This window comes from Balaenoptera acutorostrata, chromosome 14, assembly GCF_949987535.1.
Source record: "Balaenoptera acutorostrata chromosome 14, mBalAcu1.1, whole genome shotgun sequence".
Lineage (NCBI taxonomy): Eukaryota > Metazoa > Chordata > Mammalia > Artiodactyla > Balaenopteridae > Balaenoptera > Balaenoptera acutorostrata.
In genome coordinates, this window is record NC_080077.1 from 961,213 (window position 1) to 1,032,208 (window position 70,996).

At 51.2% G+C, this 70,996-nt stretch overlaps 1 protein-coding gene across 2 annotated transcripts; it reads left to right on the forward strand.

The window, feature by feature from the left end:
- The first annotated feature begins 9,341 nt into the window (after window positions 1–9,341).
- Window positions 9,342–38,053, forward strand: THBS2 (thrombospondin 2). Of its 2 annotated transcripts, none has more exons than XM_057527890.1 (22): window positions 9,342–9,589; window positions 12,273–12,341; window positions 13,763–14,319; window positions 15,495–15,579; window positions 18,152–18,348; window positions 19,963–20,103; window positions 20,694–20,790; window positions 22,179–22,346; window positions 22,588–22,764; window positions 23,498–23,671; window positions 24,157–24,284; window positions 24,371–24,523; window positions 24,950–25,168; window positions 27,567–27,674; window positions 28,484–28,643; window positions 30,085–30,203; window positions 30,829–31,063; window positions 32,363–32,590; window positions 33,068–33,339; window positions 33,881–33,978; window positions 35,109–35,248; window positions 36,120–38,053. In XM_057527890.1, the coding sequence occupies exons 2-22, from the start codon at window positions 12,296–12,298 to the stop codon at window positions 36,125–36,127; spliced, it is 3,510 nt and encodes a 1,169-aa protein (XP_057383873.1). In that variant the 5' UTR covers window positions 9,342–9,589; window positions 12,273–12,295; the 3' UTR covers window positions 36,128–38,053. The 2 variants fall into 2 exon arrangements, with proteins under 2 accessions (XP_057383873.1, XP_057383874.1); XM_057527891.1 differs by having other exon boundaries at window positions 9,344–9,589; window positions 22,182–22,346.
- Window positions 38,054–70,996: the final 32,943 nt, after the last annotated feature.

Here is a 70,996-nt window from a genome sequence, read left to right on the forward strand (position 1 = left end):
AGGATGTAGAGAAATTGTCACCCTGTGCACTCTTGGTGGGAATGTACAATGGTACAGCCACTATATAAAACCAGGATGACAATTCCCTGAAATTAAAAACAGAATTACCATGTGATCCAGCAATTCGACTCAGTATGGTTCTTTTAAGTCCTAGCCAGAGAGATTAGGCAAGAAAAAGAAATACAAGTCATCCAAATCCGAGAGGAAGAAGTAAAATTATCTCTGGAGATGACATGATCTTATATGTAAAAAACTCTAAAGACTCCACACACACACACATAACTGTTGAAACTAATAAACAAATTCATCATAGTTGCAGGATACAAAATCAACATACAAAAATCAGTTGTGTTTTTATACAGCAAATAAATTATTTGAAAAAGAAATTAAGAAAACAGTCCCACATATAATAGACTCAAAAATGAAAATAATAAAAATGAAATTGTGTAGATAGGAATATGAGCATATTTTAAAGATTCCTAGAGATAGCTGTAGATGTGTGTACTAGGTATTAGGAGAAATACAAAGAAAACATTGAAATTTGAGTTAAATTGTATTATTGTCATATGATGCTCTTATACCATAGGCTTGCTTTGGGTGTCAGATAGTCCAAAACTTATTTTGTTTTACCCAATTTTACTTAGGTTTTGGATCACCAGCTTTACTTTTGAATTGACAATTTCAGTTTAAAATATGTACGTTACTGTACTTCTAGATTCTTTTCACCATGCTAGGTGCTTTATCAAATTAATAGAAATTTAAGTTAAATCAATTAATTAAGAACTTCTTATGTGGACTTTTTTTACTGCTCTTCTGAATGGGGAAAATAAAATATTTTATACAAATTTACAAGCAAAGAAAATTTCTATTTTTTTCCATTTTTCAGTAGCTTCAAAAATTGAAAGAATGAAATTCATAGGATAAGAAACACTTTCGGGATCAAATGTTTGAATTAAAAGAGTTTCCTTTTATACTGCCTTAATAATATCAGCTCACTTTTTTTTTTTTTTTTTAAATTTATTTATTTAATTAATTAATTTATTTATTTTTGGCTGTGCTGGGTCTTCGGTTCGTGCGAGGGCTTTCTCTAGTTGCGGTAAGTGGGGGCCACTCTTCATCGCGGTGCGGGGACCGCTCTTCATCGCGGTGCGCGGGCCTTTCACCATCGCGGCCCCTCCCGCTGCGGGGCACAGGCTCCAGACGCGCAGGCCCAGCAGCCGTGGCCCACGGGCCCAGCCGCTCCGCGGCATGTGGGATCTTCCCAGACCAGGGCTCGAACCCGTGTCCCCTGCATTAGCAGGCAGATTCTCAACCACTGCGCCACCAGGGAAGCCCTCAGCTCACTTTTGGTTCATCCTATTCACTGAAGGGTCAAGATATTCATTAAGGAATAAATTCATTCTCGGTGTGAGTATTGTTAGACAGCTCATTACTAAACCGTACCCAATGAGAAATTCCATTCATCAGAGGAATCCTTTGGCTTTCTCTTCTTTCAGTCTTTGATTTTTGTCCATATAAGTTGTGATAGTTAATTTTTTGTGCCATCTCGACTGGGCCATGGGGAGCCCAGACATTTGGCCAAGCTTTATTCTGTGAAGGTATTTTTGGATGTGATTAACATTTGAATCTGTAGACTAAGTAAAGCAGATTGCCCTCTCTAATGTGGGTAGGCCTTAACGAATCAGCTGAAGGCCTGAATAGAATGAAAATGCTGACCCTCCCTTGAACATGAGGGTACTCTCCTCGCCTGACTGTCTTTGAAGTGGGACATCGGCTTTTTCCCCCTTTTGGACGTGACTGAAACATCAGCTCCTCCTGGGTGCCCTGAGTGGAAAAGCACCCTCAGTTCTCCGGGGGTCAGGACTCTGGACAAGGACTGGACTTAAACGATCAGCTCTCCTGGGCCTCAAGCCTGATGACTGCAGATCTGAAACTTGTCAGCCTCCATAATGGTGTGAGTCAATTCCTTATAATCAATCTTTCTGTATATATGTACCTCCTATTTGTTCTGTTTCTCTGGAGAGCCCTGACTAACACATAAGGTTTACCAAATACTATTTGAAATGATCCAAAACTGAGTAGAAAATGAAGACCCTGACCCTTCTTATGAGGTCATGCAGCTTAGGACATCTTGCAAAATTTGGCCTTATCACTAACTTGCAAGGGCTTTGAAAAGAAAGGAGATGCTTCTAAACTCTTTTCTGTGATTGCACTCTGCAAAAGGTTAATCTTGCTCAATACTGGGAGCCATATTTACATCTGTCGTGCTAACTGAGATATTTTATAATCGCTGGGATTCTTCTGCCCTTCCTGACTGAATTCCACAGCAACAATGCATGCACATGTGCACACACCAAGCGAGCGGCGAGCACAACGCCGGTTGGCCTGAAAATCTTTCCATTTCGTCTCTTTGCTCAGATTCCTGCTCCCTAATTACAAAAACATTGTACAAATGTCAGTCACGTGAATCTGTTTGTGGAGACCCATCGCCATGTGTGCATTCTCCAAGGACACAGCGCAGACTGATTCGGCACAAGTCCTTTCCCCTGAAAGACATTGAGCAAAACCCTGAAGAAGTGAAGCAAATTCAGGGAAAACTCTGCAGAAACACCATGTTGACACAACGCCCTTCACTGACCCTTTGTGTTGACGGCCCAGGGTGTCTGTGGTGGTCATGTCCATTTGGGGCCCTGGTGCGGCTGGGAGACCCTGGTTTCCTGTGTATCGTGTATCAGAGTTTGGCCATCTTTAGGGTTTGAGGAAAAGAAGAGCACCGGTTGGTTGTCTGTATGGAGTTACTCGACATCAATGTGCGTGATAAGATCCTTATCAAAGGAAACTAAGCGGATACTTTGTCCTTGCCGCTCTGCTGAGGGCGGGGGTTATTCTTCGGCGTCAAGAACGGGGGACCTTACAGGTGGGGCGGGGGCAGCTTTTATCGGAGGTTCTGGGAGGAACAGAGACAGCTGCAGCCACCTTCTGGAGGGTTCCTTGGCAGACGCCTCGGTGTCCTGCGTGGGACCAGTGACAATGCTCCCACGGGGCCTTGGGTGGACCAGCGTCTGCTTCCCTGAGGGGGAGGACCCTCCTTACTGATGCCGGGTTTCCTCCCGCTCCAGCCGAGGAAACGCCCCCAGACTGTCTTCCGCTCCCTTTTCTTTCTCCCTTTCTGCATTCCCTGCTTTATCACAATCCAGTTATACACCTGCTGACTGTCCCCCAGGATCTCGCTTGACCATTGGTTCCTCGTTAAGCAGCTTTCTGGTGCTGACTGTGGGCTGATGTGGAGCCTGGGCTGAGAAAACGGTGTTGCCGGCGTAGTTCTGAGGCAGAAGCAGCCCTCACATCGCTTTAGATTCTTCCTGAGCAGCAGTAGCAGCGGCTGAGACTTGGCTTTCAGGCCTGTAGACCGCCTCTCCACCAGGCGCAGCGAGGAATTCTGTAGGAAGTAGCCCTTTGGAGCCTGTCAGCCCCTTCAAGCCTCAGCCTCACGCCTGCAACATTCCCAGAGACCAGCCTGGTCCAGGCACATGGTGTATATTGACTTTATACTGATTGGCTTAGCAAAAGAAAACAGATGTTACTCAGTGAACTTCTGCTGGGTAACCAGAAGTCCTCCTCTGATGCACAAGGCAAGGATAGATGGCATTCAGGATGGAGTCACCAGGGGAGCCCCCATCCCTGCCGCAGTGACGCCGAGAGTGGGCGTCTGTGCCCACACCCCTGGGGCACGTCCCCCAGGCTCGGGCCATAGCCCTGGAGAGGGGGTGGGTGAGCCCCTGCTGTCCTGGACCCTCGGTTCTCCTGGAGGTCACAGGCCAGTGAGAGGGAGGCACCCCCTCCAGGAATCCGCAGATAAGCTCAGAGTAAATGGCGTCCTGAGAGATAAGAGGACAGTGGGAAGTGGCAGGTGCAGAGAGGGGTCTTGGTTGGCTGAGCCTGTAGGAGACTTCGAAGCTGAGACCTGAGCTACTTTAGCAGAAAGAACCAGCCGTCTGACAGCTGTCGGGTAAGTGTTTCGGGCAGAAGGGGTAGCAAGTTCAAGGTCCCTGAGAATAGCATTTGAGGCACAGAAAGGTGACGGGGTGGGGGAGGGGAGCCCAAAGGAGACAAGAAAGGGGGAGGGGGAGGGGCGGCGACGGAAGTTGGGGAGGGAGGTCACTGGGAGGGTGTCAGCAGGGCACTCCGGGTGTCACTCCTGCAGTGTCCCTCCAGTCACTCTGGGGGATGACTGCAGGGGGGCAGGCACAGCGGTTGAGGCTCTCTTGCCCCTGCAGGCGGCTGAGGGCTTGCGGGGCACCAGGCACTTCCCCAGCCCCCTGTGGGCTCACAGGTCCCTGGAGAGGTACTGGGGTTCCCAGTCATTCGCTGTCATTTAGTCGGTGCAGACGGGCTGACTCGCGGGAGCTGCGCGAGGTGTGGGGCCCCGGACTCCGCATCCCAGAGGCTGGCAGGCCTGGCCCTCGGCCCCAGCGGAGTCTGGGGCTTCTGCGGTGGGAGGGACAGACGGGGAGAGTGACGTCTCGGCCCAGGCTGGGGGTGGGCTGCTCCCAGCCTTGCAGATGTGGGATCCGGAGTTCCAGGGAGAGGTAAGACCAGGATAACTCACCGGCCTGGGCTCGAGGAGCCGCGTCCTCTGTGGAGGGTGGATGAGGAAGGCTTCTGTGCACGTGGGTTTACATCCGATGGCGCGTTTGAACAGAAGTAGGACAGGTGAGTCTACAGCCAGACGGGGCTGGGCCTGGCTGGGGTGAGGCCTGAAACCCGACAGGATGACCGGATGAGTGAGCCCGGAGGCCAGGGGGCCAGCCAGGAGGAGACCTGACACCGGGAGCTGAGCGTCAGGTGTGGGAGTGCAGGACACAGCTGAGGGAAGGGGTCCAGCGCACTCGGAAAGCGCCGCCTGGCCTCACCCGGCCCCGCGCTGCTGCAGCCAGGTCCCCGTGATCCCCGGGGTCCCCCACTGGATCAAGAACCTGCAACATTTGTCTTTTCACAGTGTCTCGGAGGGTTTGTAAAGCAGCAAACACGGGGAGAGTGCAGAGATGCAGCGTTTCGTAGCTCAGAACGCTGATGGGAGGACAGAGCACAGCCCTGGGCCTGAGAGCAGCCCCGGCTCCCTCCCGGCTGTGCGGTGGGACTAGAGCTTCAGGGGTCACTGTGGCCTCTCTGCCCTCTGGCCTGGAGCCATAAAGTGGTGTCCCCTGCTTGGTAAGCATCCCCACCGCGTGCTGGGGACCCTGGAGGGGGACCTCGTTCCACCTGCTGACGTTGCCAGAAGAGCACAGAGCCCTGGGCTGGCGCAGAACCGGGCTCCGACTCGGTGCGATTTGCAGTGTGCCTGTCTCACGGGGAGGAAGCGAGGCCCAGGGCGGGGCGTTGGCAGTGTCGCGGACGGCTTGGGGCTGGATCCAGGCTTTCCGCTCTCGCTGCCTCGTTTCACAGCCTCCCCAGCTTCTGCCCGGCCTCACGTGGGCCGAGGCCGCTGGCCACCTCCTCAACCCCTAGCATTTCTGGGCGGCTGCTCCCTTCCCACCGGGACTGGAAATAACCCGCGATCTCGTCCTGTCTGGCCTCCATTCACGGGACCCTTTGTTCAGGAATCCTCTCCTGCTCCCGGCGCCCCACACCCTCATGTCAGAATCACACGTGGTTGTTTCTCCTCTGCTGTCGGGCAGGGCAGAGCGAGTTCCAGGAACCCTCCGCCCACAGGAGGGTGAGAAAGCCCTTTGCTGACTCAGGGCCAGGAGAGCATAAGAGGAAACAGATGCCTGCAGCTGCGGTGTCTCCGTCCAGGGCTCCCAGCTCCCTGCGCCCGGCTCCGGTCCTGCGCCCTCGCCGGCTCCGCCCCTGCAGCCCCACCGGCTCAGCACTGTGAGGGTCAGGTGGTCCCGGCCCCCCGCCCTCACCTCCAGACCCCCTCGGTTCCCGCAGAGACCAAGATCCCGGAGCGAGGGGTGCTCGGAACGCCCCAGGGGGCCGCGCTGGGCTGACTCTCCTTCGATTCCACCCAAACCTCACCTGCTCAGAGTTTCCACGTCAGAAGAGCTCAGAGGTCATTTTGTTGGTGTGTTTGTGAACCCACTGGCTCCTTCTCTAGCTCAAAAGGTATTTATGGTGCATCTGCAGCACCGGGTACAGAGCAGACCCCGTCCTCTGGCCAACGGGCCCGCGTGTGCCAGGACCGTCCTGCATTCCTGGTGAATCCCCGGCCGCGTCTCCTTCAGGGTCCATGGCCATCAGGTGACGCTCAGGTGTTCATTGTGACTGGAAGTCGCTGACAAACAGGGAGCTGCCAGGAACGAGCGGGGATCTCACCCTGGTTCCCTGGTACGTAAATTCTAGTTTTGCTCCAGAGACACGAAGACACCTTTTCCAGAGGCTTCTCCAGGCATCTGGAGTCAGCGGCGTGGCCCCCTAGGCGTTTGCTCTGGTCCCCTCTCCATCCCGCCCATCCTTCCCCCTCCTGCCCCAGGGGCCACGTCCATCTAAAGTCCAGTGTCTGGAGCTGAGCACCTGCCCGGTGGGGCTGGATGGGGGGAATTCTACCTGCACTGGGCACTTCTGTGGGAACACAGCCCGGCCTAGGCACCTGGGGTGAGAGCTGCACCCCGTACCCCACCCTCTGTGTAGGACGCCCTAAACAGGGTGATGTTTGATCCCGTTGCAGGAACCTGCCTGGCCCCCATCTGTCCTCCTCATCCCAGAGCCCCTGATTCCCGACCAGACTCAGAGTCATCGCCAGGCTGACCCCGTCCCCAGCTGGGGATGGCCACTGGCCCAGTCAGTAGCTGGTCCTGCTGTCCTGACGTAGCTTGCCTCCCTCCAGTCCCCCCGGGCCTCCCACAATGACTGTGAAAATGAAAGTTTCTGGAACCTGGCAGTGCATCTGCGTTGGTCTCCTGGGGCTGCTGTAACAAAGTGCCACAAGCTGGGTGGCTTGAAACAGCACTGGTGAATTCTCTCACCATCTGGAGGCTGGACCTCTGAGGTCCAGGTGCAGGCAGGCCTGTGCTCCCTCCGGAGGCTCTGGGGAGGTCCTCCTGCTTCTGGGGCTGCATGATCCTCAGGTTCCTTGGCTTGTGGCCGCACCCCTCCCATCTCTGCTTCTGTCCTCACATGGTCTCCTGTGTCCCAATGTCCTTCTTGTGATAAGGACACCAGTCACTGGATGTAGGTCCCCCTCCTCCAGTACGACCTCATCTGCAGAGACCGTGTCTCCAAACAGTGTCCGGTCACAGGCTCCAGGTGGGCACGCACTGGGGGATGTGAACCAGCCTGCTTTGGCCCTTCCTTCCCCTCTTCTGTTAGATGCACACTTTCCTCACCCCCGAACACTGATATTCTGCTCAAGTGTCTGTTGACTCTTCAGAATTCCCGTTTGCCGGCTGTGACCGACTTTGCTTTGTGGTTCGTGGTCACACGTCCCTCTGTCCCGTGGTGGCCGCCCAGGACCTTCTGTGCCTGCCCCACCCTCCAGTGCCCCCCGTGCAGCGGAACTGCCGAGTCCAGCTCCCCCTTCGGAGGAAACCTCTCCTCTGGAGCCCTAGCAAGGTGGCCCCCCTGGCCAAGCGCTCCTCTGACCTGGCGCTGCTTGTGGTCTGTTCTCCTCATCAACCACGAAGGTGCCGGGACTCCTGCTCAGCCCGTGTGCCCCTGAGGTGCTCAGCACAGCAGGACTTCCTGTCTTAAAGCTCGCTGGGTGAGTGGCTGTCAGACGGGTGGGGAGATAAAGAAGGGCACTGACGGCTCCGTCTGCTGGCAGACAGGGCGTGAGGGTTTAACCCCCGCTTTCTGGACAAGGAACAGCCAACCCGTCAGCAAAGTCAGGTCAACTAGCAAATCAACAATTCTCCACTAAAAAGGCTCTAAGGGAAACTGGGTTATACATTCGTCTTTGGAGTCTGAGATAACATCAACTTAGTTACATAGAGTCCAGGTTTTTAAATTTAAACGATGACTGTGTCACCAATTAGTTGACCAAAAGCAAGATATCTTACCTTGAACAAGACATATACTATATATTCTTTGAGTCAAGTTTCTTCTTTCTCTGTACATCAGAAATTGATATTGTTTACCCGGTAATAAATGTACAGTCACCATAAACAAAGGCTTTCAGAAAATGCAAACAGTGGGCAAAGGTCATGGTCCTGCTCCGTTACAAGCCCTCTCCCTGCCCCACTCCATCCTCCAAACCCCCAGTGACGCCCTGGCTAGACTGCAGTGTGGTTGGCTCTGTGTGCACCTGCTGCCCCTCTGTGGCCCCCACCTGGCAAGGACCAAGGTGTAGAGGGTGCAGGTCCCTCAGCAACGTTACCCCATCAGATTCCAAGGTGGCTTAGAGCAAACTCCCTCTAACACCCTTTAGCTGAGACTTGACCTGTTGACTGCTGGCCACACCGCTGCCCGGTACCTCGGAGGTCGTCAGCCCATGCAGCAGACCACACCTCCTCTTCTGTCTGCGGTCCAGCCTGGCCTTGGGGATGCCTCACCTCCTCCCTCCATCCACCTGCTCCTCATCCAACCCCTCCTCCGCCCATACCTCCACCATCCAGCACTCTTTCTGCCCACTCCACCCCTGACCCCCTCCTCATCCACCCTGTCTCCCATCCATCTCCTCCCTCCATCCAGGGTCCAGCCTGGCCTCAGGGGATGTGTGAGCTCTGGGAAGTAGCAGGGAGTCTGGCTGTTGCTATTCTTCCTTCTCGAGGCTTCCTGCTGCACGACCCGCTCATCGGGCTGTCCTGGTAAGCGAGCTTGTGGAAGCTGACCACGGCTTGTTCATGCCGCTGGGAAAGCCTGTGCCAGAGGCTCTTGGCCGCACACTGGGCGTCCCCAGGGAGAGGCCATCCTAGGGGGTCCAGGCTGAGCTCATGAAGTAGAATTTGGATGAAAATAATTCCCCATCCTGTTTCTCTGTCATCTAGGTGATGTGTTGACTTCCTTTTGGATTAAATATCGTACTTTCTGCACGTGATAAATGAATTCATCCGTATAACTTCATCAGTAGATGGACTGATCATTTCCACCCACTTACTCTTCTGCGTTTTATTGATTGTTACTTATTTGGTTTAGAAAGACCATTCTCACTTTGGGTAATGTGAACCAGATCTGAAGCCTACAACTTGCATTCTTTCTCCTAAGCGAAAAGGGGAGTTCCAGCCAATCTTGCTGGTTTTATTTATAGCATTTTATTTCCTGAGAGAAGACAGGAAAAGTCAGTCTTCCCCTCACTCATCTGGCTTCTCCTCTGTGGTCCCCCAGCTGCGGGTCGGAGCAGGGGTGGGGCTACGGGTGTGGGGGGAGGCTGGACCGGACCGGTGCCCGGTGCTCCAGCAAATGCGAGATCAGAGGAGGAATTATGTCATTTCTCCGAAGGAGTGAGTTCAGTGTGCTTCTGCGTGTGTCTGACTGACAGCCCCACACAGGACCCAGCGCATATAAGGAGCGCCTGCTTCCCGGCGGGTACCGAGCTCTGAGCCCAGGTCCTCTGCTGAGTGGGGCTGGGTCTCCTCCCGGACCCTCATACCTCCGGGACCCCATTCCCAACTCTGAGAGAAGTCATCCCTGCAGGATTTCCACATACCAGGTAAGAGCTTTTTTAAAATTTACCAAAACATTTCATTGTAGTTTAATTTTCAGAAAAGGCTCTTTTTGATTCTAAGAGGGGAGAAGGAGAAAGTGCAGAATAGGTTTACAGTAAGGAGGGGGCATGCCTATTAGCACCTAAACAGCAAACCTGTCTTCACTGTGTATTTGTGCTGCTCAGTTGGAAAACGGAGGCAAGTAAACTCCTTTTCAGCGCTTTATTCGCAGGAACGATGCTGTGACCTTCCCGGGCTTTCGCATCACCTGAGGATTCTTGTTACTTTCGTGCATGTACCTGCCTGGAAACTTGGGCAGAGGCTTCTGTTTTCAGCTACAAAATAAGACGTTTCCACATAAAGTTTGTTATTGAGGTGCGGCCATGAGAAAGAAGCTAGAAAAAAATTGTTCCTCAGGACGTGGAAAATAAGCAGAGAGGTTATAGAGACAAATTCTAAACATTTTTCACAGCTGACAAGTGTTTTTGAACGTTCTTAATGAATGATATTTAGTAAGTCTGTGAAGAGTGTTCTGACTGTCCGTGGACTCCAGCTGTTCTTGAAAGTTTGGGGAATAATTTGCAGATGAAAAGGCAGCGGGGAATTAGTGTGACTTCTGTAAATCCGAGTTGGGTTCCTTTGGGGGAAATCACGGCACTCTCCACCGAGGGAAGGAGGTATTTCTCAGTGAAGTTATGTTTGCTTTGATTGTTGATATAAAACGAATTTTAAAAGATCTTTACAAGTTCTAATGATATTCTGTTGCAGACGGCTTTGGAAACCTTTCCTTTGGAAAAAATATGACCTTAAGCAAGCACTAAATGTGTGAAGTGAGGCGTAGGATATGGGAGCGTGTGTCCCCGTCCCTATGGTGTGTGTCGTAGGATATCATACGTGTTGCCTTCTAAGAACACAGGACTTGATAAGGCTGTACCAGCCATACCCGCGACTCCGACCCTGCCGTGTTCTTTTTTGCTGTCGCGACCCCCTGAGATAAGATGGGACAGATGGCAGAGTGCCGCTACTTCTGCTTAGAATCAGAGGATTTGATTTTGTTAGCAACAGAGTTCAGTGTACTCCCTGGAGGCTGATAGGAAGCTGAGCCTCCAGAATTTGGAAATTTACATTTTGGATGGAGCTTGTCTTTGCCAGAGGCAGTGGTCACTGCTGTCTGCAGGGGACAGAGGTGCACGTGTGGCTGAAGGGGGAAAAGACCCGAGCTTTGCAGACGTGCCTGCCCACCGTTTACTCTGAAACACTCGCGTAGTGTCCACTGAGTGCCAAGTGCTAGTCTAAGTCCCTTACGAGGGTTCACTCGTGCAGCTCAGCCCTCTTGAGTCCTAGTAACATCCTTACTGTCACTCGTACTGCGCTGGGTGGTCCTGGGACAGCGCATTCTAACGAGCAGCCATGCGCCCTGTGCTTGCTGGGCTTCATAAGCCTTTACAGACACTAACTTGCTTGATTTAGTTCTCACAATAACCCCATGAGTAGAAAATTTACATGCCTATTCTTCATTCTACAGAGGAGGAGACTGAGACCAGAGAGGGTAAGTAAGTTTCCCCAGGTTGCACAGAGGGTGCCTGACAAGGCAGCTCTGAGCCCGGCCCGGCGGGGGCTTGCATGGGTACACAGCTGGCTCCTCGATGTGCAGGTGGAACTCAGCGAAATTCTGGACTTGCTGTGGAAAGACTGAAAGAAAGTGTCTGGATCCCAGGGGGAAACCTGAGGGTCCTGCATGGACCCCGCTTCCCCAGGGGATGGTCCCCATCTTGGGGGGAATGGGTAGTTCCAGGTTCCCAGATCCTTCTGGAGAGGGGACTCCTTGGATTTCTTCATCACTGAGAAGCTCAGGATCTTTGAAGCCCTAAGCAGGGAGGGGTGAGGGTCTCAGCTTGGCTTCGCCTCAGCGGGACGCAGTGTGTCGCTGGAGGGGCGTTGGGACCACGTGCTCAGCGGGGAGACCAGGAGGCCGAGCAGGGGTTAACGGTGGAACGGGCTCCTGGCCAGTCTCTGACTTCTGGGCCAGTGTCTGCTAAGCCTGCCAACTGAGAATCCTCAAGAATGGAAAAACAGGCCTCAGGAAAATAGCAAAGCAGAGTAAAAATGATTACTGAGTAGAAGACTATTTTTTTTTTTGTAATTATGATCCACCAAACTAAGTTTACTTCTGACTCATATACAGTTAATATTTATTCTATTTAATTAAGTCATGTGCAACTTTTTTCTTGGCTATTTACACAAACTGTCTTCATAGGTTATTTTCCCCAAGCTGACATTTTTCTGAATTCAAACTTCCTGGGTTTACATCCTGGCTACACCTTTCAGTGGCATCATTGCTCTGGGCAAGCACTTAACTTCTCTGAACTCCACTTACCCGTCAGTAAAATGGAGATGATAATAATAGTTGTTGCCTCCTAGGTCATCATGAGTGTTAAATAATATGAATATTTAGGACGCCATTAGCACAGTGCTTGTCAGCAAATGCTAGACCAGTGAATACCAGCTACAGTTAGAAGAATCCATTGGAAAAGCACATTTCCTATCTAGCTTTAACGGCCCACAAATCCATGTGTTTCTGATTTTCCTGTACAAATTCTTCTTAAATGGTCGTATGAGTAAAAATTCCGATGTACACTAGACGTTGAGGTTATGTGTTCGGAAGTAACAGGTCTGATTTATCTGCAGGGGTCCAGCTGGGCAGAGGCAGGATGCTGTGGTCACTGTTGGTGCTGGCCTTCTGGCCCTGCGCTCGGGGTGAGTGTGGACCGCGCCCCCCCCCCCCCCCCCGCTGGTGACCCGGGCTCCCGGAGCAAGCCTCACCTGCGGGAGGAGGATGGACAGAGTGGAGGCCTGGATGGAGCACCTCACCTCTTGGAACCTTCTTAACGTAGTTTAAGATAAATCCTCAATTACTTTTGAGTCCATACACCAGGAAATCATTTATTTTTGGGAAATCCAGGTGGTAGAGAAAGATACCCTCCGACCTGGAGATGCAGTCTTCTGCTGGGCGCTTTTCGCCTTTTTTCGTATGTGATATTTACAACATACTAAACTTTTTGGTGTCTTATAACTTCTTTCCTTCCCACTTTTTTTTTTTTTTTGCTCTTAAAAATGTATTTCTTTTCTTACATGTGTTTCTTTTCTTACAACGTGTGTTTCTTTTCTTACAACGTGATTTTTAATGACTGTATAATATTCCATTGGAAGGTAACCCCCAGTATTTTTAGGTCAATTCCCGTTTGCTTTACACATCCCATCTACACTAGTATAAATGATGCCTCATGGAATACTGCCGTGAATACGTATATCCTAGAGTTTGTGATTATATATTTAGGACAGCTCCCCAAAGTAAAATTGCTGAGTCAAAGGTTTTAATTATTTTAAGGATTTTTGATATATGGGCAAACAGCTCTATTGCAGGTAGTAGAATGACACTTCTATCAACAACACTATGTGTTATAATGCTTTAATTTGCCAAGTATTAGATGAAAAGTTATTCTCTGTTTAAACTTTCTGTTCAGAAAATTATTGTGAATGACTTAAAGCGCTAGGATTTGGTGAGGTCTGACAGCGTCTCTTTGCAGTAGTTTAGACGGTGACTTAAGGCCATTCATTTGTGTCCTTATGGCTCATCGCCTCTCAGATGCCCCCCTGCAGGGTGAGCTCTGAGTGGGAGCACGTCTTTCTACAAAACGAGGGATTCCCACGTGACGAGCTCAAGTCAGCTGATCTGTCTAAGAAAGCGACGTGAAATGTAATCGCTTTCTAATAACGCGCCAGTGGCAAGACCGGAGGTGCACGTCCCTGCAGGATGCCTTTCTGGGCAATCAGATGCTAGAAAGAAGGTCGCCTTCGAGCTTCAGCTCTGGGTGGAAGGGCAGGTGGCCATGGTCCTGGTCCGGGAGCAGGGGGGACCGGGTATGACCTGGACGCTGCATCCTTCCTGGAGGAAGGCTGGCTGGGCAAAGCATCAGCTGGTCTGAAGAGAGGGCCCCTGACTGGTCAAGGGCGGAGCCGGTCCTGCGGAAGCAGATGTCCGGGGAGGGAGGATAGCGGGGGGTTTCGAGGAATAAAGCCCTAGCACCCCGGTGAGGAAGCGGGAGACTTGGGGCCCCGAGATGAGGATGCCCGTGCCTCCTGCTCCCCGTGACCTCCTTGCTCTGCTCCCCGGGCAGCCGGCGACCAGGACGAGGACACTGCCTTCGACCTCTTCAGCATCAGCAACATCAACCGCAAGACCATCGGGGCCAAGCAGTTCCGGGGGCCGGACCCCAGCGTGCCCGCCTACCGCTTCGTGCGCTTTGACTACATCCCTCCGGTGAGCGCGGAGTATCTGGATCGGATCGCCGAGGCCATGCGGCAGAAAGAGGGCTTCTTCCTGACGGCCAGCCTGAAGCAGGACCGCAAGTCCAGGGGCACTCTGCTGGCACTGGAGGGCCCAGGCGCCGCACACAGGCAGTTTGAGATCGTGTCCAATGGCCCCGCCGACACCCTGGACCTCACGTACTGGGTGGACGGCACCCAGCACGTCATCTCCCTGGAGGACGTGGGCCTGGCTGATTCCCAGTGGAAGAACATCACCGTGCAGGTGACCGGAGAGACCTACAGCCTCTACGTGGGCTGCGACCTGATGGACAGCTTCACGCTGGACGAGCCCTTTTACGAGCAGCTGAAGACAGAGAAGAGCAGGATGTACGTGGCCAAGGGCCCCGCCCGAGAGAGTCACTTCAGGGTAGGTTCTGCGGGACGCAGCCTAGGGCCTGGGGACCCCAGTGAGGGCCCCGCGTAGTGCGCTGCCTTGTTGAGGGGTCGGGTGTGGCCTTGGAGAAGCAGACACACGTGCACCTACCTACAACAAGCTCCACGTGCACAATGCACACCCACTGGCACATGCAATCATGTACACGTACACACACTATACACGTATACACACGCATGCACACACACTCATAGACACTCTTACGTGCATACACAGCACACACGGCTTTCTGCACCAGGAATGAGCAGAGCCAGCTGTCACAGGTGCCTTTTCTTAGCTGCACAAATGGTCACCGATTTCCTGATTGAAGATTGATTTGATGATTGAGGAATCAACCCCATTCAAATGTCTCTATAATCCCAGACCCCCAGATTCCAGTTCAGTACTGACATGACCGGATGACAGGAGAGAAAACTATGTTTTCTAAGGAAGGAGCTATTGATTTATGAGGGAATAGTTCCATGTTTACCTCAGTTAAAATATTTTTTACAGGAGGATCTTTCTAAATGCAAGTGTTTAGAAGCTGCAGTGGAGGGTTAGTAACTATTCTCCCCCAGGTGTGTGTGTATTCTTTGGAAATAAATGTATGGTTAGACTCAGTTATTTCAGTAAAGGCCTAGAGATGCTGGTCATGGTCTCTGGCCATTGTCAGGAAGCCCCCCAGGCCCACGTGGCCGACTGGCCTGGCTGGGACGAGCCCCTCACTGTCACAGGGCGGACGGCCTGGTCTCATAGCTGTACCGTCTGTTCCGTGGTTGGAGCACTGCACGTTCCTGAGACCGACGGCCGCGTGTGGGAACACCAGGCACCCTCAGAGTCCCCTGCAGAGAGAGTGTGGCCCCCGCTGTCCCCTGAGCGTGTTCAGAAGACAACCCTTGCCATGCCTCTGGGGGCCACCGCCCCTTCTCTAAGACACTCTTCCTTCTCCTCGGGTCGACCCCACTGTCTGCCTCTTGCCTCAAACGAAGCTTCAAAGTAACATATACAGATAACCCATTAATGAGATTTCAGACCTGCTGAGGGTAAAAGCGCAGAAGAAAATGTTCTCACTGCTATAAGGTTACATCTTGTATTTTTGAAATATCGTTTAATGTGGCGTCGAACATTTGCTGTTTATCCAACTCTGTTTCTTTCCTTGTACATTTCAGGGTTTGCTGCAGAACGTCTACCTGGTGTTTGAAAACTCTGTGGAAGATCTTCTGAGCAAGAAAGGTTGTCAGCAAAGCCAGGGAGGTAGGTGTCTGAGCTGCGTGTGGTGCCCCATGCCCCACCTCTAACGGGTTCCTCCTCTGGTGTGTGGGGAGGGGCCGGTGACACATAAGTCAACATGTTGGAATATGTTTCAAGTGCCGCCATGGCCTTGAATGAGTTCGCTGGCCAGCTTGGATGTGTTGGCCTCTGAAACAATACATTGCTTGAAGGATTAATTATGAATATATTATTTTAATTATCCAATATAATCCATTTTACATGCCAAAAAATAAATCCCTGGCATTTTAACATGATTTTAAATACATGCAACTATTCCAGTCTACTGATGTGTGAAGATCATCTTAATAAGATAACACCACAGATGTTTTTCCAACCTGGTTTATGGAAGTTTTTTATACTATTCACAACTGTTGATACAGCCTTATTATGAAAATGGATGCCACTTGAATCATTGACAGATAATCCCACGCTGTCTGTCGATTGCATTTTGAATTTACATTCAACCATAATTTGTCAACATTGTCTTGAGCATTTGATATTTGAAGGTCACCATGCCGGGCTTTTTGAATGCAATGTGTCATTTCATCTTCAAAACCCCTTGAGTTGGGCTCATCCACTTTCCTCACTTTACAAATAAAGAAGCGAGGTGCCAGGAGGGCCCGCTAATTGTCGGGGGAGTGGCCTGTGAGCATCGGAGCAGCGCACCTCCCGCCCCCAGGCTGAGTCCCACACAAGAGGCTCTTATCTGCCACGTGATCCCATTTTCCGATTTACTTCCATTAAAAGCCTTCTTCATGTCAACTGTAAGCAAATATAAATTGTTCTTGTATGGATCCTTGCGTAAGGACACGTAGGATTTGATGTCTGTAATGCACAGTTGTGGCTTTGTGACCCAGCCCTTGACCCCGGAGCGGGAGTGCTGGCTTGACGGTTCAGAGCCCGGGGCCCCGAGTGCTGGCATCGCAGGCAACACCCGAGTCTTTCCGTCCAAGGCCGTCCACCTTTCAATCTGTGCGTCTTTCAACAGTTGGCCAGTTGAGTTCAGGGAAGGAAAGAAATTAAATTGTGACTTTTGGTGGCCTGCACAGTGAGAGGACCTTATAAGGCCTCCTGTCACACACCCTCAGCTCCAAACTCGCTGAGCACCACAGCCTCTGAAGCTCTGGACCACATCCCATCCCAAACCGCCAGCTCCAGCTGAAATGCCAATATCAGCCCCTTCGGATTAGGTCATAGTCTTTTTTTGTGGGGAGGTGAGGTCATAAAAAAGCAAAAGTTCTAAAAAGGCTAAGACAGTACTAACTGACATCCCACAGGACACAGAAAGAGAAGGTGGTCCCGGGGGCCCTGATGGAGGGAGACTTGCTTGTCTCTAGATAAGAGCTTAGCATCCTTGGAAGCGATCACCCGGCGGGGTGGGCATGTCTCTGTGACAGAGAAAAGGAAAGGGGTCACTTGACCCTCGATGGGGGGCGGAGAGTGGACGTGGCCCTCACCCCGGTCCCTGCCCTGCATGCCACGAACGGGGGGTGTCCTATCCTGAGGAAGGGCTCTGCCTGTCTTCCATGAGGTGGTCGTGGGACTTCCAGGCACTTTTGTTGTTGCTGTATTTTTATTCTTCTACATACATGTAGTGATTAATATGCTTATGTCTGTACGGTTATATATGGTTTTAGGTCTGGTGAGTCTGAGGTATCAAGGTGAGTTGCAACAAGGATTTACAACCAAGTAACAAAACTCGATCATAGACTGTCTGACAGAATTATAACATTGACAAGTCGTAACTCAGTAACGGAACGTATCAGACAAGACAGCTGAGCATCACTGCAGAGAGGACACTGGGGCTGGCTTGCCGGCCGCACCCCAGCTGGCCAAGCTCCCGCGAGGGCGACACCCGTCACAGCACTTGCCCAGATCACTTTTGTAACTAGTGGCATAGCCGCGTGTGTCCCACGTTCAGGGACTTCCAGGGGCTTGTACTGTTTCTGGGGTAGTGAGCTCTGAGCCCATGGTTGGGATTCTGCCTTTCGGGGGTCTCGTGAGGCCAGCAGAGAAATGACGAAATGACTCATTTAGCAAGAAAAGAACTGAATTTGCCTTAATGCAGTAGCCAAAAGAAAAGGTGTCTGGAATGGAAAAATGGGATAAATGAGGAGTGAAAGGAGTTGTCGGAATTTATGGAGAATATGGGGCTGGAAACAGGTTTAGGGTGGGGGACAAAAAGAAGGAACTTATCTTAGATAATAAATTATATAAATATTTATATAAAAACAAGAGAAACAGGAAATTGTTGCCTCTGATGAGTTTGAACACGATGCAGGATGCAGATGTACGTCTCCGAGGCGTTTTGCATTTTTCCATCCCTGAGCTGAACTTTCGCTCTGCTGATGGGTGGTGTCTCAGGCTCAGTCCCCACGGTGCTGTGCGGTGGGCAGCGCCCTTTGGTACAAGCAGGGCCGTAATGGGAAACACCCCCACCAGCTCTCGGGTTCTTGGGCGCCACGTAGCTCAAGTGCTCTGGATAGCGCCCTGCGGGCCCGGCCAGGCTGTGGCCAGAGGCCGGCGGGCTCACTCTTCCGTGTCTTCCCCGCAGCCGAAGCCAACGCCATCAGCGAGAACACGGAGACGCTGCACCTGAGCCCCCCAGTCTCCATGGAGCACGTGGGCCGGGGCGAGGACAAGGGCCCGGAGGTGTGCGAGCAGTCCTGCGAGGAGCTGGGCAGCATGATCAGGGAGCTGTCAGGGCTGCACGTCATCGTGAACCAGCTCCACGAGAACCTGCGCAAAGTGGTGGGTGCCCGGGGACCCTCCTCGAACCACGAGTAACCTCGGCTGTCCACCATTAGCCAGCACTATCCACCACGACCCCCGACTAGCCACTGCTAGCCAGGAGTAACCACCCGGCTCCCTGGACGAACAGGCTGGCGGTCCCGGATGTGTGGTTAAATGCCGTGTGGCTAGAGGGCGGGAGAGGGATGCTTCTGGAAAATGTGCCCACGGGCCATGGCCTTCCTCTCAGTCCTTCAGCCCTGGGGATTCGTCTCCCAGGAAACAGAAAGCCTGCACACGGAGGGAGGCACGTTCATGTAAAGAATGGCGTTCAGAGCGGACCTGTCCCCGAAGGCACGAGGTCATAACAGGCAAATTGGTTTTCCTCTCCACAGCACGTCGAGGGGGAGAGCACGTGCCTCAAGTCTTAGGAAGCGTGCTTCAGGGCTCAGAGCAGGTTGCTGGCAGCAAGCAGCCTCCGCTGGCCCATCCTCCCGCCATGTCGTCCTCAGGCTGAGCTCAGCCCGAAGGAAGCTCGTGCCCCGGGGCGGGGGGCAAGGCCGAGGGAAAGAATAACAGAGGGGAGGGGTCCCCAGGCCCCTGAGGCTCTGCTCCACCCAAGGGCCCTGAGCGGGTTCTGACTCGAGTCCTGGATGGGGCACTTCTGCTCCAGCTAGGGTGCTGGCTGGGCAGTACCCATGACAAGTGTGGCTTCTGGAATGTTCTACCATGTGCTGGGCGGGGGCAGGAGCGGGAGGGGGAGTAAGACCACCCTCCCCCCCAGCGCTCACCACCTCATGGAGCCTCCAGGGCTGGGGGCGCCGAGACCAGGGACACCTGCAGGCGGGGGCCCTGACGGGCGGGAATCTTCATAAACGTGGAGGACCTTCCCCCGAGCTGCACGTGGCGTGCGACCTGCAACTCTCCGGCTGCTTCGGGACACAGCGCCTCAGCCCTGCTGGGGCCGGTGGCATCCGGGTGGTCCCGGCGGGGGAGGGGCTGCAGACGGGAGGCCGAGACAGGAGCGGGGGGAGCCTTTGCCCCCGACGCTTCTCTCTTTCAACTGGAAAGAGCTTCGGGAGAAGTTTACCTACATTGGAGTGGGGATTAAGGAAATTCGCCAGCTCCCTGAATCACACAAAAACATCAGGATGATGTGTTTCTGTCCATTTTGCGCCGGGGGGGGGTCCATATCTTTTGGGTGATTCTCAAAGCGCCCATTATCCCCAAATCAGAAACGTTAGCGGGAGCAGGGTGCCTAGAAGGAGGGAGGTGACCACACACGTGCTCAGGGGACAAATGGTGTAACTTTCACTGAGTTGATTTTTTTAAAAAACTTTGCATTGTTTCCTGCAGTCTGTAACCCCCAAGACAGCAGGGCTTATGTCTGTTTGCCTTTGCTGTTGTGCTATCAGAGCCGTGTCTGTCACACTTGGAAGAATGGATGAATTCAAGAATTGAACCTTAGTTTTCAGCTGCGGGTGGCGGGAGGGACCCCGCCCCCCGCACCCCGCCCCCCACCCCCCGTGGTCCAGCATGAGGCTCCTTCACGACTGGACGCCCTCCATCCGCCCGTGTACGATGGCTGCAGAGCCATGCTGCGGCTGTGCTGACCCCTTTCCCTCCTCTTTGCAGTCAAATGACAACCAGTTTCTCTGGGAGCTCATTGGAGGACCCCCCAAGACCAGGAACATGTCCGCCTGCTGGCAGGACGGCAGGTTCTTTGCGGAGAATGAAACCTGGGTGGTGGACAGCTGCACCAAGTGCACCTGCAAGGTGAGAGGGGCACACGGTCTCCTGGCAGCGGCCCGGGCTGGGGCCTCCCGCGCGCTGCTCCCCGTGCCGCGCGTGGGGCGTGGGGAAGGGGGCCACCTCCAGGGAGGCCCGAGTCGGCCCCGTGCTTCTGCGCCCAGAGACCTTGGGAGGGTGCAGCCAGTGTCACCCGGTAGCTGGCCGGCCCCCCACTCGTTTGTGTTTGATGCCACTCGGTCCTGCGAGGGCCTCGGGTTCGGCACAAGCCGCTGGGGGTGGGGTCACTGCCCACGACACGACATGCCACTTGGTTTCCTTACGTCCTGCCACCTGGTCTCCACTGCTGGGGGCCTGGACACCGGACGCCGCTGCGACCTTGCACGTCCTCCCGCCCGCAGCGCGTGGAAGGCCCGGTGCCCGTGGCTCTGCGGACGGAGAAGGGAGCTTGCGGCGCGGCGAGCCCGCGCGGGCCTGGCAAGAGACGCGCCCGCGTCCCTGTACCCGGCGGGGTCTGTGGGCAGAGACCTCCAGCCTTCCTGCCGACCTCCCAATCCAGCCCTGGGTCAGTGTTCATGTTCCTAAATGAGTGACATACACGCCTCTTTCCCTTGTAGAAATTTAAAACCGTTTGCCACCAGATCAGATGTCCTCCCGCCACGTGCGCCGACCCGTCGTTTGTGGACGGCGAGTGCTGTCCCTCCTGCTTCCACGGTGAGTGCCCGGCGGGCGGGCGGGCGGGCGGCGGCCTCGGCTCCAGCGGCCCCGGCCGTGTGACCGTGCGGGTCTGTGTCGGACAGTCCCGCAGGGGCCGGGGCGCCGAGGTCCTCCCGAAGCGCCCGGATGCTCGTGGCTCCGGGGTCGCGGCGCCCCTGCTCCCCCTCAGCCTTCCCTCCTGCGCTGGTCCAAAGCCACAGCCCCCGCCTCTGTTTGGAGACCCCGTCCCCCTCCCCCAGCTGACCCTGGAGCATCTGCGCCTCCTTCACACCTGGCTCCCCGCCCCCTTCCCCGTGGTGTCATCAGCAGCCTTGACTGAATCGGGTGGTTTCTCTGAGACCTGCTCTGCGTGCCCTGTTTGTCTTTCGCTGTCTGGTCCTCATCCTGCTCTGGGGGCCTTGAGCCTGGTGACCCGGGGAAGGGCTGGGCAGCTTCCCTGTTCGGGGAGCCCACGGACATGAGCACAGGCTCCGCCCCTCCATGAATCCGAGCAAAATGTGGCTTTTCCAGGTTTCAGATTCTTAATCTGTAAAATACAGAATGAGTGTCCCCATGACACAGGGTTAGTTTTAGGATGAAAATAAACAGCACGATATGTACAAAAGTGGCTGACGTATATTAGGTGTTAAACAGAGACCAAACCGGACGTGCTACGGAGAGTAACAGTGTAATTGCGGGAGCCTGAGGGTCCGCGTTTGCCCAGAGGGAGCCGTTTCATGCTGTTGAGTAAAAGCCCAGGAAAGGTCTCCTCAAGTTCTTCTCTTCCTGCTTCTGAGACGTTGAATCGTAGCATGTTCACAGGGTTCTCTCCTCCCTGAATGTGACAGCAGGGTGATGGTATCTTTACTATTTACCAGAAAGATCTCTTGCATTAAGGTACATCTTTTCTGTTATTTAGAGATTGATAATTTCCTGTGAAGAATTTCTTGGCAAGAAATTGCCTTTTTATTTAACTTGTTCCAATTTAAAGTATTTGGAATGAAATTTAGTGTCCTGTAATTTCAACCAAAAATTGAAGTTTCATCACCATATATAAATCAACACACGGAGGTTCAAGCGGAAACAACTCACATCTTAGCAACTCCAGCGAAACCTTGTGCAGGCAGGGTTCAGCGCTCTCCTTTGTGAAGCCGTTAGAAACATCCTCAGACCCCTTTCCTGCCTGTAGACACTGGGTTTCTGGCCCAGCTCCTCGTGCATCCCCCTGCTTCCCCTTTCCTGGGAGGGCAGCCCCTGAGCTCCGACCCTGGCACAGACGTGGGGCGGCCCTGGTGTCTGCCCCCTGCCAGCACCCACCTGGGGCATCCAGCTCGGACCCCAGGGCTGGGCTCTGCTGTGTGGGGCAGTCCCTGGGGAGGTCTGATGGGCAGTGGTGTTCCCCCCAGCAGACGGCGAGGAAGGCTGGTCCCCATGGGCGGAGTGGACCGAGTGCTCTGCCACCTGCGGGCCTGGCACCCAGCAGAGGGGGCGGTCCTGCGACGTCACCAGTAACACCTGCCTGGGGCCATCCATCCAGACGCGGTCGTGCAGCCTGGGCAAGTGCGACCACCGCAGTGAGTGTCAGAGGCCGGGCCGGCCCGGGGTGGGGGACAGGGCCCAGCCCCTGGGGTCTTGAGGGTCCTGAGAACCCCTGCTGCTGCCCTTTCTGGGAGGTGCTCCACCCAGCCCAGGCATCCTGTTCTTCCCCACCTGGTCTCCCCGCCCGGTTGATGAGCAAACTCCCCGGACGGGCCAGCCCCGGCCTTTCACTCAGCGCCCTGAGCCTCTGACGTCCTTGTTCCCTCCACGCGCTAGTCCGGCAGGATGGTGGCTGGAGCCACTGGTCGCCTTGGTCCTCCTGCTCTGTGACCTGTGGGGCCGGCAACGTCACCCGCATCCGGCTCTGCAACTCACCAGTGCCGCAGATGGGCGGGCGGAGCTGCAAGGGGAGCGGCCGCGAGACCAAGGCCTGCCAGGGCCCGCCCTGCCCGGGTGAGTGGACCACGGCGGGGACCGGGCTCGGGGCCGGCCTTCAGCAGGACACAGGCGTGGCGCGGCCCCGCGAGATCAAGGCACTGGGATCCCCTTGGTCGGCTGGTTTCTGCAAGCTGGGCCTTGGGGTGGATACCAATCGCGGTGCTCAGCTCTGACCTCCCCTGAACAAGCTCCAGTTAATCCACGATGGAGCAGAAATAGGCCAGGACCGAGGGGGAAGCGACAGCAGGCACAGGAGGCGGCCTCCCCTGCATCTGGGGCATCTGGGGCCTGGGTTTGGGAGGACACGTGCTCCCCGCACCAGGCCTGCTCTGGGACTTGGGCAGGGTCTTCACCTGGAAAAGGCTGTGCTCTGATTCTTCTCCCTACTGAGTTATCCATACTGATGATGAGTGACAGCCATGTAAAATGAAACTCAGCTCCACACAGCTTTTCAGATGTGAGCACCTCTTGTCCGTGGCAGGGGTGGACCCGTAGCCAGAAGCCCCTGGTCAGTGGTCCCAGGTTCTGGGCGCAAAAGATTGTGTGATTTCCCTTCCCGGAGACAAAACAAAAACAACTGAACTGTCATCATCTGCATCCCTCCCTGGCCATACGGTCCCGAGAGGACTTTCCTACCAGGTTTCCTCCACGTGTGGAGACATGGCCTTATCCCAGGCTCTTTGTCCTGAGCCCCCAGCACAGGCCGCACCCCCCCCCCCGAGTGACCCCTCTGTCCTCTCTCCCCCAGTCGACGGTCGGTGGAGCCCCTGGTCCCCATGGTCGGCCTGTACGGTCACCTGTGCCGGAGGGATCCGGGAGCGGACGCGCATCTGTAACAGCCCGGAGCCCCAGTACGGAGGGAAGGACTGCGTCGGCGACGTCAAGGAGCATCAGATGTGTAACAGGAGGAGCTGCCCCGTAGGTGGGTGTGCACGGACGGGCCCACAGCCTCCAGCCTTTCGGCCGACGGGCGTCTGTCATGGGGTCTGGACGCTCCAGCCGCAGGCGTCTTTGAAGACACCACTGGGTTTTAATTCTGATTAAATGTATAAAAATGCTTGGAAAATACAGAGAAGAAAAATCAGTTCTACACACATGAAGCTTTACCCTCTGCTCTATGTCCCTCTGGCATTTTTACACAAAAGCAGAAAGCATGCCGTGCAGAGTGGAACATCGTAGGTAGTGTGGTCACAGTGGACACGTGCCCTGTGACCCCCTACATCTCCGAAGCTTTATCCTTGGGGGTGGTGGCTTTGGGTGGCTGTCCCCAGCATCTTCCTAACCCACTCAGTTTCGCCACAGCTGAGCCCCAGAGTGTGTGAAGGCCATCACCCGGGCCTCGCGTGTGGCTTCATTACGGCGCTGCCTGCTGGCAGCTGCTGACTCTGCCCTGCTTCCTCCGCGCAGACGGCTGCTTGTCCAACCCCTGCTTCCCCGGAGCCGAGTGCCGCAGCTTCCCTGACGGGTCCTGGTCCTGTGGCTCTTGCCCGCTGGGCTTCCTGGGCAACGGCACCCACTGCGAGGACCTGGACGAGGTGGGTGCCCCCTCCCCCGGCAGCGGGGTGTCCCTTGGAAGTGGGGAGCGCGGGCTCACTCACGTCTGCCCTGCTGGTCCCCGCAGTGTGCCGTGGTCACTGACGTGTGCTTCACGACCAGCAAGGCGCACCGTTGCATCAACACCAACCCCGGCTTCCACTGCCTGCCCTGCCCCCCGCGCTACAAGGGGACCCAGCCCTTCGGCGTCGGCCTGGAGGCGGCCAGGACGGAGAAGCAGGTGAGCGGCTCGGCCTTCCGCGCTCCTGTGAGAGACAGCAGGGCAGTCAGGCGGGAGCTGGAACTGGAGCGTGGACGGGATGGGAGTGGGCACTGCGGTCAGGTGGAGAGATGGTCTCACTCTGCCGGCCAGCGCGACCCCACCCGCAGGGGCCACAGGGCTGAGTTTTCACTCACAGCATCCCAGAGGGCCAGGGTGGGGACTCGTGGTCTCCCCGTGACCCCAGGCGCCACTGGAGGCCTGACGTGACCTTGCTGTTGCTCGGGCCCTTCCAAGGGAGCAGAGCCCCTGGTCTCTGGACGCTGCCCCCTCCTCAGCGTCCCGTGGGCGGGCGGGAGCCCTGCGCCCTGCGCCCTGCACGCGGCCCTCCCTGCAGGGTCAGGGTCAGGGTCAGCACGCGCCCTAACCCGCTCGGCCCTCCCGCAGCTGTGTGAGCCTGAGGACCCCTGCAGGGACAAGAGCCACAACTGCCACAGGCATGCGGAGTGCATCTACCTGGGCCACTTCAGCGACCCCATGTACAAGTGCGAGTGCCAGACGGGCTATGCGGGTGATGGGCTCATCTGCGGGGAGGACTCGGACCTGGATGGCTGGCCCAACAAGAACCTGGTCTGCGCCACCAACGCCACCTACCACTGCATCAAGGTGAGGGTGGGGCGGGGCCTCCCCCTTCCTCAGGCCCCAGTGGTTCCAGCTCGGGGCAGCTGTGCCCCTGGAGGCGCCTCTACGGTCCAAACAGTGGGAGGCTCCCTGTGGGCCCTGCACTCCGCGTGGTCCCCACCCCAGAAGCTGACGGGAGCCGGGGTGTCACTGCCCACCCACTAGCCCCTCCAAGGCGTCTGCCTAGTGGGTTTCTGCAAATTCCAGGATCACTCTGGAGAAGCAGCTGATTGTTGGGAGCTGGGAGAGGACGCGGCGCCTAATACATGTTTGTTAACTGAACACAAAGAGAGGCTTGAAATCATTGGGGGCGGGGCGACGTAAACAGGCCCCACCCTCCTCCAAGGCTATGGGGGCCTGAGGTCTGCAGGTGGGCCGGGCTATGGTCACGCAGAGTCTAGCAAACATTTTTCTTTGCAAAGACCCCCGTGTGCTGCACACAGGAAGCGGTTAGGGCCCCCGGGTGAGTGGGGCTTCCTTAGGGCCTGTAACAGGGTGGGGTCCTTTCCTGGGGCCACTGCAGCCAATGACCACAAACCTGATGCCTTTAAACGGCAGGACTTCATCCTCTCACGGTCCGGAGCCAGGAGTCTGAGGTCAAGGTGTGGCAGGGTTGAGCTCCCCTGGAGCCGCCAGGGGAGGGCCCTTCCAGCCTCTCCCAGCTTCTGGGCCCTCCAGGTGTCCGTGGCTTGTGGACACATCTCCCCAACCTCTTCTTCTGCCTGCTCCTCTGTGCGTCTGTCTCAAACTCCCCCTGGCGCCCTTATAAGGACACGCGTGGCTGTATTTAGGGCCCATCTGGATACTCCAGGGTAAACTCGTCCTTTCAAGACCCTTATATCAATCGCATCTTTTGCATATAAGGTGATATTAACTTTACCATGTAAGGTGATAGTCACTTTTTTGCTATTTAAGGTAACATTGACAGCTTCTAGAGGTTAAGACATGGCATATATTTAGGGGATCACCATTCAGACCATTAAACAAGGTGTACCAGAACGTTGTAGTGAAGTTTTATACCTTAGAAGCTTCAGAAATATAAATACTACAAACTCACGAAAGACATTACTTGCAAATGTAAATATATTAATCTATTTAATATTTATTTATTCTTGTGAATTTTGAGTAAGAGAGTTTTAAATTTTTTCTTTCGCCCTCTTGATTAAAGATGGCAGATGTTGACTGAAACAAAAAGTGAATCTGCTTTGAAATAATAGAGGCAAAGTTTGCAACCTTCATTGTATCTCCCTGACCACCTTCCCGGACCTAACAAGGTCAGGTGTCAAGCTTGGAAACCCCCGCAGGAAGTGGGTGCTTATTGGATGCGATTATTGATGAAGATTTCCACTAGGGACCCAGGTGCCCTGGTACCGTAGCAGGAACAATGGAAGGTGTCCACGAGGCTAAGGACACCCTTTTTTTTTTCATTTTTGTGGAACTTCAGGCAGGAATTTAATAACTAAAAAGGTGGCACATAGAAATTTGCAAAATTTGCACATTATATTTGCATTAAATATAACTTATGGGAACAAAGAGATGCAAAAGTAAGACAGTTCATGAGAAGCCCCCTCCCCCCGTCTGAGAGGTTCCCTCACTCATCCCTGCAAAGGTGCTGAATCCCTCCCTCAGGACCTGTGTCCACACCACAGGAATATGCTCTCCTCCTTCACGGGCTGGAGTTGAAACTTGGCTCCAGACATGGCCCTGGGCTGTGCTTCTGATCAGGCCCCTGACCCCCTTGAACCCCTGGGGCTTCTGGGACACCTGTGTTAATGGCATCGAAACACCTTCACGTGGACCCTCTCCTGGTGTTTCCAGCTCCCTCAGGCTGCAGTGTCTGTACAGCTCGGGTTTGAGTCCTTATATCATTGGACTGAAACAAAATGACTTTTTTTCCCCCGTTATGGGAATTCTCCACTTCTTGGGCAGAGCTGAATCAGGGAGATGGTTTGGGGCGCTGGGCCTCGGTTCCTGAAGACAGACTCTAGGCCACCTGTTGGCTAGTGAGGGTTGAAGGTTTATGACCTTGGCTCTTGGGTGGATGCTTGGAGTTTGTGGGAAGCAATGGGACAGGGGGCTCTGCCCTGTCCTGTATTTTCATTCTCTCCTGGTTCCCGCCGTTGTTCAGCTGCATACAGGGATCCCGAGCTCAGGACACAGGCTTCTTTTGCCTCAACTCACTGGCGGCGGCGATGTCGGTGCTAGAGCAGCATCTGCGGGGAAACGCGGGGCCCCCCGGCCCCGCCGCGAGGTCTCCGTTCTCCTGCTCCCGCGAGGACAGGGGCCTGGCGTTGATGTTGCCGGCTCCGCCCTCATGATCTCATCTGAAAAAAGGGCGCTCTTGGGAATGTTTCTGTAACTGGCCTGCTTCCTCTGCTCGCAGGACAACTGTCCCCTCCTGCCTAACTCTGGGCAAGAAGACTTTGACAAGGACGGCATCGGGGACGCCTGCGACGATGACGACGACAACGACGGCGTCAGCGATGAGAAGGTGGGGCCACTCGGCCTGAGCACGCGCCCTCGGGGTCAGGAGCAGGGGGAGGGCACGTGCCCTCGGGGTCAGGAGCAGGCGGAGCGCGGTGCCCTGCACCCAGCGGCCCCTGTGAACTGCCGCTGGGTGTAGCGCTCCCGCGCGAGTAACGGAAAGTCACCGACAGGGAACGTCTGTCCTTCGCACAAGCGGACGAGGCAGCCAGAGCACGCAGCCGCCTGGGGTGCTCTGCCAAAAGCGCTTTCAGTGGTTTAGTTCACCTTGAACTGCATAAAAGGGACTCATCCCCCCTGCTTCTGGGGCGGGCGCCAGCGATGGGGGCTGCGTGGCATGAGTGATATTGCCACTCCCTGCCTTTAGGGCAGAATTTAGATGTTACCATTTCCCGGGAGAAGTGTTGCAGACATAAGTGATCTGACATGTTAGTCCTAATTCAGCACTAGCAGAGATAGAGAGGCCAGCTTCTTATTCACAGGTTTACTGCATCTGGCTTCCATTGATCCATTAACTCATTCATTCGTTCATTCCCTTGACATTTATGTTTCTATCCTCACCATGAAATATGTCCTAGATCACCTTCCCTATAGAAAATATCAAAATTTTTCATAGGGACAGATGCATAAATAATTATAAAATGATTTGATATCAAGAAAGTGTCAGCAAGGGCTACCTTTGCCGACACTTTATCGCTACCTTGATTCTCTTGATCTACTTTGAACACATAGCCTGTAAGTGCTAAACCATTTTAGAAGCAATTCAGCAAACATCCCTACCCTATTTCTTAAATTCTTCCCTCGCTTTCTCTCTAGGACAACTGCCAGCTTGTCTTCAACCCACGTCAGTTTGACTACGACAAAGACGAGGTCGGGGACCGCTGTGACAACTGCCCCTATGTGCACAACCTAGCGCAGATCGACACGGACAGCAATGGGGAGGGCGATGCCTGCTCCGTGGACATCGATGGGGACGGTCAGTCCCGTGTCCTCCCGACGCGCTTCAGGGCTCGCGGTCGGCGGTGCTCCCAGACTCCATGCTTTACTCTGTGTTACCGCATAAGCCCAGCTTCACCCGTGCACTAACATGAGACAACGTGATTCATGACGCTTGGCTCGCAGGGGCCCAGCCTCGTTCGGCCCCTTGTCCCCCTGGGTTCCTGGAAGGGGTCGCTGGCCTCAGGACCCCCTTTGGAAAACTACGCGTTTGTCACCTTCCTTTCCTGACCCTGAGCTCTTGCCCTGTGCCCTTGTGCCCAGTCCTGGTGTCTTCTCTCAGGTCCACCTCCGTTCACAGCCCCCGGAACCCAGTTCCCTGTCCTGACCCAGCCATGCTTCTGAGAAAGGCCTGAGGACAGCTTTGTCTCTCCTGTGTTCCCTCCCATTTCCCTCCACGCTGTATTTCTAGCCATTCACTGAATCATTCATTGCAAAGCCTCCGTGAGGGGTTCCAGGTATCCCCGGACTTCAGAAACCTGCGACACCACCAGGTTATTTAACCCTAGATGCCAGTGCCACGGGCACGAGCTCTACAGCTCACGGCACGGCCTCGCCCTGGGTGTCTGACACTCAGGAAGCAGCTCGGACAGACTCACACCCACTCCCTCTGACTCCACCCACCCACCCCCACCTGCGTTTGTCTCCTGGCTATTTTCTTGGTGTAACCTGGCATCACACTGACCAGCTTCCACCAGCACCAAGATAGCGTCCGGCCGTGCTGCTCTCTAGGGCTTTCCAGCAGCCGGGCATCTCCTCCAATCCTCCGTCTGTGAGGTCTGACCCCCTGCATATCTCAGGGGTCCATTCTCACTGCCTCGCCCCCTGGCTCCCCCCACCTGCCAGGACCTCCCCATCTGCCAGGATAAGACAGCTGCCTAGCCTGGCTCAAGCTTTCCTGCTGACTCACTGATTTGTGAGGTTTTGCTTTGCCCCTCGAGCCTGATTACTGTTAACTCAGTTTTCATAACCCCAAAGTTGATGAAATTCATTATCTATTTTCAGATTTCTGGGTATAAGGCACTATAGCTAAACCCCCTGTCAGTCTCTGCCATTGTTATTTTCCTGCTAACGCAGGGAACAGATGAGGCAGTGGAGCCCCGGAAGCTGATCAGCGAGGCGAATTTCCTGAATGGATGTTAGGGCAGATAGTCAGCGTGTTTACACTGTGATGACTCACTCGTCAGCCCCCCGTGTGTATTGTCCTCCAGAGACCTCCGAGAGTTGGTTCTGCTTCAAACTGAGGGAATTTTAAGTTTAATGGGAAATCTGCCATGAATCTAATAATCTTTACATTTTATGATTTCTTAGATCATTTTTTATTAAACAAAAGTTTGGCTGTAAGTTGCTTACTGCCATAGGAAGAGCAACGTGCCTTTTCTCAACTCCGTATACTTCCGTTTTTCCCCTGAATTCTACAGATGTCTTCAATGAGCGAGACAACTGTCCCTACGTCTACAACACTGACCAGAGGGACACCGACGGGGACGGCGTGGGCGATCACTGCGACAACTGCCCCCTGGTGCACAACCCAGACCAGGTAATTGACTGGTGATTGACGAGGTGTGGCTAAGAGCAGCGGGGGTGGAGGAGCTTCTCAGTCACAGAACATGCATGGCTTTGCAGCTTTCCATCCATCTGCCAGGATGCGACAACACAGGCTTTTCAATCACTGTAATTGAAAACATTGAACTCAGGTCTGAGCATGACTTGTATCTCCGTGGCCACTGGCCAGATGAGTGGGGGCCTTTGTCCCACTGTCTGAAAGGAGAGAGTCTTCATCTAATTATCTCCGCATTTCCCTGATGCAAACATAGGAATTGGCTGCTTTTCCAGATTTGCCTTTGGAAGACACGGTGAGAACATAACATACTGATGTAGTTCCTAGAACGTGTTGCAGCAGATGTTGTCAGAAAGGACTTGATTCTGTTGCAGCTAATTCTTTCCAGTCTTCCTTAAAGAAAGTGAATCCCCGTAGGGAGGTGGGTTAGGATGGAGAGATCCCTGGACTTCAGTCCCGGTTCTGGAGGCCGTTTCCTCTCTGCGGTCACGGCTCACATTGGGAGTGAGGGGGTACAGGCCACGCGTCCTCGGCGACTTTCAACCTGGCATCTGTTTCACGGGATGGATGCCCAATGCTGCTCTCCCCGAACTCTGTCTCCCAGACCGACGTGGACAATGACCTCGTGGGAGACCAGTGTGACAACAACGAAGACATCGACGAGGACGGCCACCAAAACAACCAGGACAACTGCCCCTACATCTCCAACGCCAACCAGGCTGACCACGACCACGACGGCAAGGGGGACGCCTGCGACTCGGACGATGACAACGACGGGGTCCCCGATGACAGGGACAACTGCCGGCTGGTGGCCAACCCCGACCAGGAGGACTCAGACGGTAGGTCCCGTGACAGCCGCCCCGCAGAGGCAGAGAGGTGGCAGGAGCGCGAAAGGCCGGGAAAAAGAAGTATGTAGCCCGACTGCTGACGTGAGTAAGTGGTCCATGAGAACAGGATCTGGAGGGAGTAGGGGCACAGGACGGGTCAGAGTCTCAGGTAGCGCGGCAGGTGCGCAGCTGGGCTCAGTGGTGGCTTGGTTGTCCTCTGGCGTCTGCTGGAGCCTGTGGGTGCGATCCCGGCTGACCCGGGTGCTGCCTGGAGGATACACATCCACTGTGGATGAGACAGGGTGTGGGGTATTTGAGCCCACACGACCCAGAGGCACGTGGAGACTCACTGACTGAAGGGCAGCTCCAAGGACCACCCCCCCATCCCGAGAGCAGCACAGAACTCATTCTTGACAGGAGGACAGATGGCTTCAGTCCCCACAGCGGGGCTTGGGGGCGCTTGCTGGCTACCGAGCAGCCTTGTACCAGGAGGGAGGCTGGGATGGAGGCAAGGCTGGCGTGCTCAGGGATGTCTTAGGGGTTTTGGAAGCTCCTTTTTGCGTGAGTGTGTACCTGTCACCCAGTGCGTGGATGTGTGTTGCTGAACAGAACTGAAGGATAGTTTGAAGGCTGTGATGGAAATTCGGTTGAACTTGGTGTCTTTTTCTCCTTCTAAAGCAATAGGCACTGCAATGGCCTAATTGCAGGGGTAAGTGGTCATCTGGATCGACACTATTACCATGAACTGCACGGCCGTGAAGGTCTCAGCAGGCATCTCTCTGTGTGCCAGGCTGGTCCACGGCCCCATGGCCACATCCCCACCTCATTAGAAAATTTGACAAGATGCTTCCAAAAAACAGAAGTCCACATCTCCCTAGGGAAATCATTTTTCATTAAAGTGTTCTGCTTTCAGTGCCAAACAGATTACAGGCAGGGGTGATTTAGGTAATAGTAGAGGTTCTGAAGACTATCAGAGAAAAAAAGCTGGAAATTCAGCTTGATTTCACTTGGCAGCGTTCAGGTTTTGTACCCCCAGTTTCACGTTCAGAAGGAAGTGAGAAATGACTCTACAGGAACTGGATTATGGCGTGCTTTGCTGCAGGGCTTATCACAGCAACGTTTTGAAAAGAGCATCCAGACTCCTCGCAGCGCTGGGGTGAAATGTCAGAGATTACAGGCGCTGGTCCAGGAAATGCTGCCAAGCGCCTAGCCTTGAATTTTCAGAGAATCACGTGCTAAGTTTTCTCAGACACAGAGAGGCGGACAGCAGACCCTTACTTTGCGTGTTTCTCTGCTTGTCCTTGGTGGCAGGTGATGGGCGTGGTGATGCTTGCAGAGACGACTTTGACAACGACAACATCCCCGATATCGACGACGTGTGTCCTGAGAACCACGCCATCAGTGAGACGGACTTCCGGAACTTCCAGATGGTCCACCTGGACCCCAAGGGCACCACTCAGATCGATCCCAACTGGGTCATTCGCCATCAAGGCAAAGAGCTGGTGCAGACGGCCAACTCCGACCCTGGCATCGCTGTTGGTGAGCCTTAGAATACGCACCGCCCCTTGCGGTTCCTGCCTGCAAGGTGCCCACGGAGCACATGGGCGGCCCTTTAAAACCGAGTGGACAGGAGCAGTGGGTCTTTCTGGTAGCCCCCATCCTCCCTTGGTTTGTAAAACCATCTGCCTAAATATTTTTAATGGGAGAACCTGGGGAAGCACTTATTTGCCTCTACAGATTCTCTGCGATTTAATATTCAGCAAGCCATTTCGTTTTATGGACTTGGTCTGTAAATTGTTACCTAGGGTGGTGAAGCTCTGCCATAACTCTGTAAGTGGGATCTAAAGAGATGAAATTCCACAAGTGTTGTTAATCCCACAGGAACAGACCCTGAGTTAGATGGGAGAGGAGAGCCTCTTTCCACCTGCATCCAGTGGTCCCAGGGCTCATCCAGGAATTCCCTAAAGGGCTGTTTCTGACTTGGTTTTGTGACCAGATGTTCCCTCTGGCCCCCAGGCTTCGATGAGTTTGGGTCGGTGGACTTCAGCGGCACATTCTACGTCAACACCGACCGCGACGACGACTACGCGGGCTTCGTCTTTGGCTACCAGTCCAGCAGCCGCTTCTACGTGGTGATGTGGAAGCAGGTCACTCAGACCTACTGGGAAGACCAGCCCACCCGGGCGTACGGCTACTCAGGGGTGTCCCTCAAGGTGGTGAACTCCACCACGGGGACAGGCGAGCACCTGAGGAACGCCCTGTGGCACACGGGGAACACAGAGGGACAGGTGAGGAGGACGGTCTCTTCTGACCGAGGCCGGCAGCTGCTGTGGGCTTTCAGGAGAGCAGTACCTGCCCATTGCAAAAGTACCCCCACCTCGGTTTTTGTTCATTTTACCTCAAGTCACGGTGCTTTTAATAATCTTTTATTGGGTACCTCGCTTATTAAAGAGGCCAGGCCTGGTGATTTTATAAACACAATTGGTAATCCTCTTGCACATGAAACGTAGGTGTACTCCCTTACAGAAATAGGGAGAACAGGGTTTCAAACGTTTAAGTGTTTCGCCCAAGGTTCCACGTTGAGGAAGCAGAGAATCTGTGACTCGGCCCAAATGCCTGTGCTCTTTGCGCTGAACTCCATTGTTGCCTATCAGTGGATTTTGCTCATGCTAGAGATTTATAATATGAAATATATCGGAGGTAGATGTGGCAGCAGGAGCCATAGGGATTACTTAGCAGAGTAATGTTTTCGTCTCCCCCCTTTGTGCCGTAAAACTGTGGTTAAGACTCAGGGTGCCAATTATACTCACAAGTGATGTTTTTCCTCAGGTTCGCACGTTATGGCATGACCCCAAAAATATTGGCTGGAAGGACTACACTGCCTACAGGTGGCATCTGACCCACAGACCTAAGACAGGTTACATAAGGTAGGTGAGAGGGTAGCTCAGTAGCAGCTGTATTTCTACCAAGTAATTTTCACATTCCAAGAACATCTTTCCACTGGATGGCAAGTTAGAACACTAACAGAGAAACAAGCCAAAGTGGGTTCTAATTTGTACACTGTCCCCTGGATTCTTCCACTTTAAGTGCCTTCTCTTTTCTGTCCAGCATCTTCTTCACGTTTTTTAAAAAAGCAAAAAGCAAAAACAAAACTGTGGAAGAGAAGAAAAATCAAACTTGTTAAAATAACCCAGAAGGTGATAAGCATCTCTCCTCCTAATGAACATTATGGGCATGGGAGGGAAAGTGCAGTTAAAATAACTGCATCTTTGTGAATTAGCATGTGATTTCTTTGGTGCACAGGTTCCTATTTATTTCTGATATTGTGAATGGCTGAATTTAAAACACATCTTGAACAAAACTTGGACAAATCAGTCCAACAGAATTTTGTTCTCTTGGCAGGACAGCATTTGTAATCAACTTTTTTTATTTTTTAAGCTGGGACAATTTCTAATTTTATAAAATGAAATACGGATGATTTAAATTTAAATTTTTTGCAAAGTTAAGCTTAGTCACTACGAGCATGAGGCAGTCTGATTCTTCACCAGGAGTGTGTGCGTGTCCTCGGTGACAGCAAGCACGTCTTAGAAGGGGAGGTGCAGGCTGGTGCCAAGGGTGTGATGTTTCTGTGGAGTGTCCCTGTTTATTCACTCCTCTCCTACCAGGGAAGCTTTAGTGCATCTGTACGTGTAGGGTGGAACCTGGTCCTTGCTATCACACAGCTCACAGTTTGTGGGGAGGAAGCAGGTGAGCTCGTGGTTTTAGTGCAGTGTGAAGGCCAGGAGCTTGCTGACACGGGGGAGGCTTAGAGTTAGGGTGAGACAGAGGGAGGGGCCTCCTGACTCCACTAAACTGTTCCATGACTCCTGAAGGTGGAGACGACTTGGATGCTTGGGTGGGTGATTGTCAGTGAGTCATGGGGAAGAAGGAGGGCTCTGGGGTGGTGCTGTGTTACTCTTGGCCAGCCTTGTGAGGAGAAGACTGACCTCCTGCCCTCTGGTGAATGTGCTTCAAAGAGCTGACATTCTCTTTCTTTCTCCTTTTTTCCTGTTTTCAGAGTCTTAGTGCATGAAGGAAAACAGGTCATGGCGGACTCAGGACCCATCTATGACCAAACCTACGCTGGTGGGCGGCTGGGTCTGTTTGTCTTCTCTCAAGAAATGGTCTACTTCTCGGACCTGAAATATGAATGCAGAGGTGGGTGTGAGAACATTATTCATTGGGGCCGTGAGTGGCACAGAGGATGGGGAAGGAACACATATTTTACTTTTCCTTTTACAAAAGCTACACATCAGGGAAATAAGCTGGTGGCCTGTCAGGCAGATGTTTTGTTTTGGTCAGCTTGAGTTGGTTTTGTCTGTCAGTTTGTTTGTTTTAAATTCAGTGTGAATGTCTTTGGTAGGACAAACACTTTTAAGTTATTCACAGGCTCTACTTGTCCCACTCTACTCTATCCCATAGCTTTTTATATTTTCTACACCTTCTGGGCCCTTAATGACATTTTAGATTGCTATCTTTGCTAGAAAAAAAGAAAGAAAGAAAGGAAGGAAGGAAAGAAGGAAGGAAGGAAGGAAGGAAAGAAGGAAAAAAGGAAGGAAGGAAGGATGGGGGGAAAGGTTCTCTTTAGTTATCACTCTAGGAGCATATTTGAATCAAAATATTATAGATCTGGAAGGGAACTTGGCTTCTATGTGGTCTAAGCCTGTGTCTTCATGTAGATATGAAAATATCCCTATTCTACAGATAAGGTAAGTAAGGCTCAGAGATGCTTCTCAAAAATCACACAACAAGAGTGTTGATTTGTCTTCTTGATTCTGGTGAAGTGTTCTTTTCCCTATCCTTCATTCCATCCATGCACCCACCCATCCATCCATCCATCCTTCCATTTATCCATCCATCCATCCATCCACCATCCATCCATTCATTCAACCATTCACACATCCATCCATATTGTGGAAACCTTTTTTTAAAAAATAGAAATAGTGATATTTAGGTTATAGTTAAACAAAATAAAGCAAAATAAAATGCATGGTCCAATCTCCCAAATTCTGTTTACTGTGTTTTGCAGATGTCTGAACAAGATTTGCTGTATTTCCAGCAAAGTACTGTAGACGCTGTTACCCAGACACCTCAGTCCATCCCAGTTCTCCCAGCTTCTCTCTAGCAGACCTCCTGTCCTTGACCCCAACCTCGAGTGGTTCTTCACCTCCTGTCATCAACCCAAGCCCATGTGCCTTCAGAGGATGAATATTAATGGAAACAAAAAATGAACATCCAACCCACTACAGGAAAAACAGTTTGATGATCCATGAGACTTTATGTGGAGTGAAAATCGAGCATGATATTACATTGTTTTCTCTTGTGTGCTTAAAAAGAATGACGTTTACATATGAAATGTAAGTACTTATTTTATTTATGTGTATATGGAGTTGAAGGGAATATTGTGTATAAGCAATTATCATAAATTAAGCATTTATGCTTAATATTGCTACACTACTTCCAGTGCTTTAAGTTTGGTGCGAGAGCACCCAAATCCTGTTAGGTCAATTATAAAGAAGGGTCAACTCAAGTCTGAAGTAATGCCATTATCAGAAAGAGGTCAGGAGATACCAGTCACATATGTGGGATCTCAAGTAACTAATTGGAACATCAAAAATAATTATGGAAATAAATGAATACCCCTCCCCCACTCTCTTGTCCTACAATGGAAGCCCTCACTGGTGCTGTCTCATCAAAGAAGGAATATCCTGGCAAAATGGCTCTAATGTGGGTCCAGTCGTGGGCCTGGCAAAGCCTCGTCTATGTGAGGGCTTAACTGAGCGAAGTGCTGTCACCGTGGTTGGCCCCTCCAGCCATTGTGGACCTGAGAGAACTCGTGGCCAGTTGTCACTTGATTCCGCAGTCTGATCCCTAGAATCCTCGCTGGAGCTCCTTTCCCAGCTGCTGGGGAAGAGTCAGCAGACAAACAAATCAGCAAATGCATTTTGGCATCTAATCCCGATTCTAGGCTTTGAAACCATGGACGGATTGCTTTTACCTAACTTGGTAACACATTCCATTAAGGTTCCAGTTATAAATGTTGTGCTAATATTTATTAAGTGAATATAGAATGCAGTTCCGTTCACCAATAACTTATTTTAAATATGACAAGTAACACTTATGTAAGTATAATATCTAAAAGTAAACATATAACTAGCATATAATAATATAAAGATACAGTTACCGCAAAATATCTTCAAAATACAAGACTTTATAATATTATGTTGTCATCATAAAACATGCTGCAAAATGTGATAGAATAAATAAATAATAATGAAGAGTTTATAATGGAACCTTAATATATACTGTTGCCGGTGACTTTAATTCAATATTTTTTAGTGCTATCTATCTGCTGTACATAGGATTTTAAAGACTTGGAATGCTGAGGATAAACCAGTGTTGTCTCGGCAGACATACCCCTTAATCAGTCATATTGTCATATACACAGGTTTGATTTATTTTTTGCTTTAAGTTGCATGACCTTTCTGCAGGAAATATTAGTTAATCTCACTCCACATAGGGGTTTAGGAAGAAGACTTTGTCTTGTTGATCTGATGCGGACAAACTGTTCTCCTCTTCCTGTTAATAGCGATTTCACTCCTCTGTCAAGTAGGGAGAGGGTCCATGACTTTGTCTTCATTTGCTCGTGCCGTCTGATAAAGTTACATTTGTTGCTTCCTTTGAGGTTGATTTTTCTTTTCATTTTGCTGCACTTTTTACTTTTTTTGGTGGAACTGTATTCCCAAGACAAGGAAGTGTTGGGAGACTTCATTAAATGTAACAATTGTGAAGAGTGTGTAGGTTTTCTGTGTCGGTGGTGTTTGGCCGAACAATACGGTGGCGTGGGTTGATGACGATGTGAATATTTAGAATGTACCATATTTTTTTGTAAATTATTTATGTCTTTTTTTTAAAAACAAACTTCTCGTACAGATGGATAAAACTTCTTTTGTTTTGACAGACTGTAAATATTTATTTATTTGTTCACATGGTCAAAATTTCACCACTGAAACCCTGCATTTAGCTAGAGCCTCATTTTTATACTTTAAAGATTCATAACAGGAAATAAATTGTAAAAAGGTTTTCTATAAATGAATCTCTCTCCCTTTTTTAAAGAGCTAGCAGGGCTCCTGCCGGGGGGACGGAGAGGGACCCCGGCTGATCCCTTGTCTCCTGGGCCAGGGACACAGCCTCCTCTGTGACAGTCCTTCCTCGTGCGCGTCTCAGGCTGAGATGCCGTTTGGGGTCTTCACGGAAAGAAGCTGTTTAAGGCAGGTCTCGTCATGGTTTGTGGAGCCGCCCGGGTCACGCGCTATGACATGACCTTAGGAAAGCCATCCTCTGCTGCTTCTTGCTGTGCGACAGGGGACAGAGCAGTGCAGTGAGTGCCAGCACCACTGAGATGACTCAGAAAAAGGGGGCAACACGAGGGGCCCCCCATCAATACAAGCGCTGCTTCCATGACCCAGTCTCGTTCCCAGCCGGAGCGAGAAGCAGCAGAAGACTTGGTGGGACAAGTGTCAGATCATGACGTCACGTGGGCAGCAAACCAGCTGCTCAGGGGTGGGAGGAGAGCCACAGGGCGGCCTGGGGTGTCTCTGGCTGCCCCCCTGCTCTTGGGACTTCTGAGCATTACAGTGGCGTCAATTGTAGGGGAAACGTGAGAGCGAGAGATTCAGGGGGAGCGGGGAGACGGAGGGGAAGACAGCGTGTCTGGCTGAAATAGGCTGGGAGGAGTTGGCCAGGGAAGCGACAAGATGTAGGGAAGGCCTCCCGAGGGGACGGGATGGAGCCGAAGGCCCCGGCCTTGATTGGGGCTGAGAACAGGTGGATTTGGGGACATGGAGATGGAGGAAGAGACTAGACCTGCAGAAGTGACCCAAGAACCTTTGAGAAGTTTAGAAACGAGGAGATGAGGAGAAGGATGAGGGTTGACTGTGGGTAACGTAACCACTGGGAGACCCTCACGTGCGCTTCACTGGTGAACCAGCAGGTATATCATGTGTTTAGTAACGATGCTGAGAAGTCAAGACATTAAAACGAGATACAGTTTCCCACATTCAGCTTTTGGGGGAAGTTTATTGAAAATACAAGTTTCTGACAGACTCCCTGTCAGCGGCCTGGTAGTCCCAGAACTAATTCTTAGTGTCTTTGCGGCCTGACGGGGGGCTAGGTGGCCCACGTGCGGGGCAGCTCTGTGGAGAGTCTTTTCCTTTTGTGTGAGCTTCTAGCACACAAGGTGGAACTGTGCATGGTCATTTTCCCTGAAAGAAGAGACGAAGAGCCCGGCCCTGCCCCAGCTGTGCTCCTTCAGGCCGCGCTTCCTGAGCCCTCATCTAGGGGAGCTGCGGGTGACTCTGAACGGGGGTCCAGCCCGAGGTGCAGGGCTCCGAGGGCTCCAGAGGCCAGCTCGCCCTCCCGTGGCACCGCAGCCAGGGAGTGAGGAGTCCGCAGCAGCTGAGGGCCCGGAGTGGACGCACAGCCCTCCGCCACCCGCGGCTGCCAGCCTCTCGCACTGCCCAGGGGTCGCTGTGGGTCTAAACGTCTCAGGCAGGTTTTGCTCACTCAGTCTGAGCTTCACAAAGTGGCGTTTTGGCCACGGGAGCGGAGTGGTGCGTGGGCTTAGGGGACACGTAGGAGCTGCCACCCGACAGCTCCGTAGCCCCGGTCATGCAATCACGGATGCCTGCACGGCTCTGCTAAGGACTAAAGGATCCCCATCTGGACCCCACAGACCACGCCCCGGAATCCCGGGGCAAGAGGAGGGAACAGCGGGGCTGTCTGGGCCCGGCCAAGCCCGGGCCCCTGCTCCCAGGGGAGTGACTTGGCAGAGGGCAGGGGTCCAGAGATGACAGAGACTCCGGGCTGAGCAGACAGGGACCTCAGCTTTGGGGAAGCCGCAGAATTCCTGCCAAGACGTCTGGGCCTCGCCTCCACGTCTGACCCTGGCTGAGCTCGCCCCACTTGGGTCCTCGCCGTCCAGGGTCCCCTGTGTGTGGCCGCCTGAGTGGTGGACATGGAGGAGGCCCTGAGTCCCGTGGAGGCCACGCGGGTCCCCGGTCGCCAGGGCAGGGGGCCTGAGATTACAGGCTGTCTCCCCGACTGCCTTTCAGTTTAGGTCCGTCAGCTGTAAGGAGGCCTGGAAACTTGGACCACTTTAAGCCGTCACTTTTTCATAGAGTGGCTACGAAACACACCAAATACACATGAGAAGTGAGATTTTGACATTTCCAGCAAAGACACATTCTCCACACCATTGACACAACAGCTTCGGTCAGAGGCCATCCCAGCGAACACGCTTATATAAGTGCCTGAGTGCGGACGGGACCCGATGGTCAGCTTGGGGAACAGCCACCCGCAGCATCTCAGACCCTGGCCACCGGCTCAGTTCCCAGACCCCAGGCTCTTGGGAGGTCAGCCTTTTTTGGCCAGAGGGGCCTCTTCTGGGCTATAGCCTCATGGTAAGAAGACAGTCTGACTGCAAGACAGCTGTCTGCACCCAGAGGGCTGATTTTTGAAAAACGTAGTGTAGGGAGAGGAAAAAAGTGTAGTCCACAATACCTGACCACACTTCATTTTGTGTACTATTAATTTACTTTCAAATTGTTGTTTATTATTTATATAAATGTGTTTTGTTGTTCAGTGGATTTATTTTTCTACCTGTGAAAATTGTTTAGTTATCCTGGGTTGGGATAGAATGCATGTAATTTTTCCCATTTAAACTTTCAAATGATCAGCAACATGGATGGACCTAGAGATAATCATACTAAAAGTGAAGTAAGTCACACAGAGAAAGACAAATATCATATGATATCCGTTATATGTGGAACCTAAAAAATAATACAAATGAACTTATTTACAAAACTGAAACAGACTCACAGACATAGAAAACAAAATTATGGTTACCAAAAGGGAAAGAGAGAGGGAGGACAAATTAGGAGTATGGGATTAACAGATACACACTGCTATGTATAAAACAGATAAACCACAAGGATTAACACAGGGAGCTATATTCAATATCTTATAATAACCTATAATGGAAAAGAATCTGAAAAGGTCTGAAACACTTTGCTGTACACCTGAAACTAACACAACATTGTAAATCAACCATAGTTCAATTTAAAAATTTTGAGTTATTTTTCTTTAATATGGTTTCAGGAATAAATTACAATTATTAAACAAGATATATATCTTTATATATAAAACATATTCATATGCACTTAATATAGAATGCATGAATATATTAAAAATATTTAATGACATATATTTAATATTATACACACACACATACACATGCCTCATGAAGATACAGCCTCTCTATAAGGAGCCATTTCTTTAGAAACTACCATCTTGCACACAAGAATCATTGGCACTTCAGCTAAAGATTTCAGCTGCTGTGGAAGGAAGAATTAGGAGACTAGCATCAGGAGAATTCTACCAGACTTTGGAGTTTCTTGCTATGTTGGGCAGGAGTGACCTTCACCATGTTGTGGTGAGTCGAGCCAGTTCCGGAATAGGACATGCAACCCCAGATTGATCAAAGCTCGGGTCCTAAATAATTGGACAAGGAGACTTGTTAACATGGTCCATCCTGGCAGTTTCTTAAAACCTATTCATGTAGCTGATTATCCTTTTGGGCTGTTGCATGTTGTTTGATAAAGAATACAATATCAGACTATTCTAAAATCTATTACTGGAATGCCATGATATCTCATTCATAGGTAATTTCTCTTTTTAATTCCCAAGCTCTTTCTTTCTTAATGGATTGGGGGATTTAAAAAATGGATATGGGTGTACAAAACCCTAATGGGTATGGGGGTACAACTTAAACTTAAAACAATGGTATCAATTATATCTCAATAAAGTTGGAGAAAAAAGGGGAATTCAGAAAAGCTGAAGCGTACAAGATCAACACACAAAATCAGTTGTGTTTCTTTACACCAGCAAGAAGTAATATGAAAATAAAATTAAGAAAACTATTTCATTTGCAATAGCATTTGAAACAATAAAATACCTAGAACTAAATTCAACTAAAAGGTGAAAGACTTGTATAATAAAAAGTGCAAAACATTGTGAAAAAATTAACAAAAACCTAAATTAATGGCAAGACATCTCACGTTTATAGACTGCAAGATTTAACATTGTTAGGGCAGTGATACTATGCAATGCAAACTACAGATTCAGTTCAATCCCTATCAAAATTCCAACAACTTTTTTTTGCAGAAGTGGAAAAGATGATCCTCAAATTCATTATGGGATTGCAAGGGCTCTGAATTGCCAACACAAAATTGAAAAATAAGAACAAAGTTGGAGGACTCACACTTCCTGATTTCCAGTCGTACTACAAAGGTACAGTGTTCAAAACAGTGTGGTGTTGCACTGGGCCGGACACATAGACCAATAGACTAGAACTGAGTCCAGAAATAAACCCAGACATTCACGGCCAATTAGTTTTCAACAAGGGTCCTGAGGTCGTCAGTGAGGAAGGAACAGTCTCTTCAACAAATGGATCTCCACGTGCAAAAGAATAAAGTTGACTCCTAGTTCACTCCATATACAAAACTTAACTTAAAATGGATCAGCGACCTAAATATCAGAGGTAAAACTACCAAACTCTCAGACAAAAACATGGATAAATCATCATGACCTTGGATTTGGGAACGGATTCTTAAATATGACACCAAAAGCATGAGCCGCAAGAAAAAAAAAAAGTAGATAAACTGGACTCTATCAAATTAAAAAACATTTCTGTATCAAAAAACCTTATGAGGAAAGTAAAAAGACAATCTACTGGATGGGAGAAAATATTTAGAAATCATAGATCTGATAAGGGTCTGGTGTCCAGAATATATAAAGAATTCTTCTAACCCCAAAACAGAAGGCAAAAAAAAAAAAGAAAACAATTAAAAATGGGCAATGACTTTGAAGAGATACTCCTCTGAAGACATACAAATGGCCATCAAGTACGTGGAAAGTTGTTCAATATCAGTCACTAGAGAAACCACCACGAGGTACCACCTCACACCCGCTATAATAATAAAAAGGACAAGTGCTGGTGAGGGCGCGGAGAAGCTGGAGCCCGAGGGTATTGCTGCTGCGACTGCAACGCGGGTCAGCCGCCGTGGGAGGCAGCTGGTGGATCCTCCAGAAGTGGAGCCCAGGGACATCACGTGACCCAGCGGGTCCTCTCCTGGGTATAAACCCAAGAGGACTGAAGACAAGAGCTCACACAAGGACATGTCATGTGTGCTCTTTGCATCACTACTCATAACGGTCAAAACCTGGAAGCCGCCCAGATGCCCATCACAGATGAATGGATTCCGGACAAAGGAATATTATTCAGCCTTAAAGGTCTGAAGCTCTGACACCTGCTATGACACGGTTGGACCTAAGTAATATTATGCTGAATATTGAGGAAGCCAGGCACAAAAGGGTACATATTGTATGATTCCATTTATTTGAAATATTCAGAACAGGTAAATCTGTAGAGACATAAGGCAGATGCGTGGTGACGGGAGCCTGGGGCAGGAGGGAATGGGGGTGACTGTTTAATGGGTACAAGAGTTTCTTTCATGGAGATAAAAATGTTCCGGAACTAAACAGAGGTGATAGTCTTACAACACTGTGAGTGCTCTAAATGCCCCTGAATTGTACACTTGAACATGGTTAATTTTAGGTGACATGAATTTCACCTTAATGTAAAAATGGGAACTACATGATCATAACTATAGTACATAGTAAATGAACTGGTCAGGTGAGAACTTAGATTGACGCTTTGTTCTGCATAAGCAAAGGTTTAAGGTAAACACATAGGACAGGACAGGGCAAAGCTGGGGCGATGTCCGCGAGCCGCCCTCCACCCTCCACCCTCTCTGGGTGTCTTGCTCTTTACCTCTGGTCCCTCTCCCTCCCAGGCCCGCCTGTGTCCCCTTCCTGCTAATCCCCGGGGACTTCGGAGCTGGAAACAGACTCTGGTGCCAGGGGACCCATGTTCTGACTTTAGCTCTGATGCTGCCAGCCGCGCAGGTGGGACGTGCTCACAGAGTCTCACTCGTGCTCTGCAAGGTGGCACTCCGTATTAGGCAAAATAATCACCGTGTAGTCACCTTGTAGCGTCCTGACCAATCACCTAATGCTATCCTGCCAGCAGGAATCTTCTTTGTCTTGAGGCTATAAAAGTTGGCTACCAGCCCGCAAAGGGGGTCGGCTCTCCCTGGTCCATCAGGAAGTCGCCCGCTGGATTCGCAGCGCCCTCCCTAACTCTGCTGTTTCTTCTCAATAAACTCACTCTTTTCTAGAATACTTGGTGTCTGGAAGTTCTTCTTCCAGCCTGACACCTACGACGCGTACCATTGTGTGGATGCACGTGGGCAGGTCCTCCCGGGGGACAGCGTGCTGACAAAGGGACTTGGCAAACAGCCTTTGCTAATGTGAACTCTTACAGCGGGGACTCCCCTTAAATCTTCCGCAGGAATCAAACCAGGCCAAGGAGGCCTGGAGGAGATTCAGTAAGGCTCAAGTCACTTTCCCACGGCCGCCCTGCTTCTGGCCAGACGTGGGGGAGAGGCGTGAGAAATGCAGTCCCCCTGCGAGGAGCCTCTGAGCCTGAATAGAAGGTGGGACCCTCGGAAAACCCGGTCCTGATGAGCCGGGCTGGTTCAGGTGAGGCCGTCCTCACGGAGGGGAACCTCCCCAAGCCTTAACCTTGAAGGAGAAACACCCAAATCCTAATCAAAATGTCCTGGGTGTAACCTTCCAGAGGAATGCATTTTTAAAAGCTTGAATGTGTTCCCTGCAGTTTGATTTGCTAAAAGCAGACTGTGCTACCAGAGCAAGGACAGCCAGCCCCGGGGCACAGACAAAGGGGCAGCAGAGGGGGAGAGCCGAGAGCCTGTGCAGGATGAGGGCTTCCTGTGAAGTGTGTGGACAGCCAGATGGCTTCGTTCCCGGAGGGCCGGACGGTCATGATGTGACGCTGATAGAGTCTGAAGGTTACGGCTTTTATGATGATACGATTAGTTTCTCTGTCGATTCTCCAGTAACCAAGGAGACTTTGTAACTGGGCTTTGTCTCAGCTTGGTTGCCCCAAAGGGGAGCGTGGCCATGGGCTTGGGATCAGGTCACTTATCTTGGAGGTGATTCCTGGCGCTGGAGTGGGATCCGGAAAGTGACAGAGGGGATTAACGTGTCCGTCACCAAGGGGTCACTGCTGTGGGCAATTCAACCTCAATAGTCCTCGGGCCCATTTGAGGAAACAGAAGGTCCCTCTGAAAGGAAGGAGTCCAGGCCGTTTTCCCCCCAACCCCAAACCCCTAGTGCTTTTAATTGTCCCATGACTGGGGCTGCACCCACCTGTGGGCTAAGCAGGAAGAAGGAGGCTGTGAGGATGAAAATGGGAGACCATCGGTGCTTGAGGTGGGAAGGGTCAGGGAGGGATGGCCGTGTCCACCCGGCTGCAGCTCAGGCTGGGGCTGGTCTGAGGGGACGGGCATAGCTCAGGAACACGGGACATCTACCTTGGGGCCGTGTGTAGATGTTCCTGCAAAGGGGGACAGCACCACCCAGGAGGCCCCGTCCCGTCCGCAGGACCGTGCAAAGCCATGCATTTACATTGTTCTTCTCCAAAAGCAGCTGATTCGCCGCCAAAGAGATGGAGTGGACACAGAACCACAGTGATGTGACCAGGGCTGATGGTGTCCAAGCTGTGTTTCTGCCACTTTCCTCAAAGGGCTGGAGTCTAACCCTCCCAGCTTAGAAGAGTCTTCTGAGAGGCTCACCATTCTGGGTTTGAAACAACATTTCATGTGATGCATTGGGATTTCCTGGAGCACACAGAATCTGCTTCTGGAAAGGATTCCCCAATTCCTGGAAGAAACCCTGCATCGTTTGCTGAGGAAGTTTGACGGCCAGATGGAGAGAATAGGGGTTGACTTCAGGCGCAAAACAGACACCACAAATGTCCACGTGTCCACACCAGAGGCGTGTTATTTTTCTCTCTTCTTTCCTCAGGCCATCCTCTGATGGGGCATGACTGTCTTTGCAGCATAAGGATACCAGGGATTTTGTTTAAAAGAGTTCAAGACCTTTGGCAAAACGGAGTGAAACTGGGCACAATTTGAAATCAGCTCCCGTGGTCCCCACCATCCCCCCCACCCCCAGTAGCCCATTTCCTCCTTTGCAGCATCTGGGGACCCGTCAGGCAGGCCCACAAGGGGAGGAGGGGGAGGAGCAGAGAAGGTCAGCTGACCCGGGCTTCCCTGCAGGGAGGCCCAGGACAAGAAGTTAGCGGAGCAGCCCTCACATCTGGAGATGGGCACGCGGGCTCCGTGGGAAAGAGCCCAAGGGGGACCCGCGACCTGGAGCCGAGGGGAGAGGAGAGAAGTGGGGTGTCAGCGTAGGCCACCTGTTCACAAGAAGCAAAAGCATCCGTGCAACAAATGAAGACGGGCCCTGGGAAGGGCCTGGGTACAGAAGAGTCCAATGCAGCAGGAAACCAGAAGAGCAGAGATGCTGTCCTCTGATTCAGGAGGTGCGACCGAGGGCTCAGCCCTCTGTTACGATGGGGAAATGGGGCTGTTCTTCTGAGCGGGAGGATGAGAGAGCCTGGGGCCACGAAAACTTGTTAAAACTGCGGAAGGAGATGCAAGGACCTCCCCAGACTCGGGCATCACCAAGCGGATGGGCGCGGGCCACCCTGTGGCATCTTCCAGCTGGAAGTGTCTTCATGATCCGATTTTTGCATCAAGTAAGAGGGATGGAGGGCAGGGTGAACCTAACTTGAGTTTAATCAGAGGGCGGAGGGAGGTTCCAGTGTGTTTTCAAATGGATAAGGAGTCGGACCCCAGGGATCATCTGGGATCGTCGGGCGTGGATCAGGGTCGTCAGGCAGAGGGTCAGGGGTCAAGTGGGTTGGGGTCTCTGTAGCTTCTGTGCTTCTCGTCCCCCAGCCCCGCTCCACACTGCTCATCCTGCTCAGCGGTAAAATGATGAAACAGAAAGTGCCATCAAAATACATTCCAGATGGAGAGAAATAACATTTGAAACATGATTCATTTGTAAAAAGAAAAAGTAGACATTTTGATACCTTATTTTCTCACTTAGTTTTTATAACGAACGAGCTGGTCCAGGAGGGTGGAATTGCCCTTTTCTGCAAACGAAAACCCTAAAAGGGGGTGGTAAGTAGCTTTGTAAGATCATAAAGCAAATATGTGAGGGACCCAGGGTCTCTGATTTTGACCCTGTGACTCTTGGGCTATTATTTTATAATCTTTTACTTAAAAAATAACTTGCACGCATGAACAGAAGTTAACGTTTGTAAAAGGCAGACATTGTTTTGTAATTAAGAAGCAGAGGTTTCAGGCACAAATTCTAGGTGTGTCATCTCCGAGCCGTGTGGCTCTGACTAAACAATCCAGTTTCTCGTCTGAGAAACGGGGAGACCCCTGCGGGCTTGCAGAGACCCTCTGAGTGTCTGACGGGCCGCGAGCTGTGCTGGTGGTCCGTTGCTTGCTGTCTCCCTTCCCTGAGCCCCAACGCCACACTCCGGGACCGTTGTCAGGGCCACATCAAGGTTCCCAGGACCCCACCTGCTGCCGGGATTGGACGGTTCTCAGTCTTGTCTGTGTTCTGTTTTCAAGACCCACTTCCGTTCTTGCAACCATTATTTTGAGCTTATTTTGTTTGTGTTTCCCTTGCACCTTAATGAACTGAGAATCTGCATCTTTTAATGACACTAAGTTATACAGTGTTCATCTTCTCACAGTGTTTTGTAGGTTATCTTAGTTTTTAAATGGAAGTAGTCTTCAACATTTTAAGTCCAGAATTATTATTATTATTATTTTTTACATCTTTATTGGAGTATAATTGCTTTACAATGGTGTGTTAGTTTCTGCTTTATAACCAAGTGAATCAGTTATACATATACATATGTTCCCATATCTCTTCCCTCTTGCGTCTCCCTCCCTCCCACCCTCCCTATCCCACCCCTCTAGGTGGTCACAAAGCACCGAGCTGATCTCCTTGTGCTATGCGGCTGCTTCCCACTAGCTAGCTATTTTACGTTTGGTAGGGCATGGAAGCAACCTAAGTGTCCATCGACAGATGAATGGATAAAGAAGCTGTGGCACATATATACAATGGAATATTACTCAGCCATAAAAAGAAACGAAATTCAGTTATCTGTAGTGAGGTGGATGGAGTTAGAGTCTGTCATACAGAGTGAAGTAAGTCAGAAAGAGAAAAACAAATACAGTATGCTAACACATATATATGGAATCTAAGGGGGAAAAAAAAAAAGGTCATGAAGAACCTAGTGGCAAGATGGGAATAAAGACACAGACCTACTAGAGAATGGACTTGAGGACACGGGGAGGGGGAAGGGTAAGCTGTGACAAAGTGAGAGAGTGGCATGGGCATATATATACTACCAAAAGTCCAGAATTCTTGTTCAAGAAAAGCTCAAAACCCAGAAAGAGCTACTACACTGGTTGCCAAAACATGACTTAAAAAATATTTCTATGAAAGCAAATCAGCAAATAATTTGTGGTTCCCTTAATGGCTAGTGAGAATATATCCAGCTTTTACTTTATTATGAAATGGCGAGTTGCAACATTCACCTTCAATAAATAACATGAATTTTGTCAGACATCAAGATTCCAAGCTTCCCAGAAAAGTGCAATTATGATGATTCACGTAAGAAGAACCCGGATCCTGGGGCTGATGGCCTCCGGCCGCCACAGTCCCCACAAGCACCCCAGTCAGGGGCCTTTTGTGAGGCTAATGATGTGGCAGGGAGTGCTGGCCCCGCAGGACGGGCCGGGGAGACACTCACGCCTGCGGCCAGGGCTGCGCAAATCCAGGGCGTGATGAGACCCGGCGGGCCGAGGATTGCTGGACCTCCAGATATGTGCCCCTCCGCACTCCAGGGCTTGTGAGATGCCCAGCCTGTCGGAGGGGATCCTCCCTGTGTGTGCGAGCACGGGGCTGGGGAGTGGTTCTAGCCTTAGGAACTAGGGAACCCGAGAGGAGGAATGATACCTTGTGGTCTTAGAAGGATTCATTCACTCACCGTTCAGCAACGTTTCCTGGAATCCTATATGTTTCAGACCCACTTAGGTGTGTGGGATGTGGTCGTGAGGATGCTGGCAGAGGCCCGGCCCTCACGGATCTCACACTCTTAGGACCAGGGGAGAGAGGAGGGCACAGGTAGAGCAGAGGTAACTTCAGGATTTGTGACTGACAGCTATCAGGACAGGACAGGAGCTGTCGCCTGGGAGGGCTCGGGCACACGGGCCCGTCCTGCAGGTGTTGTTGTTAACGGCAGTCACGTCGGGCACCTGCGTGGGTCCATGAGAACCAGAGCACATTTTCATCCTCTTCGGTAATAATTTGGACACTCACGCACAGAAAGTAAAGGAGTCAATCGATTTCACCTTAGAAATAGACACGCTTTGTAGTTCACCAAGCATTTCACATTAGATGACTCCATTCCCGCAACAAGCCTGCAGGCCCGTCCTACCCAGACGCAGGGCCTGACCTCCCCAAACTGGCTCACTGGGTGTTAATTGCACAGCCTGTGTCTAGTCAGTACCTCTGGTCCTGGGGAGGCAGGGTCTCCCTCTGAGCCCGGCCCTGTGTCCAGTCGAGGTAATCACAGGGTTTCCCCAGTGGCGGACTCATAGGTTACTATCTCCCTTCTAGTTTCTGGTGGAGACCTGAGCCCTGCCCTAAATGGCCTTCCCTTGTCTGAAGACCTGGCCTGTGATTTGGGGTGGCCTCTGTGCTCCCAGGCCTGGGGACCCTTCTCGTCAACAACCCCCCAGGAGCCCAGGGCTGTGCATGGCACGTGGAGACCCCTGCCAGGACCCCAGCTGCATCGGGGCTTTGTGTGTAAGCTGTGCACCTGGGTGATGGGGGGGTGGTGGGGTGATTCCCCTCCTCTTACAGCTGAGGGAAGATGGGCTGAAGAAGGACCGGGTGACTTTCTTGCTGCACCAGAGCCCCAAGCCCGACAATCCTCCTGCCACAGCAGAAACACCAGAGGAAAGCCTTTTCATGAAAAATAGACAAACCTAAGTACATGACATAAAATAAGCCAAGTATTAAACAAAACCCCAAAATCTTGAGTACTTATTTCTTCATGTTGTAACTATCAAGACTTCTCCTCAAACATATTGTCTATTTTTCATAAACATTACATTGCCTAAATAGGCTCATGTTCTCTTTATATTATATTAAACTGTAATCATCACTGTATTCCTGAAAATAAACTAAACTTATGGAAGCAAAAGTTTTGTCTACTTTAATTCCAAACATGCTGTGCTTTCTTTCAGAGAACTACAGGTTTAATACTATATATAGACGTTTTTACAAGTCATTTGGGACAATTACATTTTGTTTTTCTTTCGAATATATGCTTTGGAATAAAGGACAGTGTCTTTATGAAATATCTGTAGGTAACATACCTTATGGATATGAGAGCAACGTTTACCCATGTGAATCATCTCCTCACCCCTGCAAACACACATACACACAAGCACACACACGCACACATGTACGCCCATGCACACACATGCACGCCCATGCACACATGCAACCCATGCACACACACACACACACATGCACGTACACACACACACATGCACACGCATGCACACACACGCACACGCACCTTCACAGGCACCTTGGGAGACGCCCTCCCAGCACGGAACTCACAGAACCATCATTGAAGTTAGAGTGTGCCCCTTTCAGACAGGTGACCATCTCAAAATAGACTGAGGTGACTTCACATTTTAAAAGACACAAACCACATGAGAAATGAGAAATAAATCTTGCATTTCTGAGCGGGGCAGAATTGTTAGCTAATATGTGGAAAGGGATTTATATATTCTAGCTGTAGAAAGTGAGAACCCATAAGCCTAACAGCTTCTTTTGTTCCTAATGTTTTTCTTTTTTTTTTTGAAGTGTATCCTTTTATTTTTTTTTCTCATTGGTTATCTGTTTTATACGTATTAGTGTATATATGTCAGTCTCAATCTCCCAATTCATCTCACCGCCCCCGCTCTAATGTTTTTCTAACCTGAGCAAGAACCCATGGCACTCCCCAAAGCAGAACTCACCTGGGGGCTGGATGATTTTTGCGTGGACTTGCTGTGCAAAATCAGTATGGGATTTTGGTAAATTAAAGCATCCCCTTCCCACGTCCTCTGCAATTTCTTGTACAGCTAAATTATACAACATGACAGACACAGATAAAGGAATGTAGGAAAGACTTGGTGAATTGCAATATTTGTGCAAAAATAATATGCATATTGCTATATATTTCCATTTGTGTCATATTTTCTTATTGCTATAATGATAAAGCATGAAGAATCCCAGATATTATTGGTAGAAAAATTATGTATATAATTTGTCCATCCATATCACTTACTTCTTTATTGACAGACTGGAAAAAAAGTCTATTACTAAAACAGATTATAACAGTATTGGGCAAAACCTGTCTTATAATTTCAAGGCTTTTTCCTCAACAAATGCAATGAAATATTTACTGTGTTGCACTGAAAGTATCTGTCTGCGATTCTGTCCTTCACAAGACAGAAATTCATCAGGAACAGGGACCCTACCTCACACATTTATGCGGGTACAGATGTCAGGAGTGAAACTGCTCCAGCCACCATAAGAAGACGGATTTGGTTGTAAAGACACATGTGCCCTTGGATTCCAGGGCCTGTTGGACTGCAAGAGCCCTGGGAGGGGGACCTGGGGGCCGTCAGGTCCTCGGGGGCCCCACCTGCCGGGAACAGGATGCAATGAGCAGCTTAACCTCCAGTTCCCAGCACAGACGCGTCCTTCTTAGGAGAGGCTCTAGCAGGCTGGTACCGTAAACGAGTGCTGTTTCCCATGAAGCAAGAGGAAAGACCAAACTTCTCTTGGTTTTTGATTCAGATTATTAGGTGCATGATGGAAATTGTTGCTGTTGAAACGCAAACTTGCATGTAATGAACACTTACCTTTTGGTTAAGAAGTCAAATACTTCCCCAAGAGCCCAGCAGGGGGAGGAGGGGCCAGGAGAGCGTGTGAACTCACCTCCTGTGTCTGCTGGGGACCGAGGCTCCGGGCCTCCTGGCCCACCGAGCTGTGGCCGAAGTTCAGGGCCTGGGGTGCAGAGGCCCGTCCTTCTGTGCTTGTGCGGGAAGCTTCTCTAAGAACCTGCCATGGACTGGAGTAAGTCAGGCAATTTTGGGGCAATGCCTAGCGCCCAGCCACGCTCAGCCTGTCTCTGCCTTGGACTCTTGAGCTGGATTTTCTCCAGCAAGTGCCTGGGCGAAATCTGGTTACGCAGAGTGAAATCTTTGAGTCAACTATGCTTAGAGCTACGCCATCAATAACGTTATGATGCAGACACGTGTCGGATAAAGGAAGTGACAGGTTGTCAAATTCCATATAGTTTATATCCAATAGCAAAGATGTCTGAGTTTAAAGCCGGGACTTGAAAGGGTCTGAAGAGGCTGTCACCATATTCGAGTCCCACATTTGGGAGGCACAAAGGTGGGTTGAACACAGAGCAGCCCTACTCATGGAAGGCCAGGTGCCGTCTAATCAGCGCAGACACCCTGCCGTGAACCCCAGCTGCTGGACGCCAGCACGGCCGACCCCACCGTGGTGGGTCGTGTAACGGGCACTCTGCTGAGTGAGAGAGCTCTGAACCCAGAGCAACAAAACAGAAGGAGCCGACAAGCCACAGAGATGATGGTCCCTCACTCTCGGCCACCGCCACGGTGCTCCTGCTGCACCTCGGGGGCGGCAGCAGCACGCAGCTCAGGGTGGGCAGCTCAGGGCGGCCCGCTTCTGCTCCGCACTCCAGGCCTGGCTGCTCATGTCTCACTGTTTCTGTGTCGTTGTCCTCAAGGCTGAAGACAGTGTCTGCCTTTCTGTATGAACTGTGCTAAAGCACACATGTGAGACTTTCTGGGAGGCTAAATGTGCAAAATGCCATCGGTATCTGTTTCTGATCATCTAGAATGGAAGAAGGATCATCGTTCCCGGAGGTGGCAGGATTTTACATCACCTTAACCGTGGGGATGTGTGTTTATGTAACATTTCCAAGGGCCACAAACACTGGGCACTGCCGGCCTTCCTTCACTGCAGCTGAACGACATGTGTTATAATCTCAGTGAAGGACCCCACGAGCAGGTGCTCAGTGAAGGTCACATTCTTTCCTTCTCCGCCTGTAGATAGTTTTAACATAAAAACACTGAGTGTGAGGGAATGACTTACATTTAATCATCTGACCCTCTTGCCTATAAGTCAAAGTTTATTATGAAATGTGCCACTGCCGGACTCCGTGTGACATCACTTCTCTAAGGAAAAGGCTCAAAAGGTGCTTTTCCTTGGGGATCTAGGACAGCGCAGGTGGAGCTGGCCTGGCCTGCAGACCTCCTCACCGGCTGCCGTTCCCAGCCTGGGGGACCGAGGCCCGGCCAGCGCCTCCCGCCCACCTCCAGCTCTGGTCCACTCTGCTTCCCAGCAAACACGCCAGATTCCCTGCCCGCGTCCACAGCCCTGCCCTGGTCTCCTGTCTTCCCTCCGTCTCCACCTGAAAGCAGACAGAACTCTAGGTTTCTTACTTGCCTAAGACCCTGGTGTGACTTCTACTGTCCCAGCTGAGTCCAAGCCTTCACGGGACCTCCGGTGCCCCTTCTGCCCCTTCCAGCTGTGCCCCCCAGCTGCCCCTCGCCTTGCTCCCGGCCGACTGACCACGCGGGCCCCTCATCCCAAGCAGGTCGGGACACCTCCTCCTGGAGCCCTGCTCCCCGAGCTCCCCCTGCTGGGCAGCTCTTGCCCTCGGGTCTGTGAGGATGTTGGGAAGCCGAGGCCCAGGCTGGGCCTTCCTCCTGCTGCCGTCGCTGGGACAGTCTGCCCTGCAGTCCTCCACCCCCAACCAGCACAGAGGCCTTGCTCCCCGTACAAGGTTAGCTCCTGCTACGTATTCTCAAGGTCGTCCATATTTTATTTGCCTTCACAACGTTGAGTTACTATTTCAGTTCAATAATTCTTTAAGAAATTACTTATTTTTTCCCTGTTATACAGACAGACCTTGCAGATACTGAAGGATTTAGTTCCAGACCATGGCAACAAGGCGAACGTCACATATAAAAGTTATGTGTACACTATATCGTGGTTATTAAGTGTGCAATATCACTATGTCTATAAAACAATGGACATATCTTCATTAAAAAATACTTTATTGCCAAAAAAAATCTAACCGTCATGAGTCAACAGCGAGTGGTAATCTTTTTGCAATAGTAACATCAAAGATCACCGATCACAGATGACCATAAGAAATACGATAATAATGAACAAGTTTGAAATATTGTGAGAATTACCAGAATGTAAGACAGAGACACGAAGTGAGCAAATGCTGTTGGGAGAAATGGCTCCGACAGACTTGCTCAATGCAGGGTTGCCACAAAACTCCAATTTGTAAATATTGTGAGATCTGGGAAGCTCAGCCGAGGGGAGTCCGCCTGCATACGTAGCGCCTGATGCAGTGTCTGGAGCAAAATGAGCAGTTGATAAATACCTGTTGCTGTAACAAACAGTAGCTCTTTATGTGTAAGCAGGTGGGTGTAAGCAGAAGACCATTTCCAGGGTGCTGAGTGTCCTCTTTATGACCGATGGCTCTGGAGCTCTGGCATCTTTGTTGTCAATTCTGTGACAGACTAAATGTCTGTGTCCCCCCCCCCCCAATTCACATGTTGAAGCCCTACCCCCCAATGCAAGGGTATTTGTAGGTGGGGTCACTGGGGTGATGAGGTGCAGCCCTAGTGAATGGGATTAGTGTCCTTATAAAAGAGCCCCAGAGGCCCCTTCGCTCTTTCCTCTATGTGAGAACCCAGCAAGAAGATGCCAGGAATTGGGTCCTCACCAGACACTGAATCTGCCGGCACCTCGATCTTGGAGGCCCAGCCTCCAGAGCTGGGAGAAATAAGTGTCTGTTGTTTATAAGCTGCCCAGTGTGGGGTGTTCTGTTACACAGCCTGAGTGGACTGAGGCAAACGCCTTTGTTTACCTTCAGAAGGTGGCATCCTCTCTCGTAGGTAGATGATGGGTAGATGGTTGCATACATACGTATGTAGACGATATATCGTTTGTCTATGGCAGGGGCTGTCATTCCGCCCCACTGGCTGGCCCTGTACGTGCAGCTTCTCACCACCCAGCCTCCCCGCCGTCCCTCCTGGTCTGACATAGCGTTTGTCTCAGGTGAAGCTCCCCACCTTCTCATATTCTATGAATGCTGATACAGAAAACGAATTGTGCTGTTTCCACAATTTCCACATCCCCCCCAACCCAGCTCCCGACCCCCTGCATAACAGTCAGTGGTCATACAAACACACAGAAACAAGCAAACAAGCAAACCACACAGAGACCTGTGTGAGTAGCGGAGCACACAGGAGATCTGGGGACAAGAGGGCATTACTGCGGTACATCAGGCAGCTCTCGGTCAACGCCGAGGCGCTCGTTCCCCAGAGTAGTGTGGCCTCTGCCGTGGTCCTCAGGCCCCCCTTCTCCTTTGATCTGCATCCTGTTCCTTTACTTCAGTTCTGAGCAGCTCACCTCCCTTCCTCCTTGTTCCGCCAGCTCCTGCCCTGGAATCACCTTCGTCCTGGAGCTGCTTGTAAAGGAATCTGTCTTCCTAAACACAACTTTCTCCCTGAGAGGCTTTCTGGTAGCAGCTATCAAATACCTCTTCTGATTATACAGCGATATATAAAAATGCCAAAAAAACAAAAAAATCACTCACTGCACCCATAGCAAATGGAAGATGCTCATTTGATCTGTCATCATTGGCAGGTACCAAACATAATTTTCGTTTTATGGCAGATTTTACTGGCTCGTGAGAAGAGAAAGCCCAGCCCTTGTTCTAATGAGCTTAGCGCCCAGCTGGGCAGCCAAAGATAAACGCAGGAAGCAGCACACCCCGGCCACGAAGCAGTGCTGTCATATGGTCCAGGCTGTGGGCGGTGTCAGAGCTCAGAGGGAGGAAGGCAAGGTCCGCGGCGCATGGAGGACACAGCACAGATGCCAGATGACAGCGCTGGGGACATTTCCCAGTGCAGGTCAAAGAGCATCTGACTCACACAGGCCCCATGACGTTGGGGAGGTATCAATCTGGTCCTTGAAGGGAGGAGGGCTTCCAGCTCATCGATGTCCCCATTTGTCCCTTGTGTCAGCAGGGCATCAGCCTCACTTTAGTTGATTTCCACTATTATTGCAACATGGCCACAGCACCGAGGGCCCCCGCTTACATACCCACATCCAGAAACAAAGTGAGGTATCTGCAGCCTGGAGGAAACCCGATCGCCAGCTGCGAGGCAGTGAGGGTCCTGCGGAGGGACAGAAAGGGCTGCGGTTATGGAACAGTGGGAACGCAGCACTGAGTGACCAGGTAGGGGTCAAGACTTAAGTGGTGACAGAAAGAGGAGAAGGGGAGCTTGTGGTCACCAGGGCAGGAGGAAGGGCTCCGGAGCCAGACGAGGGGCCGAGGAGCTGGAGTGCAGTCCGTGCAGAGGAAGGACGGGCCCGGGGCGCCTTCCTCTGGGCTGGGGGCTTGGCTTGGTGCCCCCCACCCCAGAAGGTGTGATGAGAGCAGCTCTGCAGAAGAAACCACCGCGGTCGGGGTGCAGAACTCGGGGGGACCTGCTCAGGGGAGGGCAGCTGCCGGGAACAACCAGGGAGGAAGGGGGCCCCTTCCCATTCCGCCCTATCTCCCTCCAGGGGCCCCCGGGCCGCCCCGATGGGGGCCCAGCTAGGGAGGCAGAACCTGGTACTTACACCCCGAGTGCGACATCACCACCTCCACACAGGGAAGGACTGGCCTGACCAACATGGGACCCAGGGCCTGAGGCCACTTCCCAGTCACTGACTCTGAAAGCCGGTCTGATCACCCCAACCCTGAGCCTACGCCCTCCTGCCCCCCTGCACCTCATCCTCCCAGCGTGGGGGACCATCTCCGGGTCCACGGTGGGGCGAACAGGAGCCGCACCGGGACGACCATGGGGCCGGAGGTGGAGTCCTGTCTGCCTGGGTCTGCACCAGGGCCTCCCGGGGCTCCCTGGGTACCCACGGGACTGTGCTCCTCCCACAGGGAGGACGGTCCCCCCATGGCGTACCGCCACCACCCAGCAGGGCAGGCCGTCAGAGGTGGGCTAGTCAGCAACTTTGGGAGAAGGAAAAATAATAGCGAGGAGAGGGCTGAGTTTCTCTAATTTACCGGAAAGACAGAGGGCTGGGACGTCTGTCTGAGCAGCTCTCCAGAGGTGTCATAGAAACTCCGCGGTGGGACATCGGGGCAGCGGGGGGAAGTGAGCTGGGGCTGGTCCTCACGCGGAACTGGTGGCCCTTGCTAATGCTGCATTTCACCCTTACACTTGACAAAGGGAGAGAGGGAAAGAAGACGAGCTGGCCAGGTGATTGAGGAGCAGTCTGTTAGGGCCGGGTTTTCCATCTCCCGTGTCCCTGAAGACAGTTGGAAAGATCTAATCTGCAAGCTGCTGTTGTTAGCACACGCTCACTACCCTGATCCTTCGTTAGAAGCTGTTTCTGTTGATTGTTATCCCCGAACGATTAATTCTGGGAGCTTGAAAACCACTTAGGGAAAGTCTTCAGAATAACATTAAGAGCTTGTATCCACAGGAAGAATCTGGGCCACACTGACAGATGATCCCACCCTGTTACCAAGGAATATTTGCATTTTAGGTGGTATTTCCCAAGGAGGAATCACATTTTACAGCTTGCAAGAAGGAAGAATGGAAAACAGAATCCATGTGACATTTCAACTTGTCTGTGATTCACTATGAGTCTTTCTTTCAAAAGTTTGCTGCGAGTCTCTGTACATTTTCCTGGGAAAATAAAATTAATACATGAGATATACGCATAAAATTAATCCATAGATGTATGCATAAGATGATAGTAGCTGAAGGCCAGCAAGAAACTTACTGCTCAGGCAGTGCTCCAGAAACGTGGTGAAGGCATCACAGTGGGATCGAAGGCAGGCTTCACTTTTAACAAATTGCCTTCACTCCAACCAAGGAAGAGCTTCCAGAATATACATGCATGTGCCTGGCAGGAGTGCGGAGGGTAAGGGGAAAGATAATAAACATAGGGGGTCACGAATGCTAGACTTTGCTCATTGCCAGCTCCATTTAAGAGGTTCAGCATTAGAAGAAATTGGAAGTTGGGTTTAAGTGAAGGAAAATGTCGTCAACAGCATTTCCCAAGATGGATTCTCTCAGGTCAATGACGTGCTTTTTCTGTGGGACGTGTATGGCCGCAGCTTCACATTACATTTACTATTTGAGAATTTTATCCTCACGGGATGACAAGTAAGGTCACTGCTGCCACGTCTGTGAAGATGTCCTCTCCTTCCTTATCTGCTCACGACCGTGAGGACAGTTGTCATCACACTGAATTTCCTTGTGAAAAGGGGAAGAAAGATCAGCTCTCGCTAAAACGTCTGCTTCCCAAGCGATGTCTTTATCCTGCCTGCTTTGGTTTCGGTGTCAGCAGGAAGCAGTTCCTACGTGTACGTGCCACGGGCGGGAGTATCGCATCCTCGATGTCGGTACCAGGGACCGGTATCAGGAGTGTTGACAAGATCCCTAGTCATGGGCCACATGGGAATAAATTTAACTACTTTCATGTATGTTACTTCACCTCATCAAAACTCCCCGTTTTGTTAATTTTATCAAGTAAGTCTATTTCATGATCCCACAGGGATGCTCGAGACGGTTCAGGGCTCACCCGCTCGCTGCCTACATGAGCGGCGGACCCAGGACCCTTGGGGCTCTTGCTTCTAATCTGTTTCCTCCTTCTCAGCCTTCTCCACCCGACATCTAACTGAAGCCACGCAGCATGAGACGTCAGCCCACAGGCTTGCAGACTCTGAGATTAATCTAATAAAAATGCCTTTGGCATCGTGTTCACGACCACATGCAAAAAGAAATCTTTCTGTACGTCATCACCAACAGCGTCTCTCTGAAATATTCACATTTTGGATGAGGGATCAGTCAGCATCAGGCTATTTATACCTGGTGGAACAGTCCCGAATGAAAACTCCCAAACCCTGAAAGGCCAGGTGGGGAGACCCCAGGACACGCACTGCAGTGCTCTCATTTCTCCTGACTCGCTGCAAATAGGTGCAACATTTCCTATTTTGCAGACATGTTAAAAATCACTACTAATCACTACCATCCCCTTTCAAATAAATTCAAAATACTGTCGCACTGTTTCCACAGAGAAAAAAGAGCCACTAAGATTACAGCAAACACTAGATTTAAAATGTTTTGGGCCCCAACAGAAAGATGGCCCTGGTTTTGTCTGACTGGAGATCAAGGGGCTCCAAGAGGACTCAGGGGCCTGAAGTATTAGAACCCAGGTTTTGTTTGTTTGCCCTGAGAGCCCTGATGACCGACACCCGGGAAAGGACCCCCCTTTCCCCACACCCGGCCCACACAGGACCCCTCCCTGGTGGTGACGGGGTCGGGAGCTAAGCCCTCAGACCCCTGGCTCCCCGGAGCCTGTAGTGGGCAGGTCTCAGCTCCACGGCTTCTAGAGAACAAGAGACGTGGTGTCTGGGCTCCGGGTTCCCATGAGGTCAGATCAGACGTGCACACGCGCGGCTTGGAGCGTCTCACTGTGACAGGAAGCACAACAAGGGGCAGCCGCGTCCTCGTTCAATTCGCAGGGACCACACCCCCCCGGGCGTCCCACCTGGCAGGTGGGCATCGGCTCTCCTGACATCACAGCGGTAGGTGTGCGGCCCAGGCCTGTGACAGCTCGAGGGTACAAGGTGGCCCAGTTTCTCTCAAAAGTAAGGAGACTTCATTCACATCTTCCCATTTGTGAGGCAGGAACCCAGAGTCTATATTTCCTGTCAGTTACAGAAAGAGCTCTATTTTAAGACTAAACTTTAACTGCCAATGTAGGGAAGATGGTATGGATTTATTCTTGTTTAGGAGCCAAAAGTCTACCATAATCACTGATTCCCAGATTATGTCGGGGCCCTGGCTTAACTGAAGAGAACTTCAGACAGTCACCCTGCAGAGACGCTCGGGGAGTGGGCCAGGGCACACCTGCGCTCTGTCACATCCAGCAAAGAGCCCGCCGTACGGTCGGTGATGCAGAGATGTTTGCAGACCGAGCGGATTGGTGAATGAGTGTGGCGTTTACTGTCAGCAGCATTACTGTGTCAGTCACAATGATTCAGGATAAGGCGTTTCACGTTCACACCTGCAGGTACACTTGACTTGTCCTGTGTCGCCGTCCTGTTGTTTGTTCCTAACTCCCCCTCCCTCTTGGTGGAGGTTTCCTGGTGTAATTTATCAGGAGCAGCCCATGAATTGTCAAGAACACTGTCAATTAGAGAGAATCTCCATCTGTACATGGAATTGCTCAGAAAATGCCCAGAATGTGATGCAAAATGTCCTTTGTTCACCAGGCCTGAGCGTTTCTCCCACGAGGCTGCACGTCGTCCTGAGCTCAGCTCTGAACTGAGGACACAGAGGGTCTGTGAGATGAACATGCATTAAAACTATGCTGCTAGCCCGTCTCCACAGGACACATTCTTTCTAGAACGAGCAAGCATTTGCTGCTTTGGGCTGGGTTGTAAATTATCTTCTGTGAGATAAATCTTTTGGCTAAAATATTATTTTTAAAGATTCTCAGATGCTTAGGTCTTCCTTCCCGCATTAATTAAATTACATGCAGCCCGTGTCTCCGAACGCTGCTCACATGATCTTAACTCTTGAGGCCGTTCTTGTTATGTCATCCTGTTTACGCTCATCGCTCAGCTTCCTCGTGGGCAGGAAAGAGGAGGGTCCGATAAGTAAGGGAAGAGCCCTTCAGTTTCAGGCCCGGAATGAAGGCCTGTAGGCAGCGAGCCAGCCGTGAAGCCGGGCCACGCTCTCCAAGGCTCTTACGGTAAGAGTTCTGACCCTTCCCACTGGCCGACGAGGACTCCAAAGGCCTCGCACTGAGGTTTCAGATCTGAACTTTCTCTCAAACATACGCTGATTTATTGGCCTTAGCGTTCTCTTTTGCTCTTTATGAAGACCACGCCCAGAAAGTATCTATCGTATGTAATGCAATGTGATAGTCATTAAACTATGCAAAACTAATTAGAAGCAGAAAAGATGATATTTAAAAAATGCATATTGTGTGTCCACGAATGAGGAGGCTTACTTACACTTTCCATTCTTTATTCATCCACTTGTGTGTTCATTCATTTCTGTAACAGTGACTGACCATCTGCCGTGGGCTTTCAAAGTGGCTTGTTTTTTTATTTCAATTCTCTTCCTCTTCTACCTAAATTTAGAAGCTTTTCGAAATTCTCACCATCCACTCACTGCCCCATCAATAGCCATTTTAGGTATGTGGGACAAGGAAGAGGAAAACTGGGGCAGCCCCGAGGAGCGGGGAGGGATTGGGGTCCTGGCAAGGGTGCAGCGGAGCCCCGGCCCTGGGGTGGCCAGGAGGGCGGGCAGGGGTGTGTGCAGGCAGAAGGAGGGCTGCATGCGTCTGGCCGCTCTGAATCCAGCTTAGACGTGGGTACTGTCATCCGCTGATGGTGAATGTAGGAAACTGGACCTGCCTTTGTGCTGGAGGAAAAACCCGGTTGGAACAAAGCTTCAGATTCATACCTTTTCTTCTTCAAAATTTTGCCAGCATTTCTCTTCTGGTATTAGAGTTGCTACACAGACCCCGGAGGCCAGCCTGGTTATCGATTTCTTCTAAGGACATGGACGGATACCTGAAATGTTCTTTCTTACTCCTTGAAATTCAATAGCCTCGTCAGTACACGTCTTGATACAGACCAAATTTTGTTTTCTGTAACACAGAGTGAATTTCGCTCAGTAGTCTCAATTCCTTACTTCAGAAACATCTTCTGAGCTCAGAGTGTTTGCTTGCTTCCCACATCTTCTCTTAGCTGGAACCTCTGTTGGGATGACAAACAGGGAGAGCTTGGGCAGCTACCACCGCAAGGGAAGTCCCCCGCAGCAGAGCAGCAGGTGACGGTGGGGAAGGCGTGGGCTGTGGAGTTGGGGGCTGGGCAGGTGGGGGAGGAAGCCAGACCCCGGGCACTTTCATCACTGGAAAGAGTGGTCGGGGACGGCGCAGCAGAAGCTTGGATAATTTACATAGTCATTCTTAACTGACGGAGAAAAAGGGAATTGTTAGGGCAGCATCACTAAATACTGGTCAAAGCAGTGTCTCATAGGGCGTCTGAAACAGTACACAGACGGTGATCGCTTACAGAGTTCAGAATTTAAAACAAATACGTGTAGGCAACCTTTGTGGAGAACCTCCTGGGTACCTACCGGGCTCTGTGTAAGTGCTCTGCAACAGTTATATTATTCAAACCGCCCAGAGCTGCCATTACATCAGCTTTACAGATGAATAAACTGTGTCCGGAACAGGTGATGAGATGAACCAGCAGAGACTGAATCTGACCTCAGGTCTCCTGACCTCAGGACGGGTGGTCCTAACCACTGCGCTACACCAATTCCAAAGACGGGAGGATCTAGATATTCCCACAAAAAGGAAACAAATGAGCTATTTTTATTATCCATTGTTAACAAATCCCAAAGTTTTGAGAAAAAAAAAAAAAGAACAGGGAACTCAGAGACAGAAATCTAGAACTTTCTGCTCTGGGCTCCAGCATGAGGTGGGGCCGAGCCTCCTGGCCTGACTGGGCCACTGACCACCGTGTGGCCTTAGGGAGCGTCCTGACCCTGAAGAAATACAAGTGACAGCAGGCCAACATCCAGGGCACTGACCAAGCCGGCACAGTCCCACGGGCTAGACACTTTAACCTTCACCGAGGCTCTAGGCGGCCCACGCTTTGCTCTTCTTTAAAAGATCTTCAGTCTGTCATACAGAATGAAGTAAGTCAGAAAGAGAAAAACAAATACAGTATGCTAACACATATATATGGAATCTAAGGAAAAAAAAAAAAGTCATGAAGAACCTAGTGGCAAGTTGGGAATAAAGACACAGACCTACTAGAGAATGGACTTGAGGACATGGGGAGGGGGAAGGGTAAGACGTGACAAAGTGAGAGTGGCATGGGCATATATACACTACCAAATGTAAAACAGATAGCTAGTGGGAAGCAGCCGCATAGCACAGGGAGATGAGCTCTGTGCTTTGTGACCACCTAGAGGGGTGAGATAGGGAGGGTGGGAGGGAGGGAGACACAAGAGGGAGGAGATATGGGAACATATGTATATGTATAGCTGATTCATTTTGTTATAAAGCAGAAACTAACACACCATTGTAAAGCAATTATACTCCAATAAAGATGCTAAAAGAAAAAAAAAACAAAGATCTTCGAACATGTCGGCTCGGTGGGCCGGTTGGGAGGATGAAGAGGGGTTATATCCGTGTCAGACACTCAGTCTAGAGCCCTCCCGCCCCAGAGCATTTTTAAGTGTTGTTTATAAAACGTACGTATCTCTTATCCCTTCTCTCTCCGACAACGGCGATGAGGAAACACAGTGGAAACACACCTTCCGGGGAAGAATGGAAAGGTCGTGCTGATCTGGAGGTGAGAGAGAGTCCGGGGCTTTCAGCAGATATGCCCGCGATGAGGACGGCGGTCTGGGAGTGGCCGGGGCTGAGGTCCTGCTGGTGTTTGGCATCGTCGAGGGACAAGGGGGAGGAGAGGGGACGGCCAGGACCGCGGGGGCCGGCGAGGGGGGAGGCAGCGCTGGGTCCCACCCCTCGGGCAGAGCCCAGGGCACCTGGCAGAGAATGCGGGACAGACCAGCCACGGTGACCATGAGACGACCTAGGACGGGGACACGGGCTGCTGGGAGCTCTCTGCATGATGTGCCCGTACGCCCTGGGGAGAAGCACCAAAGCCATTTTCCCGTCTCACAGCATCAACGACACCAGCGCATTCCGAAGAAAGGAATAGGCCGCGTGCCTCTGCGGCCTGCAGCCCTGTGTGCCGCGGCAGCCGGGCCCCGCTCCCGAGGGCGCCGACGGTTAAACCCTCCCCTCAAAACCGCTTCCCGAGGAGGTACATGAAAATGATTCAGTGCTGATCTTACCCGGATAATATTTCTTTATCCAAAGGGAGGAAAAGGTTTTTAAATATTATGAAGGTTACAGTGAGGTTTTGAAAACAAACAACAACATGATGTATTTTCGGGAGATTACAAAATAATTTGAGCGTTTAAAATATAAAGTTATAGGCATGCGTCTAAAAGTATAATTTGGCCAGACAAAATTGCTGGGGATTTGCCTATTCTTAACTCATTTTGCAACATAAAACCGACCTCTCTCTCCACTTTGGTGTGGCTGGACTGGTGGCAAGGCTGCCACGTCCCCCTCGCCCTGCGCTGACGTCAGGATGGGGGACACGCCCTCGGCGCTCTCTGGCGGCCCCGGTGGGTGCCCGGAACCCCAGCAGACAGCTCGAAAGGCTCACAATCTGATGTTCAGTCACATAATCAGCGTCATGGTCCTCCTTTTCCAAATGGCTCTCGGCAGTAGATGTTTCCAGAATTCTTCCATCCATAGTCCACACGGAGCAAAACTTAAAGGAAAAATAGTCCCTTGAACCTTACGGCACCCTTACACTGCCGCTCTCCCGACCTCACTCCCAGCCCCAGCGGGCAGGTGCCGGCTTGGGCCCTGCTCCCTGCTGCCACCCACTCCTCACCTCTTGGGGGGACCAGCGCCCACCACGTTCTTCCCTCGATGCTGAACCTGCAGCCTAGCCCCTCCGGGCCTGAGCCACCAACCAGGAGCATTTCGAGGCCCCTCAGGCGGGACGAACCTCAGCACGGCCCCGCCCACTGCGGCAGCCTGATTCAGGACGTTAAATTTGGAAAGCATTGTTCAAGGACACAGTTACCTCTTCTTCTCTGAGCCCCCTCTACACATGTAGTAGAGATTGTCAAGCACGTGGTGGAGACAGGATACCACGCAAAGTAAAAGTGCGCTTTTCTGGGCCAACGTCCTGGGAAAGGGCTCCAGGGGGACTTCCTGGGAGCACGGCCCACACCCCTCTCTCCTTTGTTCTTCAGAATTCTTTACTCACTCAAACTATGGAAGACTGATTGCAACCACGTCCTGGCGGATTGAAGACACTGCAAACACTGCACAGAAATGTGCTCACGTGTCCTTTACTTTCCACGGGCGTCAAACTCTCCTCTGGCTAATCATAATCACTTTCAAACAAATTAGTCTTCCCGGTTCCCACGTTTTCTTTCTCAGACTTTGATAAATCATTTAAAAATTCCTATTAATACACTGCTTTAAAATATTCCTCAGATAAGCAGTTTCCTCCTGCCCGGGTCCGCCAGCCGCGCCCTGACCGCCCCCGCCATGCACACAGCAATTTCCCTGCGGGCTCTCCGTCTCGGTGTGGGCTGTTCCTCTGGACTTGTTTTTTGCTTAAACTTTCAATTTCCCATTTGCCTGTGATACCATATCATTATTTACCACCTTATGATTTCTAGTTTGTTCAAATTTTTGTGGAGGTCGTGAGAGTGACTTAAGGGTGTATTTAGGGACGTCCGGGAACAGTGGCTCCGCCCTCAGGCCTTCCCAGGTCTCCGTGGGGCTGGGTGTCCAGCCATACTCCGCTGGGACCGAGATAAAACCATCCATGATGAAAGAGCATTTTATCAGCTTTTGAACCAGAGGAGGAAATGCTTGTGTTGTGACTGGAAAGTAATAAAAATGAGCCCTTATTCCCCGTGCTTGGAAAGACAAAGAAGACAGCTGAGAAAGAGAACAGTAAAAGCCATCAGGTTTGCCATGACCTAAAAATAGAGAAACGGTTTCTGGGGACCAGCTTGGAGGGCTGGAGGCCCTGCTCCGGGAGGGTACGGCGGGCCAGCTGGATGCTGGCTCCGAGACTGGGTTTTATGAGCACCAAGGAAGCCACTTTAGTGGGAGAGACGTGAGCCTGACCCCACTGGTGAGTGGGCCACACTCTCAAGCTGCTGGCAGTCGCAGCCTGAGCCCAGAGGCTGCCTGGCAAGGCCGGCCTGGCCCCCATGGAGTCCACTGGCCTGTTCTGGGTGTGGAGGCTGGACCCTCAGGCTGGGCCTGGCTCCCTGGATGGGGCCCTTTCTCTCTGGCTCCCCGGGCATGGCCCTGTTGGAACATCTGTCCTACTCGCTGGCGCTGAAGCCTAATTCACACAGACTCAGGGATCCATCTCGACATCCCCAAGAGCACATCCTTTCCTGGCATGTGAAGCTATTCCTCGGTTTAATTTGGGGCCTGGACTGCTGCCCAGTGACGAACTCATTTCAGAGGGCCCGGCTCCCCAGTGCTGGGGTCTCCTGCTCCCCGAGCTTGCCTGTGTGCGTGTCCCCTGCACCACCAGGCCTGCTGGGCCTTCTCCGCCTTGCTCCATACCGGCTACTTCACATAGCGCTCCGTCTTGTCCTCACAGATGCTCCGCGCACTTGGCCCTGACTTTCACTAAGTCCCCGGAGCCAAGGCGCCGAGAAGTCGAGTCCTGCCTGCGCTGGATCCTCACGGGACCCCGTCAGGTGCAGAGACAAAGCCCGGTGACTCCCCTTTGGCCCCAGAGAGGGCCTCCCGGGGGGACTCGAGCTGGGGCCGAGTGTGGGGTCTTGGGTAAGTTCCCCACCTCCTGAGTTCAGTTCATCACTGAGCAAGGCAGAGTGACTGTGGGACCCGAGAAAACCTGTGTGAACAGGTTCACATGAAGCCTGCACGTGGTGAACCCTCAGGAAACACGCTTCACCGCTGTGCTGTCTATAAAACGCCTCCTGACCTGTGGGTGGCTTTCGTCACTATCCCGACATCATCCCCTTTTCCTCATGCCCCCAGGACTCTGCCGTCTTGCCCAGGCTCCTGAACTGTCCGGAGCCAAGCCTGGTTCAGCCAATCGCAGCCCCATCACAGCAGACATTTCCTGCTCACGTGGGGAGAGTCGGGGAGACCAGCAGCAGCTTTGGAGGACCCACGGGAGCCCCACAAGGGGAAGGTGGACTTCAGCTTTATTTTATGAACATATCCTGCACGAGTTAACCTTTACAACTTTCCTCGTGGCCGAGATTCATACAATTTCTGCAGAGCTACAGAGATAGTCGATGAGACCCATGTGATGCTATGTGGAGTAGTTACAGCTGGGAGACCCACGAGAAGGCAGGTAAATGGTGTCAGGAGTCCAGGTGGGGCGTCTCGGCACACAGCGCTCTTCAGACCCCACAGACGGGACCAGCAGGGCAGATCAGCGGGTGTGGGTGCGTTTCCAATAGCCACATCGGCTTGGCTTTTCACTGGGTACCCAGTGGGCCTGGTGTGGGGCTCAGTGCTGTCCTGATGGGCTTTGGCTGAGGCAGTGCCAGGCGAGGTGCTGGCGGAGGGCATCACTGGGCCTCGCCTCCCACCTGCTCTACACGTCCTTTCCCTAGAGCTGCCTTTTGGGACCGGACAGTGATTGGCAGGTGCATTTGCAGGAGGGGGTGGGTGGGGCGGACAGGTCTCCCATCTCCTCCGGGTGGCCCAGGGGCGTCAGGGCCTGCAGCTCTGCCTCAGCACACAGGGCCTCCAGGCAGGAAAGGGGTTGGGGCCCTGATGACCCAGCTTGAGTCTCCTCTTGTGTCCTAGGCCTTGTCTCCATGCAGGGTTAGTTCCTGGCCTCCAAAAGCACAGCTGCTTCAGTCAATCCCTCTAGCAAATCCATGCCCCTTCCTTAGTCCATTTTAGAGGGTAGACCCTCTTTCACGGGGGAGGGATCAGACCACAGGGAGGAAGTAGGGCTGTGCTGTCTTTAACCAGCCAGGTGACCTGCCAGGCCACCAAGAAGCCAACTGGATGCATCATCTGTAGTGGAGGGCACTGCACCTCGTTCAGATGCACGGGGTTGCTTTGCAGGGTCTACGTGTACATGTGACTCACGGCCTGTCCTGTCCCACTGCCTTCCTAAACCTTCCTGACTACGCTGCTTCCTGCTGAGGTTGCCTCCTGTGCGTGCTCCTGAAGTTATTTCAGATACATAGATAGATGATAGATAGATAGATAGGTAGATAGATAGATAGGTAGATAGATAGATAGATAGATAGATAGATAGATAGATAATAGATAGATAGATAGATGATAGATAGATAACAGATAGATAGATGACAGATAGATAGGTAGATAATAGATAGATAGATAGATAATAGATAGATAATAGATAGATAGATAATAGATAGTTAGATAGATAATAGATAGATAGATAATAGATAGATGATAGGTAGATACATAGATAGATGATAGATAGACAGATGATAGGTAGATAGATAGATAGGTAGATAATAGATAGATAGATAATAGATAGATGATAGGTAGATACATAGATAGATGATAGATATATAATAGATAGATGATAGATAGATAGATAGATAAATGATAGGTAGATACATAGATAGATGATAGATAGATGATAGATAGATGATAGATAGATACATAGGTAGATACATAGATAATAGATAGATGATAGGTAGATAGATAGATGATAGATAGATAGATAATAGATAGATGATAGGTAGATACATAGATAGATGATAGATAATAGATGATAGATAGATAATAGATAGATGATAGGTAGATACATAGATAGATAATAGATAGATGATAGATAGATAGGTAGATAGATAATAGATAGATGATAGGTAGATAGATAGATGATAGATGATAGATAGATAGATAGATGATAGATAGATGATAGATAGATAGAGGATAGATAAATGATAGATAGATGATAGATAGATAGGTAGACAGATAGATAGAGAATAGATGATAGGTAGATAGATAGATGATAGATAGAAAATAGATAGATGATAAGTAGATAGATAGATGATAGATGATAGATAGATGATAGATGATAGATAGATGATAGATAGATAGATGATAGATAGATAGATGATAGATGATAGATAGATGAGAGATTAGATAGACAGATGAAAGATAGATAGATGACTGATAGATGATTGATAGATGATAGATAATTGATAGATAGGTGATAGATAATGATAGATAGACAGACAGATGATAGATGATAGATAATTGATAGGTGATAGATAGATAGACGGATGATAGGTGGATAGATAGATAATGATAGATAATAAGCAGATAGATTGATAATGGATAGATAGAGAGGTGGATAGACAGATGATAGATGATAAACAGATGGATAGATAATGATTTTCCCTCCCCTCTTAAGCCAGACTGGGATAATAAGGGCAAAGGAACATGACTTTTGTTTTCATTTCCACACATAGTTTCAGTACTTAATTTTCAGGAAATAGTGATGAGTAGAGGCACTTTTATTTTCTGTTGATAATACCTCAAGTTTTTTCAGTGAAATGCTTGATTTCAGGAGATTCATTTTAGGAATTGGCTCATGATCTGCCCTCTGCAGGCTGGAGACCCAGGGGAGCTGGTGGTGTCATTCAGTCCAGGGTGGAGGCCTGAGAACCGGGAGACCTGAGGTCTGAGGCGGGAGAAGGTGGACCCCCCCACCTCCAGGGGAGAGAGGAATTGGCCCTTCCTTCCCCTTTTTGTCCTGTTGGGGCCTCGTCACATTGGACAAGGCCCACCCACACTGGGCAGTGCCCCCTGCTTACTGAGTCCACAGATTTGAAAGCTCATCTCATGCACAAACACCCTCCCAGACACACCCAGAATCCTGTCTGACCAGCCCCCAGGGAGTCCCTGAGCCCAGTCAAGTGGGCATAAAACGGTCTCTGCAAGTCCTTTGTAGGGGGCAGTTGACTGCTGTCCACAGGGGCCACTAACACACAGGACCCAGGTCACCTGTGCAGGAGGAGTCCTTACCCTTTAAATGGTTTCAAAAGTGAGGTCCAGGACCACCTTCGAGGTGAAGGAGGGCCCACTGTGACCAAGGCACATGGATCAGAGCAACGCGAATGCCATCCCAACAACCGGCCTCCACGTGTTAACATTTTTCAAGCTTTAAAGTTGAGGTCAAAGAAATAAAGCACAAGGAATATACAGGGTTTTTGTTTTCTGTTTTTTAAGAAAAAGGTTTATGTCTGAAGACACTAGTAAAATGATATGCTCTCTTTAAGCACCTAAACTCTAAATAAACAAGGAGAACTGGCATTGCTTTAGACAGTTTATTTTCCATGAACTTCGGGTACAATCACACAATGAAAAACACTCCAGGGCCTTAATCTGTATCTTTGAAGTATTGAGCTAAGAAAGCATGAGAACCTGAAAGAACCCAACGGAATCAACCAATAAAGGGGCTTTGGCAGGAAAAAGGGAGCCAAAAGTGGAGAAGGTTGGATGTAATACCCACTCATCTTGGCTGACCCTGTGAGCCACAGACCCGGGTCAGGACAGAGGGACACCGAGAGGAGGGCACCAGCCTTAACCTGGCCGCCCTGGATGTTTCCTTGAATCGACCGGAGGAGAGTTTAATCCCTATTAACTGACAAACTATTCAAGAAACGAGCATTTGATGAGTTATCTCTAGTTCTGTAAGAGAGCTCATTTTTTAGAAAACTGCTATGTTAACACATTTACATTGATAACACGTAAGTGATCTTTTAAATCATAGCTGTTTGTGTTCATATAACATTGAAAAGAAAATAATCATCTCAAATGCCTGTTTCTAAAATCAAAGCATGCTTCATTGTCATTAATAGGGGTGTTTCCTAAGCAAGGGATCAATTTTTATTATTTTTAAAGGTAGGCAAAGATTGAAGCTGAGATTCTCTCATGAACTAAACCCCACAATAGGAGGTTAAAAGACAGACCCGTCCTTCTGCTGGACGCCCACCTGCAAGTCCAGAGGCAGCCCTGGCTCTGGGCTACCCACAGCCTCTCGGGAGGGTCTGTCTG

Bases quoted from the DNA above. Each gene is read 5' to 3' on its own strand.
- THBS2 (XM_057527890.1), top strand. From the start codon at position 12,296: ATGCTGTGGTCACTGTTGGTGCTGGCCTTCTGGCCCTGCGCTCGGG. The intron at 15,580-18,151 runs GTAGGTGTCTGA...TCTTCCCCGCAG, and splicing joins TTGTCAGCAAAGCCAGGGAG to CCGAAGCCAACGCCATCAGC. The intron at 25,169-27,566 runs GTGAGGGTGGGG...CTCTGCTCGCAG, and splicing joins CCACCTACCACTGCATCAAG to GACAACTGTCCCCTCCTGCC.